We start from the raw sequence: 65,504 nt of genomic DNA, 5'->3' as shown, positions 1-65,504 counted from the left end.
CAGTAGTGCCCACTTTGGGAATCACTGCGTTAGTGCTTTATTTATATAGGCAGATCTGGACCTTTACCTTTGGAGGGAAAACCACACACATTTCCCATATAACCTAGGAAAATGATATTATTATTATTGTATATTATTATTGTATATTATTATTAATAATAATAAATATTACCCACTTACATGCCTTCATGTTGTGCTATATTTATATAGGCAAATCTGGACCCCAACCACACACATTCCATGTAACCTAGGAAGATTATATTATTATTATTGAATATGGACATCATGAGCAGCCACAACTCTTAGAGATCGTATTCGCTAGAGAATGTGTCAGACAGCATTTTATATTAACACTAGCTGTGCCCGGCCATGCGTTGCTGGTGGTATGGGAAAGAAAGTATTGAGGAATTGGTGGTAGTTAAGGTAAAGGGTAAACATTTTCCCCTGACGTTAAGTCCAGTCGTGTCTTACTCTGGGGGTTGGTGCTCATCTTCATTTCTAAGCCGAAGAGCCAGCGTTGTCCGTAGACTCCTCCAAGGTCATGTGGGATGACTGCATGGAGTGGCGTTACCTTCCCGCCGGAGCAGTACCTATTGATGCACTCACATTTGCATGTTTTTGAACTTCTGGGTTGGCAGAAGCTGGGGCTAACAGTGGGGGCTCTCTCCGCTCCCCCAATTCAAACCTGTGGCCTTTCGGTCCAGAAGTTCAGCAGCTCAGCGCTTTAACACACTGCGCCATCAGGGTATATTATTTCCTAAAGGTTGTGAATATACAATATTTCTGATTGGTTTTCTTTTTTTTGTCTGTTGGAGGCAAGTATGAATGTTGCAATTAGGAAAAATGATTAGGATGTAATGGCCTTGCAGCTTTAAAGCCTGGCTGTTTTCTCCCTGAGTGAATTTTTTGTTGGGAGGTGTTAGCTGGCCCTGATTATTTCCTGTCTGGAATTCCCTTGTTTTCAGAGTGGTGTTGTTTGCGATATTTTATGTGCTTCTACTGTGTGTGGCCCTGAGAAAACAGAGGATTTGCCAGTCTTTGATGATGGGAATACTTTGTTGGGAGGTGTTAGCTGGCCCTGATTGTTTCCTGTGTGGAATTCCCCTGTTTATTTACTTTCCTGGTTTTAGAGATTTATGAATTTAGCACCAAAATATCACGATATATTGAAAGCATTGACTACAAAAATGCGTTGGATAATCCAGAACGTTGGATAAGCGAGTGTTGGATAAGTGAGACTCTACTGTAATTACTACATAGCATTACTGCGTATGGAACTTTTTCTGTCAAATTTGTTGATGCTTAATTTGTATAACGATTACCTAATTTGATGTTTAATTGGCTTTTCCTGAATCCCTTCTTATTATCCAACATGTTCACTTATCCTGCCGGCCTGTTTATGTTGGATAAGTGAGACTCTACTGTATATTTCTAATCTTATATTATCTGCTTAGAACTGGATTATATGAGGCCCCTTCTACACAGCTGTATAAAATGCACACTGAAGTGGATTATATGGCAGTGTGGACTCAAGATAATCAAGTGCAAAGCAGATAATATAAGATTATAAATGGGTTATATGACTGTGTGGAAGGGCCTTGAGTCTACACTGCCATATAATCCAGTGTAAATCTGATAATCTGTGGAAGAAGCCTAAGAGAGGCCTAAATCTGCCTGTCCCCTAACTGAAACCTGGCTGTCCCTTGGTTGCTAGGCAACCAAGTGGGCAGAGATTAGCCCTCTAAACTGGAAGCAATTGGATAAAAAAAATTATTGCTCTCCCTCTAATTAGGACTTTATTTTTCTTTTCTTTTTGTTGTATCAACCTAGAGGCGTGGATGATGGGTTGTGTTGTCAAATTTTGAGGTTGGGGGGCCTGTACTTTTGTTGTTTTGTGAGTCGCCGTGATGCCATCACTCTTTTATATATATAGATTCATGTTGCGGAGGGTTGAGCACATCAGAAGTTCATTGTCACAACAGCAGCTGGTCTGGCTTTTTTATGTAACGCATTGCCTGGCTTGTTCTCTACAAATTGGAGCGAATGAGCTGTCTCGCCAGCCACCTGCCAAACCTGCGGCCTCAGGTGACCTCTTTCTTCTCCCATCTCTTTTGTATGCGGACGATTATTAAAAGTCAGGCGCAGGGCTTTGTTGGTTTGCAACCTGTTTGTTGCATAAAAGGGAAACAGCTGCCGGGCAGAGAAGGTAAGGCAATCATTTTACATATTGGTGGGATTTGGTGGGGGTAATTGACTCTGGACGATAGGAGTTGTAGTTCACCCACATCTAGAGAGCACTGTGAACCCTACTGATGCTGGATCTGGACCAAACATGGTATACACATCCATCATGCCAACTTTGCATACTGGTGGATTGGGGGTAGAACGTTCCTGGATGATGGGAGTTGTAGTTCACCCACATCCAGAGAGCACTACAAGCCTCACCGATGATGGATCTGGGCCAAATTGGCAAACATACACATTGTGCCAAGTTTACATACCACTTGGGTTTTTTTTTTTGGGGGGGGGGATGTCCCTGGATGATAGGAGTTGTAGTTCGCCCACATCCAGGGAGCACTGTGAACCCCACCAATGATGGATCTGGACCAAACGTTGTATACATACTCATTATGACCAACTTTAATTCCTGGTGGGATTTGGAGGTAATTGATCCCAGATGTTGGGAGTTGTAGTTCACGCACATCCAGGGAGTACTGTGAACCCCACCAATGATGGATCTGGACCAAACGTCGTATATATACTCATCATGACCAACTTTAATTCCTGGTGGGATTTAGAGGTAATTGACCCCAGATGTTGGGAGTTGTAGTTCACCCACATACAGAGAGCATGGTGACCCCCACCAATGGATTAGGATGAAACTTAGCACTCCATACCCAACATGATCAATTATAAATACTGGTGGGATTAGATCAACAGTGATGGGAGTTGTAGTTCACTCACATCTTTAAGCATTTTCTAACGGGACCATTCATTTAAAAATATATGTATTTCTAATGAACAGTGTTACAAAAGACCTAACCCAGTCATTACTGGGTACCAAAGCTAGTGTAATAATAGAACTAAAACCCAACGTGTGGCTTTGGATCTGGCCTGCCTTACAAGCTGGTTGTTTTTGGAAAAGGCAAAAAATATGTTGCACTACTTTGAGGCTGAATATAATCATTTATTTATTTATTTTAAATGTATGCGATGTTATTGACAATAAAGTTTCATCAATGCCTATCTTCTGAATAACAGATCTTCAAGGTCCCTGGTCATGGATAGTCCTGATCATGTCTTGCAAACATAGGACAGCAATTGTTTCCTTGAATGAATCAATCTGTATATAATACAACCTTCTTTCTTTCCCAGTGTTTTGCACTTGAAGTGTGTTTAAGGGAGGAAAACATAAAGTTATATAAAAGTGAAAATCTGTATAAAAGTGAAAATCTGGAGGCAGCCTCCAGCCTATAGGCTATAGTTCCCAGTGCTGAGGAGTCACCAAGTCACTCCCTCCAAGGACATTGCAGGTTACAGCAAGCACGTCCCAGTGTTCCTTTCTCTTCTATTTGCATGGCCCCGCCCACTGCCTCTCCCTTAACCCTTTCCTATGGCACACAGCAAACAGAGGAATTGATCATCAACTGAACATACTGGAGAAGTTTGGGGATAATTCACCATGATTAGTAGGGAATGGGATGCGTAGTTCACCTGCAATCTAAGAGCACTCTAAACCTCACCAGTGATGGACTTGGAACTAACTTGCCACACAGGCCCAACATGGCCAAATTTGCATACTGGTGGGGTTTGAGGGTAACTGAATTTGGCATCTGGGAATTAAAGTTCACCCGTATTCAGAAAACACTGAACCCGGCCAAAGTCAAATCTGGACCAAACTTGGCACACAGACCCAACATGGCCAACTGTGAATACTGGCACGGATTCGGGGTGATTGTCCTGGAAATCTGGGAGTTGTAGTTTATTTTATTTATTTTATTTACAGCATTTATATTCCGCCCTTCTCACCCCGAAGGGGACTCAGGGCGGATCACATTACACATATAGGCAAACATTCAATGCCTTTTAACATAGAACAAAGACAAGACAAACATAGGCTCCGAGCGGGCCTCGAACTCATGACCTCCTGGTCAGAGTGATTCATTGCAGCTGGTTACAGCTGGCTTGCTCTCCAACCTGCGCCACAGCCCGAGCCCTTATCCAGAGAACACTGAACCCAGCAGATGACGGCTCTGGACCACATTTGGCACACAGACCCAACATGACAAACTGTGAATACTGGGGGAGTTTCGGGAGGATTGCCCCAAGATTTTTGGGAATTGCAGTTCAGCCCACATCCGTATGCATTTTCTCAAGGGAGAAGTTATAAAAAATAAAAGCAAATACTAAATTTGATGTTTAGTAGGCTTCTGCTTAATCTCTCCTTATTATCCAACATATTCGCTTATCCAACATTCTGCAGGCCCGTTTATGTTGGATAAGTGAGACTCTACTGTAAATATATTTTATATACTCGAGTATAAGTTTAGTTTTTCAGCCCTTTTTTAGGACTAAAAAAGCCCCCTTCGGCTTATACTCGAATGAGGGTCCTGGTTGGCTTATATTTGGGTTAGCTTATACTCGAGAATATATGGTACATTTATTATTTTTCTTTATTATTATTGGTATTATTACATTTATTATTGTACTCTATTATTGTTGCTACTATTACATTTATTTTACTCTATTTTTATTATTATTGATACATTATTTCACTCTGATCTTATTATTATTACATTTATTATTCTACTCTATTTATTATTACATGTATTATTTTCCTGTAGTTATTATTACATGTATTATTTTACTCTATTGTTATTAAAAGGATACATAAGCACATTTACATTGAAGAAGATGACAATAATGATTTAATCAGAGTTAGACAGTCTTATCTTAAATTAGAGCTTGATGTAAATATTCAAAAACATTTAACCTACTGATGCCTCAATTAATGTAATTTTTTGGCATCTATTTTTATTTCTGAAATTTCCCACCCTCGGCTTATACTGGAGTCAATGATTTCCCAGTTTTTTCATGGTAAAATTAGATGCCTCGGCTTATATTCGGGTCAGCTTAAATTTGAGCATATACGGTATGTATGTGTGTGTGTGTGTGTGTGTAGATATATAAATACAAGCTGGTAAGGAATATGAAACTGTAGCTGAAAGTATGTTGTATGTTTCCTTTGGAAAAGATTAGAAGGAAGGAAGCAGTACAGTTTCAATGACTGGACCCAGAAATTGCCTAAAGCACGTTTCAGGGCACATTGCTTTGAAATTTGATTGTCTAACTGTATCTCTCCATTCACCCAGAGAAGAAGAACACCTAAATGAATAAAATGCATTTTATTTTCCACTTGGAGTCTTTATTATGTCAACGACCTGCTTTCCCCATTTCATTAAGGGCCAGTTTATGGCCAAAGGTAAATCGGTGAAAGGTGAATATGTCAAAGTGTGATGAGAGGTTGAAAATGGATGGACAGAAGGCAGAACCCAACGAACAGGGAATCATAAGATCTCACGAGAGATCTCAAATGTAATCCCATCTCAAATTTGATCCCATCATCCCCACCATATTGCATTTCCACACAAAACAATATGACCTAGCCCTTTTGAAACTCTCCTGGTATTTACTTGAGAAGCGTCTCACTTTCTAGGGCGATCCTACAGCTTGTGGTTCAATGTTTTTTAGGCTGGTTTGGGCCAATGTATTTCAACGGAGCATAACTGGGCTTGTCGATCACTTCCATGCCCATCAGCGGCTGTAGAGCCTTTGGCACTCGAACACTTCCGTCCTGGATTGGGGAGGAGAAAAAAGCAGCGCAGGGTCAGGATATTATGAAGGACCGGTATCTATTTATCTGTGTATATAATAAAAGTCAAAATATCTATCTATCTACATTTGTATGTATTTTTTAAGATAGCTCCCTGATACAGAGAGCCCTGTGAACTGACAATGGATCAGTTGCCACACAAACCCAGTATGACCAACTTTAATGAATGGTGGAGTTTGGGGAACACTGACAGAGGATGATGGAAGATGTAGTTCACCCACATCCAGAGAGCTGTGGGAACCCCACTAACAATGGATCTGGACCACAGTTGGCACACAAACCCATCATGGCCAACTTTAACAAATGGCAGGGTTTCAGGGACACTGACAGGGAACGTTGGGAGTTGTAGTTCACTTGCATCAAGAGAGCCCTGTGAACTCCACTGACAATGGATCAGGACCACACTCAGCACACAAACCCATCATGGCCAACTTTAATTAATGGCAGGGTTTCGGGGACACTGACGGAGGACGATGGGAGTTGTAGCTCACCCACATTGAGAGAACATTGTGAATCCCACTGATGATGGATCAGGACCAGACTAGGCACACCGATCCATCATGACCAACTTTAAATACTGGCAAAAATTTAGGGGGGGTTAACTGAGGATAGTGGGAGCTGCAATCCACCCATGTTCAAAGGCCCATGTGTATCTTACATCCAGACAACCATATTGCATTTTATAATGGGTTAATGAAGCTGTTTTGCCCTTCCTTTTGCAAGCAGGAATAGTGGAGTAGAATGTTACTTACATACAGCAAGTCAGGGTTTCTGCTGTTCACTGACTTGTCATGTTGTGGTAATATACCTTCTGTGTAAGGAGATTTATGTAGGATTGTTAAAGATTGGGGCCGGGCTGTGGCACAGGCTGTTGAGCAGCTGCAATAAATAACTCTGACCATGAGGTCATGAGTTCGAGGCCAGCCCGTGGCGGGGTGAGCACCCGTCAATTAAAAATAAAAAAAAATAGCCCCTGCTCGTTGCTGACCTAGCAACCCGAAAGATAGTTGCATCTATCAAGTAGGAAATAAGGTACCACTTATAAAAGTGGGGAGGCAAGTTTAACTAATTTACGACTTGGAATGAGGAAGTGTTGTCAGAGTGGATGATGAAGCAGCTGCTCCCCCCTGTGGCCAGAATCAAACATCCACTCAGAAGGAGGTTAAATTGCCTCTGCGTCTGTCTGTCTGTCTGTCCATGTCTTGGTTCGATGTGTTTATGGGCATTGAATGTTTGCCCTATGTGTGTATAATGTGATCCGCCCTGAGTCCCCTTCGGGGTGAGAAGGGCAGAATATAAATACTGTAAATAAATAAATAAATAAAAGAGTAACAAAATACCTGAAAGCAAATGGACTTTCAGGAGAAGGTTAAATTGCCTCTGCGTCTGTCTCTGTCTCGATTCTATGTGTTTATGGGATTGAATGTTTGCCCTATATGTCTATAATGTGATCCGCCCTTAGTCCCCTTCGGGGTGAGAAGGGCGGAATATAAATATTGTAAATAAATAAAAAAATAAAAGAGTAACAAAATACCTGAAAGCAAATGGACATCCCCTCAGGAGAAGGTTAAATTGCCTCTGTGTCTGTCTGTCTCGGTCTCTGTTTGATGTGTATATGGGCATTGAATGTTTGCCCTATGTGTGTATAATGTGATCTGCCCTGAGTCCCCTTCGGGGTGAGAAGGGTGGAATATAAATACTGTAAATAAATAAATAAATAAGCACCAAACCAAACAATAATTATTAGTAATAAATAGCATTACAAGATATCTAACTCGGGCATCGCTAGTGCAATAAGCAACAAAATCAACAAAAATTAGTTTGAATTCAGCAATATTATGTTAACCACAGAAAACTCCCCCCCCCCCTTCAAAACAAAATACTGAAACAAACCTTGCACTGGTTGGACTCTATGATGGCAATGAGCATCCTGGGAATGGCACAGGCTGTGCCATTGACCTGCCGAGGAATAAAACATGATGGGAGAAGTCAGAGGTTGCCAATACACTCATGTACCCCTACCTAACCTCCACCTCCTTACCCCTATTTCTGGCTGAGCTTACCGTGTGCGCATAACACAACCGTCCTTCCTGATTGTAGTACATGATGTTCAACCGACGGCTCTGGTAGTCTGTGCAGTTGGAAGCGCTGGAGATCTGGCAAGGTTTGGGGTAGGGAAAAAAATAAACATACAATTTCTGAATCCTGACCAAACCCACAAGCATTGCTCTACCCAGGGTCTTCTGATTCTGTCTTTTGGCTTAGACTGGGAGCTCCTTTGTCTTCTTTTTGAACTTCTGACGGAGAGCAGAAGGGCCAGGCACAGCTCTATCATGCCTTAGTTGAAAGACCATGATGACATGATGGCAACAGTCTTGGACAGCAACGGCTCCCAAAGTGACCCATTTAAGGTGGAATCAGGTGTCAAGCAGGGATGTGTTATTGCCCTACCTTATTTTCCATCTTCATCGCTATGATATTTCACCTTGTTGATGGGAAGCTTCCCACCGGAGTGGAAATCATCTATCGGACAGATGGCAAGCTATTTAACCTCAGCAGACTGAAAGCCAAAACCAAGGACACCACAACATCTATTATAGAACTCCAATATGCCGATGACAACGTAGTCTGTGCGCATTCAGAAGAAGACCTACAAGCCACTCTAAACACCTTCGCAGAAGCATACGAGAAGCTCGGCCTCTCACCGAACATCGAGAAAACCAAAGTGTTCTTCCAACAGGCACCAGCTAATCCCTCTGCAAAGCCAGGAATACAGCTTAATGGTGTCACATTAGAAAATGTTGACCATTTCCGCTACCTTGGCAGCCACCTCTCCACAAAAGTCAACATTGACACTGAAATACAACACCGCCTGAGCTCTGCGAGTGCAGCATTTTTCCGTATGAAGCAGAGAGTGTTTGATGACCGGGACATCCGTAGAGATACCAAGGTGCTTGTTTACAAAGCCATTGTCCTCCCAACCCTGCTCTACGCCTGCGAAACGTGGATGGTCTACAGACATCACACCCAACTCCTGGAGTGTTTCCATCAGCGTTGCCTCAGGAAAATCCTGCAAATCTCTTGGGAAGACAGGCGGACAAATGTCAGTGTGCTGGAAGAAGCAAAGACCACTGGCATTGAAGCAATGCTCCTACGCCATCAACTCCGCTGGACTGGCCACGTTGTCCGAATGCCCGATCACCGTCTCCCAAAGCAGCTACTCTACTCTGAACTCAAGAATGGGAAACAGAATGTTGGTGGGCAGGAAAAGAGATTTAAAGATGGGCTCAAAGCCAACCTTAAAAACTGTGGCATAGACACTGAGAACTGGGAAGCCCTGGCCCTTGAACGCTCTAACTGGAGGTCAGCTGTGACCAGCAGTGCTGCGGAGTTCAAAGAGGCACGAACGGAGGGCTTAAGGGAGAAACGTGCCAAGAGGAAGGAGCGTCAAGCTAACCCCGACCGGGACCGCCTTCCACCTGGAAACTGATGTCCTCACTGCGGGAGAACATGCGGATCAAGAATAGGTCTCTTCAGCCACCTAAGAACCCACCCCCAAGACACCAAGGATGGAAGACAATCGTCCTCGAGCTACAAGGGATTGCCTAAGTAAGTAAGTAAGTAAGTAAGTAAGACTGTGAGTCCAAGGGCAAGGGACTATGAACTACAAGCTTCTTTGCTAAGGAGAGAGGTATAAAGGAAGGAAGGACCTTCCATAAGGAAATGCATATTCTTCTCTCACCTCTCCATACTTTCCCCGTCCAGGCATCCAGGCCTCAATGTCGAATTTCCTATAGGCAGGAAGGCCCAGTTCCTGGGTGGGCATATCAAGAACCCTGGCAATAAAGAGAACACAAATCAGACATGGATGGGGTGGCCATGTTGGCTGCGGGATTCTGAGAGTCATAGTCCAAACCTCAGTCTTCCAAGCTCTGACAAACAATGCTGTAGACAGAGGTATATATGCTCAGGAAGAAGCAGCCTCTCAGCCCTGGAAAACCACAGAGCCACTTGTTTTTTTTATCTTTTGGGCATCATGTAAAGGGTTTTTTGAGAGCCTGAGTAGTATAATGGTTTGTATTTTATGTATTTAATAGTGTTTTCTCTCTTTGTTTCTCTCTGCGGGTAATACGTTTATTATTACTATTTATACAATATAAAATACAATAATATATAGCAATATAATATATTGTATATACATATATTGATAATATTATAATGTAATACAATATAATACTAATAATTATACAATATAATAATATTAATTATATATTATATATGACATGTAATATTACTAATAATATTGCAGTATAGGGGTATAGTACAATATGGTAACATATAATGCTAATATTGGGGCCCCTGGTGGCGAAGTGTGTTAAAGCGCTGAGCTGCTAAACTTGCGGATCGAAAGGTCCCAGGTTCAAATCCTGGGAGCGGAATGAGCGCGCACTGTTAGCCCCAGCTCCTGCCAACCTAGCAGTTCGAAAACATGCAAATGTGAGTAGATCAATAGGTACTGCTCCGGCGGGAAGGTAACAGCACTCCATGCAGTCATGCCGGCCACATGACCTTGGAGGTGTCTATGGAGAACGCCGGCTCTTCGGCTTAGAAATGGAGATGATGAGCACCAACCCCCAGAGTCAGACATGACTGGACTTAACATCAGGGGAAACCTTTACCTTTACTTAATGCTAATATTGTGCTATGCTAATAATATAATATATTGTATATACATAAAATTTGTAAGCCGCACTGAGTCTCCTTCGGGGTGAGAAGGGTGGGATATAAATGTAGTAAATAAATAAATAAATATTACTATTATTATTATTATTACTATTACACTATGTAAGAAAATTTGAAAACTTTTCTGTTCCTGGTTTGAAAGTGTTATTCCTGATTAACTGTGCAGTACTTGCTTCAAAGTAGTTGTTATACTGCAGAAACTTAGTTTTTATGGCTGCCACAAACTATGTTGAATTGGTTGAGACTCAATGCGATATTCATAGCAAAACTAGAGCAAAATGTGCTGCAGGATGTCCTGCAAAAACAAAGTTTTTGCAGTTTAATAAACTTTTCCATGTTTTTATGAGAAAACCAATTAGGAAATGACATTTATAACCCAGGAACAAAATATATGTCAGTATTATTATTATTTATTGTTGTTATTATTTGAACATTGGACCAGGACTCTGGGAGACCCATGTTCAAATTCCTGCCCAGTCAATGGAAACCATTCAGTGTCCTTGGGCAAGTGGAACTCTCTCAATTTAAGAGGCAGGCAATGGCAAACCTCCTTTGAACAAATCATGCCAAGGGTCACTATAAGTTGGAAAAAAAACATTGAAAAGTGGTCAGCATGGATCCCATAGGTAACACTGGAAAACAGTACAACTCACTTGAAGTGTAGCCCCAATTCAGAGAAGATCTCTTTCTGCAGTGTCAGAAATTCCTCCAGCAAGGCTGCACTCTCCAACCCCGTCTCGTTGGCAGTAACCCCAAACATTTCCACCTGGACGGCAAGAGAAAAAGGGGTCTATTAGCCACACTGATAGGGAAACATGTACCTGTGGAGCGAGAGCCTGAACCCCTCTTCAATGCACAAGATCACAGGTCCACTTTCCTCGCAGCCTGGCAAAAGAAAAAGAAGCATCCAACTCCGGACAACCAAAATGCTATAACAAAGAAAGCTGGTTTCTGAACTTCATAGAGCCTGCAATTCCATATTTTGTACCCACTGCTCTTGGGGTGTAGGGATCCACCTGTTCATTAAGTCAGTGGTTCTCAACCTGTGGGTCCCCAGATGTTTTGGCCTTCAACTTCCAGAAATCCTAACAGCTGGTAAACTGGCTGGGATTTATGAGAGTTGTAGACCAAAACACCTGGGAACCCACAGGTTGAGAACCACTGCATTAAGTGAACTATAGAAAAACCATTAAGGAGAGTGATAATTGAGATTGCACCAAACATGGCTGCTGCTGCTTATGCTACGGAGAGAAGGAGGGAGGGAAAGAGGGAAGAAATGAAGGAGGGAAAGGAGGAAGGAAAAAAGAAGAGAAAGAGGGAGGGAAAGAAGGAAAGGGGGAGGAAGGGAGGGAGGGAGGGAGGGAAGGGAGGAAGGAAAAATTACAGAAACCACACATGGCCACAGCAACACATGGCCGGGTACAGCTAGTATTGTTATTATTATTAATAAACATCTAAGAAATCTCACAAAATTTCACATCTGATGTACATGGATGACCTGAAGCTGTATGGGAAAACGGAAACTGAAATCCAGTCTCTGACCAACACTGTCCGAATTTTTAGCACTGATATCAGCATGGAGTTTGGTTTGGACAAATGTTCGACAGGAAAAACTCAGCCGCTATCAGGACCTCAAGATTGAACCTAAAAGACCTAAAACCGCAGGGAGCTGGACAGGGGGAGTGTGACCCTGCTGGTTCTCCTGGATATCTCAGCGGCTTTCGATACCATCGACCATGGTATCCTTCTGGGGAGGCTCTCCGGGATGGGGCTCGGTGGCACGGTTCTGCTGTGGCTCCAGTCCTTCCTGGAGGGTCGTTCCCAGATGGTGAAGCTGGGGGACACCTGCTCAGACCCCTGGCCATTGACCTGTGGGGTTCCGCAGGGGTCTATTTTATCCCCCATGCTATTTAACATCTACATGAAACCGCTGGGAGAGGTCATCCGGAGTTTTGGAGGGCGTTGCCATCTCTACGCAGATGACACGCAAATCCACTATTCCTTTCCACCTGACTCCAAGGAAGCCCCTCGGGTGCTGAACCAGTGCCTGGCTGCTGTGGCGGACTGGATGAGGAGGAACAAGCTGAGGATCAATCCTGACAAGACAGAGGCCCTCCTGGTCAGTCGTGCGTCGGATCGGGGTATTGGGTGGCAACCTGTGCTGGACGGGGTTGCACTCCCCCTGAAATCACAGGTCCGCAGTTTGGGGGTCCTCCTGGATTCAGCGTTGACGCTTGAGGCTCAGGTGTCGGCGGTGGCCGGGAGGGCTTTCGCACAACTCAAACTTGTGCGCCAACTGCGACCATACCTCGTGAAGTCTGATTTGACCACGGTGGTCCATGCCCTAGTTACCTCCAGACTGGACTACTGTAATGCACTCTACGTGGGGCTTCCCTTGAAGACGGCCCGGAAATTACAACTGGTCCAACGCTCGGCAGCCAGATTAATAACGGGGGCAAATTACAGGGAGAGATCCACTCCCTTGTTTAAGGAGCTCCACTGGCTGCCGTTCATCTTCCGGTCCCAATTCAAGGTGCAGACCATCATCTATAAAGCCCTGAACGGTTTGGGACCCACCTACCTCCGTGATCGTATCTCCTTCCATAAACCTGCCCGTTCCTTGCGATCATCCGGAGAGGCCCTGTTATCACCATTGCCTATATCCCAGGCTCGCCTTGTAAGTACAAGGGAGAGGGCCTTCTCTGCTGTGGCCCCCCGATTGTGGAACTCACTTCCCACTGAAATAAGGCAAGCTCCCACTCTGTTAGCTTTTAGGAGAGAATTAAAAACATGGCTCTTCCATTGTGCTTTCGGTGAGTAATGTCTGTCATATATCTCCGTATTACTCCCCTCCGAACATCTATCCTCTAGATTACCCCTTCCAAATGTCCCTGCCCATAGTGGAGTACGTCTCTGTCCCTCTCACTCCGGGTTTTATCTTTGTGTTCAAGCGGCCTGCCCTTGATTTATTGTTTTTTTGTTTTTTTTGATTTCTTGATGTTCTGTTTATTATTATTTATTGTATTTTAAATGGTGTTATGATATGTTGTTCTTATATTTTATTATGTTGTATTGCTCTGGGCATGGCCCCATGTTAGCCGCCCCGAGTCCCCATTGGGGAGATGGTGGCGGGGTATAAATAAAGTTTTATTATTATTATTATTATTAAAAGACTCTGGCAGAAAACAGTGCAGGTGGTCCCGGTGGTGATCGGCACATTGGGTGCCGTGCCAAAAGATCTCAGCCGGCATTTGGAAACAATAGACATTGACAAAATCACGATCTGCCAACTGCAAAAGGCCACCCTACTGGGATCTGCACTCATCATCCGAAAATACATCACACAGTCCTAGACACTTGGGAAATGTTCGACTTGTGATTTTGTGATATGAAATCCAGCATATCTATCTTGTTTGCTGTGTCATAATATATTATTTGTTACCAGCCTCTTTTCATGGCTCAAGGCAGGGTATAACACAGTCAAAACATATCAACACGAATTGCATACAACAAAATAAATACATACAAAATAAATACAACAAAATTTCTTTGGCCTATGCTTTCACCCATAGGATCTAAATGTCCTTTTCTTCCTCTCCATCTTAAAATACATGCATTTCCCCTTCCCACACCCACTATTGTTCCCATTTCACTCCACTTCACTTCACTTTATTTCTTAATTAGTCGCTCTCCACCAGAGTGCTCCGAGCGACTTACAATTTAAAATATCATTCCACAATATAAAAACATTCAACATAAAAACATTCAACAGTGACTATTTGGCAAATTAGATCTGATTTACTTAAATGCACAACCAAACAGCCAAGTCTTGAGCATTTCGCAGCGCTTTACCTTTGCGAACTGATGAACTCTGTACAGACCCCATGGATCCTTGCCTGTGTCCGTTTCAGCTCTGTAACATGTGCTTGAACACACTGTTCTGTCCAAGGGAAAAGTGGATGTTCATTAGGTGACCGTCGAGAGAAGGCACAGAAAAAGAACAACAGCTAAAACTGTGCACACCATTTGAAATCTGTCTGTCTGCCCTTACATTGCCTGCTGACTTATGGAGAATCTATGAATCCTAAAGGATTTTCTTAGACAAGAAGTAGCTTTGTCAGTTCCTTCCTCTGAAATATAGCCTACAGGACCTGGTATTCGTTGGCCATTTCCCATCGAAAGACTAGCCAGGAGTGATCCTTTACTTTTTCAAAAAAAGAGTATTTTTCCTCCCTAAAAAACATCAATTAATTCAGTCTAAAGACTTTAAGAACTATCTCCCTTCCCTTTGCCTTTTCATGTCTCATTTAGATTGGAAGCCTGTCATGATTTGACAGTTATTCTATCCCCTAGTATTTGGGCTAGAGAGCAAGGCACTCTTTCTCTAATCTAAATAAATAAAGAAGAATGAACAAATCTATCCCAATGCGGAGGGGTCCTTAGTCACTACAGCGTGGATTACTTCTTGTCACTATGGTTCTTCCTTCAAAGGCAATTCTTACCTGACCGGCATGTCTTTGAGATCCACCGCATGATCCATGAAGTACCCTGGTGGGAACAAAAATGGAGAAAGGCATTTGGCTAAGAAATAAGGGTTTATCTTTGACTGAAACCTCTCTGTTTCCACAAGGACACCCAAACCACCCTCACCCTGCTACCTTTCCAACATGCTGGACTACAACTTCTATCATGTCTTTTTGCATAGAGCAGGCATGGGCAAACTTCAGCCCTCCAGATGTTTTGGACTTAGAATCCTAGAGTTGGAAGAAATCTCATGGGCCATCCAGTCTAACCCCATTCTGCCAAGAAGCAGGAAAATTGCATTCAAAGCACCCCCGACAGATGGCCATCCAGCCTCTGCTTAAAAGCCTCCAAAGAAGGAGCCTCCACCACACTCTGGGACAGAGAGTTCCACTGCTGAAAAGCTCTCATACACAATTAGGAAAGATCTTCCTTATGTTATCGAAGGCTTTCATGGCCGGGATCACAGGGTTGTTGTATGTTTTCCGGGCTGTATGGCCATGTTCTAGAAGTATTCTCTCCTGACATTTCACCCACATCTATGGCAGGCATCCTCAGAGGTTGTGAAGTATATATCCTGATCTTCCTTATGTTCCTTTCCTATAGTTTGAAGCCATTGTTCCGCATCCTAGTCTCCAGGGCAGCAGAAAATAAGCTTACTCCCTCCTCCCTATGACTTCGCATCTTGATCCATGGCCCCCATCATGTCTCCTCTCAGCCTTCTCTTCTGCAGGCTAAACATGCCCAGCTCTTTAAGCCGCTCCTCATAGGGTTTGTTCTCCAGACCCGTGATCATTTGAGTTGCCCTCCTCTGGACAGATTCCAGCTTAGAGTCAACATCTCCCTTCAAATGCAATGGCCAGAATTGGACACAGTATTCCAGGTGTGGTCTGACTAGGACAGAACAGAATAGAAGGGTAACATGACTTCCCTGGATCTAGACACTAGACTCCTATTGATGGAGGCCAAATTCCCATTGGCTTTTTTAGCCGCCACATGACATTGTTGGCTCATGTTCCCCTTCCTTCCCACAAGAACTCCAAGATCTTTTCCACACGTCCTGCTGTCATTAATTAATCAGCCCCAGAGGGTTTTTAATAATCTATCCCGTTTTTATTACGATTTTACCATTTATGTGTTTTAAATGCAATTTTTTATCCTTTTTTATCAATTTTTTATTTTTGTTTTAATTGATATATTGTATTACTGTTTTATCTTTTTATAGTGTGATTTGTATTATGTTGCCTATGTTTTGTTCTATGTTGTTTGGGCCTCTGCCCCATGTAAGTCGCCCCGAGTCCCCGCGGGGAGATGGTGGCGGGGTATAAATAATAAAGTTTTATTTATTATTTATTATTAAGCCAGGCATCGTCCCCCATTTCACTATTTTTTGCCTAAGTGGAGTATCTTGCATTTGTCCCCGTTGAACTTCATTTTGTTAGCTTTGACCAATCATCTCTCTAATCTGTGAAGATCATTTTGAATTCTGCTCCTGTCTTCTGGAATATTAGCTCTCTCTCCCAATTTGGTCCTGTCTGCAAACTTGATGATCCTCCTTCAGCCCTTCATCTAAGTCCTTAATTAAGATGTTGAACAGAACCGGGCCCAGGATGGAACCCTACTGGTGGCCCTCCACTTTTCACTTTTTTCCAGATTGAAGAGGAAGCATTGGGGAGAATCACTCTTTGGGTTCATTCACATAATAATAATAATAATAATAATAATAATAATAATAATAATAATAATAACAACAACAACAACAACAACAACAACAACAACAACTTTATTCTTATACCCCGCCCCATCTCCCCAAAGGGACTCGGGGCGGCTTACATGGAGCCAAGCCCAGCACAACAATATAACAACAGCAAGACAATAAAGCAAATATCTCAACAATAAAACATCAGCATCAATAAAACAATCATAAAAGATCAACATACAAAATAAAATGTTAAAAACAGGAGATGAATGCACGGATCTGGGCCAAAGTGCAGAATATTTCAGAGTCGGGGAGAGGTAGTTTCACAGCTAGTCGATAAAGTGCTCATATAATACTAAGAGGCATAACCGGTGGGTCTATTGTTAAGTAGGCAGATAAACCAATTACAGATCCACCTATCCGTAGTTCTTCCTTGCCCACATTGGACTAGTTTGTTTGCTAGAAGGTCATGGGAGACCTTGTCGATGGAAGGCATTCCTGAAATCCAGATATGCTACATTCAGGGCATTCCCTGCACCTACCCAGCTTGTAACGCTATCAAAAAATGAGATCAGATTAGGCTGGTGTGATTTTTTTTTTATTTATAAATCCATGTTGAGTATTAGCGATGACTGCATTCGTTTCTAAGTGTTTGCACGGCTGTTAGGAATTGTGGAAGTCCAAAACACTTGGAAGGCCGAAGTTTGCCCATGCTTGCCCTAGAGGTTCTCTTCCATGCACAAGCTAGGACTTTCCCCTTGGGTAGGGCTGTACCTGCAATGCCAACCTCAGATGTGCCTGCCAGGCTCAGGTCTTCAAAGCGGGATGGGTCTATGTTGTACAGCTGAGAGGGGCTGGCATCGGGAAGCATGCCACAGCCTTCCTGGAAAGAAGAGAAAGGACTTCATCCCACAGTAAAAACAACATTTTTACACATTTAAGAAACAGCAACCCATGATGTCCTTCACACAATGCAAGCTTCAACCATGGGGTTGAGGTATTTTGATGTTTCTAAAGTGTTGATTTCCCCAACAATTTCTAAGCTGGATGGCAATCGATTTATTTTTAAGTTCTCCGTGTAGAGACTGGCAAAATTGCCAATTTCTCAGTGTGATGTTAATAATAATAATAATAATAATAATAATAATAATAATAATAATAATAATAATAATAACTTTATTTATATACCGCCTTATCTCCCGGATGGGACTCAGGGCGGTTTACAGTCATAAAAGCAACACAAACATTACATAACAACATAATAACACATTATTAAACAAAGTAAAATAATACAATACAGTAGAGTCTCACTTATCCAACACTCGCTTATCCAACGTTCTGGATTATCCAACGCATTTTTGTAGTCAATGTTTTCAATATATCATGATATTTTGGTGCTAAATTCGTAAATACAGTAATTACTTCGTAGCATTACTGCATATTGAACTACTTTTTCTGCCAGATTTGTTGTATAACATGATGTTTTGGTGCTTAATTTGTAAAATCATAACTTAATTTGATGTTTAATAGGCTTTTCCTTAATATCTCCTTATTATGCAACATATTTGCTTATCCAACGTTCTGCCGGCCCGTTTATGTTGGATAAGTGAGACTCTACTGTATAACAATAAATAACACTTACATAACCAGATCAATCCCTGTTGCCCACTTGTAAATAAAACAATGATGCCATGTGCGGGAGGAGCTGAAGTTCTTGGAAAGGCATGACCTTTTAGAGATCATAACCTTTTGGAAAACCAGGAATCTACATAGCCTTTTGGAAGCATGACCCTTTTGGAATTTAATTGGCATTCACACTATCTGGAATAATCATAACCTTTTTGTAAAGTATGACCTTCCTAAAAACTCATTTGAGTCAATCTTCTTCTTAGTGGTAAATATCCACTAGTATTCATGCAAGCCAATTTAGGCTTCTCGGTTGTTAGACTGATATCCCTGCTTATCTCTCTGAACTGTTAGGAATAAAGATATGCCAATGCATAAAATATATAGAAGATCTTCAGAGATCTTCAGTTGCCCAAAAAGCATAGACTCTCCCATAAAATAGATTGCTTTTAAATCATGATCTCAAGAGACCAAAAATAGGTCTTTCATTAAAAATAACAGTTGGTTTACTTACAAACTTCATGTATTCAACATGCAGGTACATTGCTTATTGGCTGAGAGTTTAAACAGTAAGTTCTCTAACACATTCTGCTTCAGTCTCTTTTTTGTTGCATACAGACTAACACTCTCTTCAGTCTAATACATTACTGAACATTGACTCAATACAGACTGACTACACACTGCAACATTCTGACACTGACTTTACTTCTAAACTGTACTGCTTCTGATGCAAACTGGCTTCTAAAATGGAGTCTCAGTCTAAAAAGTCCCAGATCTGGTCACATGGTGTGTAGTCCCTCCCACAACCTGAAACAACATAGAGTTAAGGGAAACTGCACATCAAAATATACATATAATATAGTAAGCAATCTGAATTATATACAAAACAAATAACTAGTATATTTGTAGAAGGTTGCTATTTCCAACAGAAGTACCCATTTCCTCAATGATCCCAACACAGAGGCTTGGGGGAAATCTGGGTTAATTTAAAACCACTTCCTACAATCCATTTTTTAAAAGATAAATAATCGAAATCCTGGAGGGACAATGGAGGAAACAAATCTCTACCGTGTGATAAATCCTAAAGAAAGCAGAGAAAAGGAGAAGGTGTCATGGGAGTAGGAAAATCGTCAATTTAATTTCCAAATGGGTCGTTACTAAGTTTAAGAGAAAGCCAATGATCCCAAATGCTTTACTTATCCCATGGGATGAAATCCAAAGACATGTCTTTCATAAGGATTTTATAATAGGAAAATGAGTTTCTGGCTAAAATATGTTGGTAGTTTTGATTCTGTCCTTTCTTCCCTGTCTTTTAAATACAACCCACATGAACTTTTTTCAAATATTATATGGCTCTTGGACTTTAAAAGTTCAGTTCCAGGACACAAACTCACACAGAGACCACAATTTCTACCTTAAAATACCTTCTCCATCTGTAGTCCCACCAAAAGTTCAATTCTTCATTTGGAGGTAAATTCCCATCTTCTTTTTCCAATATTTTTTCTAGAAATTTTCTTCAAATACTTTCAAAATCATTTTTTTCCATAATCCCTTCTTTACTTTTAGATTTGATGTTAGCTTGTCATTCAGTGCCATTCGCCAAACTTCTTTATACCATTCATTAATTTGTATTTTCATTTCTCCTTTCCAATATTTGGCAATTACTAATCTAGCTGCTGTTAATAGCATGTCTATTAAAATTTTTTCCCTCTTATCTTTCTCATCCTCTTTTTTAATTTAATTAAAACCCTACTGGCACTGATATTCTAGCTCTAGCAGCCTCTCCTTCTTGTTTCTGTTCAGATCATGTACAATCCTTTCTTCTGAGGGCAAATGGGATCTCACTAGGCTTGTGCATTTCGGCTGAACCTCTGGCCGTTTCTGCTGGCTGGATTCCAGTAGACCCCTGTATCCATTTTCGCGCACCTCCCAAAAACGGGAAGATAGCCGGATAGCCATTTTTGGTCTGCAGCCAAAAAATACGGCTATATCTGGCCCAATGGCAGCAATGGGGAACTTAGGAGACTCCCCTTTCTGTTGCTGGGACCCTTTCCTTTTTTTCCCTTCAAAGGAACCTGTGTTTTAGCAATGGAGTCAACGAGGCACAGACCTTTTTTTCCCTTCAAGGGAGTCTGGGTTTCAGCAACGGGGTTAAGGAAGCAGACACAGCTTGCGGAAGACACCTAATAGGGGGAAAGGAGCCATGATAGGCTGCCACGTGGTCCCATTACGGATGGGAAACCATGACAGCTGGGCCCTTGCTGTTATGGCCATCCGACCAAGCTGAAGAAACCAGATTGGCCAAAGGAAAATGGCTAAAACAGATCCGTGCACAAGCCTAGTTCTCACTAGGCCCCAAATAAGAGGATAACACTATGTAACAAAATATGAAAAAAAACTGTTTCTGGTTTGAAAATGTTATTTCCTGTTTAATTGTGTGGTACTTATTTTCTGTCTATCTGGTATACTTATCTGTTTATTGTATGTATGTGTATATCCCTTTATCTATCTATCTATAATATCTGCTATCTATCTACAACCCCAGCTCCTGGTGGGGCGCAGTGTGTTAAAGCGCTGAGCTGCTGAACTTGCAGAGCGAAAGGTCCCAGGTTCAAATCCCGGGAGCAGAATGAGCGCCCGCTGTTAGCCCCAGCTCCTGCCAACCTAGCAGTTCGAAAACATGCCAATGTGAGAAGATCAATAGGTACCGCTCCGGCGGGAAGGTAATGGCGCTCCATGCAGCCATGCCGGCCCGTGACCTTGGAGGTGTCTACGGACAACGCCGGCTCTTCGGCTTAGAAATGGAGATGAGCACCAACCCCCAGAGTCGGACATGACTGGACTTAACGTCAGGGGAAAACCTTTACCTTTACCTTATCTACAACCTCATCTATTTACAGTATCCATCAATCAATCATCTATATATCTACAGTATCTATCTAAATATCTATTTTTCTATCTATATATGATTGTCTACATCTATATCTATCTATCTCTCTGTTATCTATTTACAGCATCTACCTTTTGGTCTATTTCTATTTACAGTATCTTATCAGTTCATCATCTATGTTGCTATTTATCAACAATATCTGCTTATCTCATGTATCTGTCTGTCACATCTATTTGTAACATCTGTCTGTCTCTTTACTGACTCACTGAATATATCGTATCTATTCTATCTATCTATCTATCTATCTATCTATCTATCTATCTATCTACTGTATCTCTCTCAAAGGTATAAAGTGTCTATCTACTCAATCTATCTACCATATCTATCCTATCTATTTATCTACCCTATCTATCTCTCTACCTACCTACCCTGTCTGTCTGTCTACCTACCTTATCTGTCTGGCCATCAATTTATCTATCTGGTCAATCTGTTAGAAGGGAGCTGAGAAATACCTGATAGCTGGTATTTGAAGCCAAGAAAGTGCGAAGACATAACTCATGTCTTCCCATTCAGGTTGCAAGATTCAGAGTTAGCAGGGATGCCCAAAAAGCATGTACACAAGTGTGCTGACATACAATGGACAGAAACTTCCCAAGAGGCACCCATGTTATGGTCTGGAAGACTTCAGATTGCAAAGAGAGAGAAAAAGTGAAAGAGTACTCACAAACACAGCTCCTTTAAGCAGGTCTGGAACAGCCATTGGGATGAAACCCTATTGGAAGAGTCTTATATCAGTACATCCTTGGAACTGAAATGAAGCAGAACCTGAGTTTATCAGACCTTTGGACCGAAATACAAAGGTGGAAAGAAGGGAAAACTCTCTTCAGAAGTGGAGAAGATTGAGAGGTGATGGGAAAAGCTATCTTTAAACACCTGAAGGGATGTCATGTACAAGGTGAAGTCAGCGTGTTTCTGCTGCTTCAGAGACTGGGATACAAACAAAGTAATTCAGCAAGAAAAGGGATTCCTGCTAAACTTTAGGATTAATTTCCTGACTGTCAAAAGTGATTTAACAGTAGGATGGACTGCCTTAAAGGGTGGTGGCCTCACTCCAACTTTGGTGGTCTTTAAACAAAAATTAGATGGATACTTTCAGTTGTGCATTCCTACACAGCAGAGGTTAGACTAGATAATTCCCGTGGTTCCCTTTAACTGTTAAGATGATGATTCTATGAACCAAGTCTATGAGCTTGCTTTGTGGCTGTTGATTGCTGGGAAATGTGGCCCCAAATGCTATACAAGGTGACCCTTGGACAGTCCTACTTTTTCATTTTAGACATGATCTTGTGCAATATTTGTGCACTCAGTATTGAGCCGCAGTGGCACAGTGGGTTAAAACCTTGTGCTGCTGAACTGCTGATCTAAAGGTTAGCAGTTCAAAGCCACAAGACAGGGTGAGCTCCCGTCGGTCAGCTCCAGCACCTGCCAACCTAGCAAACGTGAGTAGATAAATAGGTACCGCTTCAGTGGGAAAAGACAAAAGATGTGCCAAGCAATCTTGCTGGCCACAAAACCAGGAGGTTTGAGAATGGAGAAAAGCACCTCTCCAGAGCCAGAGATGAGCACCGCCTCCAGAAGCCTTTGTTTGTATTTATGTGTCTTCATTGTATATGACTAAAGCAGTAGTTCTCAACCTGGGGTCCTCAGATATTTTTGGCCTAGAACTCTCAGAAATCCTAGCCAGTTTACCAGCTGTTAGGATTTCTGGGAATTGAAGGCCAAAAACATCTGGGGGATGCAATAATAATAATAATAATAATAATAATAATAATAATAATAATAATAATAATAATAATAATAATAATAATGTTATTTTTATATCCCTCCTCCATCTCCCCGCAGGGACTCGGGACGGCTAACATGAGGCCAAGCCCAGATAATCACAATAAAACAGGATAAAATACATACAGAGAAAAACAAGCATCATCAACGAGAGAAAAAAATAAACAATAAAACAATAATGTAGTGAATTAAATAAGAACCACCATATAAGAGCGAAACAGCAATTAATAAAAGAGGACTGGGCAAAAGTGCAAGGAGTGTATAATTAAAAACCTAATGATGTAGATAATAAAGTGCTGCAGTGTTAGCTGGGAGATTCAGAGGTGGGGTAAACAAGAGATGATTACCAATTAAAGGGGCACAGAGACAATACATAGGGCACGGTGGTTATCAATATTGAGGGGGGGGGGACTGTCATTGTGGTCAATTATTGAGGGTACACTGGAAGAGCCAGGGTTTTAAATCTTTCTTAAAGGCTGTCAGGGTGGGTGCTTGCCTGATTTCCCTGGGAAGAGAATTCCAGAGCAGAGGGGCCACCACAGGGAAGACCCTCTCCCTCGTCCCCACAAGCCACGCTTGCAATGGAGGCGGGAGCGAGAGGAGGGCCTCCTCCAACAATCGGTTCGTAGGGAGAAATGCAATCACAAAGGTAGGTGGATCCCAAAACATTCAGGACTTTGTAGGTGATAACCTGCACCTTGAATGAGAACCACTGCTGTAAAAGCATTGAATGTTTTTTTACGTATGTAAAATACTGTAATCCACTCTGAATCCGCTAGGGGAGAAAGGCGGAATATAAATAAAATGTATTATTATTATTTGGGCCCCTGGTGGTGGCGCAGTGTGTTAAAGCGCTGAGCTGATGAACTTGCAGACCGAACGGTCCCAGGTTCAAATCCCGGGAGCAGAATGAGCACCCGCTGTTAGCCCCAGCTCCTGCCAACCTAACAGTTCGAAAACATGCAAATGTGAGTAGATCACTAGGTACCACTCCGGCGGGAAGGTAAGGGCGCTCCATGCAGTCATGCCGGCCACATGACCTTGGAGGTGTCTACGGATAACGCCGGCTCTTTGGCTTAGAAATGGAGATGAGCACCAATCCCCAGAGTCGGTCACGACTGGACTTAACGTCAGGGGAAAACCTTTACCTTATTATTATTATTATTATTATTATTTATTTAAACTTAAAGGAATTGCCCCTTAACACGTAAGAGATTTCCAGTAGGAAGAGCTGCTTTGTACAGTTAATGCACATCGTTCTCAGTACCTTTTTCATCAGCTTCTTGAGTGCAAACTGCACCAGGGCCTGTTGGAGAATGGCTCCTGCTCCACGGAGGTAGTACGACCGGTGACCTGAGACGTGTGACAAACGCCTGGAAAAGCAGAAGAAGCGAAGATATTAAGATGTTCCTGTGGGGTCTTCTGGGCAAACTTCAGCCCTCCAGGTGTTTTGGACTTCAACTCCCACAATTCCTAACTGTAGGCAGTTAGGAATTGTGAGAGTTGAAGTCCAAAACACCTGGAGAGCCGAAGTTTGTCCATGCCTGCTCTAGCAGCACCTTGGAGACTGATTACTTTCATCATGAGCTTTTAAAATTAACTTCTTTATATTTAAACCCTTGCGCTAATATGAATTGGACATTATCAAAAGTGCTGCTAAGCTTTTCCCCCCTCTCGTTGTCCTTCTTAGTGTTTTTAACACTAAAATAAACTAATACATCTATTTCCTAGAAAAACAGTAGCATTTTTTCCAAGCTCTGCCTTGGGCTATTTACTGCTGATCTGCTATGTGCTTAAAATTCAGAGGAACACTTGCCAAATGAGAAAGAGTTCAATTGTTCTACATGATGCACATATCTGATCAATGCTCAGGGCAAGAGGAAACTTTTTTCTATGGGAGGTGAGTCCACTTGCCTGTTTGCTTTGTCCTAGGCACTAAAGAGACTTTTGTGAAATTAGGGAAGGAGGATAAAATGGGAAATGCCCACAAGGCAAATGCACCATCTCAAAAACAAAATATAAAATATTTATTCCTTCTCTGGAAGGGAAAGGGACTCACAGTGAGCTAATGGGTGCGAGCAGATTCTGGAATTACCAGGCAACAATACAGGTGAGTTGTTTTGTTGATGTGCACTTTCTAGTAGTTACTAATTTATGATCTCCCAAAGTACTTACTTTGGGACTTACTTTGGTGATCACAGGGCTTTCTTGGCAAGACAATCAGTTAATATTCAACTACAGTAGAGTCTCACTTATCCAACACTTGCTTATCCAACGTTCTGGATTATCCAACACATTTTTGTAGTCAATGTTTGCAATACATTGTGATATTTTGGTGCTAAATTCGTAAATACAGTAATTGCTACACAGCATTACTGCGTATTGAACTACTTTTTCTGTTAAATTTGTTGTTAAACATGATGTTTTGGTGCTTAATTTGTAAAATCATAACCTAATTTGACGTGTAACAGGCTTTTCCTTAATCCCTCTTTATTATTCAACATATTTGCTTATCCAACGTTCTGCTGGCCTGTTTACGTTGGATAAGTGAGACTCTACTGTATGTGCTGTCGAAGGCTTTCATGGCCAGAATCACTGGGTTGCTGTGAGTTTTCTGGGCTGTATGGCCATGTTCCAGAAGCATTATCTCCCAATGTTTCACCCACATTGTGTGGGGTCTGTTGGAAACTAAGCAAGTGGGGTTTATAAATCTGTGGAAAGTCCAGGTAGGGAGAAAGCACTCTTGTCTGTTTTAGACAAGTATGAATGTTGCAATTGATCACCTTGATTAGCATTAAATGGCCTTACGGATTCAAAGCCTGGCTGTTTCTTGCCTAAGTGAATCCTTTGTTGGGAAGTGTTAGCTGGCCCTGATTGTTTCATGTCTGGAATTCCCCTGTTATCAGAATGTTGTTCTTTATTTACTGTCCTGATTTTAGAGTTTTTTAATACTCTATTAAAATTCCAGACAAGAAACAATCAGGTCCAGCTAACACCTCAAAACAAAGAATTCCCCCAGGCAGGAAACAGTCAGACTTTGAATATGCAAGACCATTAAATGCTAATCAAGTTGGCCTCTGAGGATGTCTGCCATAGATGTGGATGAAACATCAGGAGAGAATGCTTCTGGAACATGGCCGTACAGCCCAGAAAACTCACAACAACACAGTGATTCCGGCCATGAAAGCCTTTGACAACACAGTGAATAGTCAATATTTTTATGCCAGCAGATGGTGCTACTGCTTCATATGTTTCTGTTTTTTTAAAAAGGAATACAATATCTGTTGGGCCCAACATTTGTTTTCCAGAATACCTGTCAATACAGGGATGAGAGAGACAGAGTTTTGTTTTTAATTAGCAATCTGCCATTATCAAGACAACAGTTTCTCCTACCCACCTTTGCCTTATGATTCCCAGCTCTTCTCCAAGTTCCAGATGCCCTTTTACCTCAAAGTCAAATACTGTTTTAGAAAACAGAATAGAGAGATAAGAGACAATGAAACTAAGAAAAAGGAAAATAAAGCATATCCAGCAATTAAAGGAATAGTTCTGGCACACCTAGAGAGAACATTCTGGCTCCTGTCTGCTATGCCACTGCAACAGGCCAAGAAATGGGTGAAATAGGCTGAGAATTCATGTAACTTTTGACATCCTTGGAGCCCTCCATAAGTTTGAAATACATTTTCAAAATATTCTGTTTCCTATGCAAGGAGGCTTCATGCACGTCTGGGAGCTGCACAATGTAGCATCAGGCCTGTTTGCAATCCACAGGCTCCACACTACATTAAAATTGGGGCAAACTCCACAGCAGCCAGGGAAGAAAGTCTGGCAGCCTTGTCCTCGCCCTCTGCAAAGCCAGCATCCTCGTTTGTATTTCTCACCTGGTTTTGATCCAACTGTCTCTATCACCTTTGCTTGGGACTCATCTCCAATTGGCTGCAGGTAAAGCACACAAAAAGAGGGCAAGTTATTCCTATTCCTGCTATTGGACTGACCTCCACTGCTTTCACATTAAATTATTATACTGTCAGAAGAACAGCAGGCAGTATTAGGAGCGTTGATGGGATGGGAAAACAAAAGCTGTAGAGAAAGGGTTTGGAAAAACTCACAAACTTATTTTGTGCCTGTAGGTAAAAAGGTAAAGGTTTCCCCTGACGTTAAGTCCAGTCGTGTCTGACTCTGGGGGTTGGTGCTCATCTCCATTTCTAAGTTGAAGAGCCAGCATTGTCCAAAGACACCTCCAAGGTCATGTGGTCGGCATGACTGCAGGGAGTGCCATTATCTTCCCACTGGAGCAGTACCTATTGATCTACTCACATTTGCATGTTTTCGAACTGCGAAGTTGGCAGAAGCTGGGGCTAACAGCTAGCACTCACACCACGCCCCAAATTCGAACCTGCAACCTTTTGGTCCGCAGTTTCAGAAGCTCAGCGCTTTAACATGCTGCGCCCCCGAGGGCTCCACACACATAACAATATTTTTCTATGTAATTTCTTCAATTGGGGGCCGGGCTGTGGCGCAGGCTGGTGAGCAGCTGCTGCAATAAATCACTCTGACCATGAGGTCATGAGTTCGAGGCCAGCCCGTGGCGGGGTGAGCACCTGTCAATTAAAAATAAAATATAGCCCCTGCTCGTTGCTGTCCTAGCAACCCGAAAGATAGTTGCATCTCTCAAGTAGGAAATAAGGTACCACTTATAAAAGTGGGGAGGCAAGTTTCACTAATTTACAACGTTGGAATGAGGAAGTGAGGAAGTGCCATCAGAGTGGATGATGAAGCAGCTGCTCCCCCCTGTGGCCAGAATTGAACATCCCCTCAGGAGAAGGTTAAATTGCGTCTTTCTGTCTGTCTGTCTCGGTTCGATGTGTTTATGGGCATTGAATGTTTGCCCTATATGTACATAATGTGATCCACCCTGAGTCCCCTTTGGGGTGAGAAGGGAGGAATATAAATACTGTAAATAATAAATAATAATAATAACCAACTGTTTTTTAAATCCAAACAAATGTAATATTTAAATGAAGTGCCTAGAACTCCATGCATCTGAAGAAGACGACAAGTCTAAGAAACTTTATGTACCAACTTCTTTTTCTCAGTTAGTCTTGAAGTTACTACAAGATCCTTTTGCATACTGATCCAGAGGAGAAAGTATTCTCAAGCAAAGGTGCGCTCCCAGATTTTCCTGTTCATGTCTCTGAGGTTTTTAGGATGCTTCCCCCATTCTGAGACCTCTGATTTAATGCTGCATCTCTGTATGAGTGTCTTTACCACATCAGGATGGGTCCTATTGGGTAGCTTGAGGGCAAGTAGGTAGTATTTTTCATCCAGTTCCATCTCCTCCTGACGCAAGGCATTGAGACGAAGGCGGAGATCCCGCCCTTGTTTTCGCAAGGCATCGTAAAGAGGGAGCTGGGTAGAAAGAGGAGAGAAATACCATCAGAATCTTGGCTGCTTGGATTAAAGAAGAGAGCTCTGGCTCAAATGCTTAACAACAGCCTGAAAAAGGAAAGGAACTCTTAAGGGAAAGAGGTAACACAGAGCTTTCTCGGTGGGATTAGACTCAAGAGTGTTAAGAATCTACAACTTAAATAAAGAGAATTTTTAAGTCAATTGGATACAAACAACCCCTTTACTCATTGTATGTTTAAGTGCCAGTTGATTAGGCAAAAAAAAGAAAAAGTTTCAGTCCTGTTTCTGGGCTTCCCAAACACAGCTGGTTTGACATCATGAGAAATATGATGATGGACTGAATAGGTTTTTGGTAAACCTGGGAAAACATATGCTTTTTTGCTTATTTGGAATCAGAACTACTAGAATCTCCAACAAGAATAGTGATTGAAGGCCAAAAAGAAAGTACTGATCTTTGGCTTGATCAAATAGGGCTGCTTCTTGTATTCCTATATACACAAAGAAAGCAGAACTCATCCCCTTCTGTTTTTGCCATAACAAATTGCATTCATCTCCAGCTTTACGTCTATAAATCAGGACAGGAATCATGCAGCTGGCATTGAAACAAAAGGTAATGGCATAGAATGCCTGAAGCTGAATGCAACATATATAATAATAATAATAATAATAATAATAATAATAATAATAATAATAATAATAATAATAATAATAATAAAACTTTATTTATATCCCGCCACCATCTCCCCACGGGGACTCGGGGCGGCTTACATGGGGCAGTGGCCCAAACAACATAAGAACAAAATATAAGCAACACAATACAATCACAATATAAAAAGATAAAGCAATAATACAATATATCAATATAAACAACAATAGAATCATAGAATCATAGAATCATAGAATAGTAGAGTTGGAAGAGACCTCAAGGGCCATCTAGTCCAACCCCCCGCTAAGAAGCAGGAAATCGCATTCAAAGCACCCCCGACAGATGGCCATCCAGCCTCTGCTTAAAAGCCTCCAAAGAAGGAGCCTCCACCACGGCCCGGGGGAGAGAGTTCCACTGCCGAACAGCCCTCACAGTGAGGAAGTTCTTCCTGATGTTCAGGTGGAATCTCCTTTCCTGTAGTTTGAAGCCATTGTTCCGTGTCCTAGTCTGCAGGGCAGCAGAAAATAAGCTTGCTCCCTCCTCCCTATGACTTCCCCTCACATATTTGTACATGGCTATCATGTCTCCTCTCAGCCTTCTCTTCTGCAGGCTAAACATGCCCAGCTCTTTAAGCCTCTCCTCATAGGGCTTGTTCTCCAGACCCTTAATCATTTTAGTTGCCCTCCTCTGGACGCTTTCCAGCTTGTCAGCATCTCCCTTCATCTGCGGTGCCCAAAACTGGACACAGTATTCCAGGTGTGGTCTGACCAAGGCAGAATAGAGGGGGAGCATGACTTCCCTGGATCTAGACGTTATTCCCCTATTGATGCACGCCAAAATCCCATTGGCTTTTTTAGCTGCCGCATCACATTGTAGGCTCATGTTTAACTTGTTGTCCACGAGGACTCCAAGATCTTTTTCGCACACACTGCTGTCAAGCCAGGCGTCCCCCATTCTGTATCTTTGATTTCCATTTTTTCTGCCGAAGTGAAGTATCTTGCATTTGTCCCTGTTGAACTTCATTTTGTTAGTTTCGGCCCATCTCTCTAGTCTGTCAAGATCGTTTTGAATTCTGCTCCTGTCTTCTGGAGTGTTAGCTATCCCTCCGAGTTTGGTGTCATCTGCAAACTTGATGATCGTGCCTTCTAACCCTTCGTCTAAGTCGTTAATAAAGATGTTGAACAGAACCGGGCCCAGGACGGAGCCCTGCGGCACTCCACTTGTCACTTCTTTCCATGATGAAGACGACGCATTGGTGAGCACCCTTTGGGTTCGTTCACTTAGCCAATTACAGATCCACCTAACCGTAGTTTTGTCTAGCCCACATTTTACTAGTTTGTTTGCCAGAAGGTCGTGGGGGACTTTGTCGAAGGCCTTACTGAAATCTAGATATGCTACATCCACGGCATTCCCTGTATCGACCCAACTCGTAACTCTATCGAAAAAAGAGATCAGATTAGTCTGGCATGACTTGTTTTTGGTAAATCCGTGTTGACTATTAGCAATGACCGCATTTGTTTCTAAGTGTTTGCAGACCACTTCCTTAATGATCTTTTCCAGAATCTTGCCTGGTATTGATGTGAGGCTGACCGGACGGTAATTGTTTGGGTCGTTCTTTTTTCCCTTCTTGAAGATAGGGACCACATTCGCCCTCCTCCAATCTGCTGGGACTTCTCCTGTTCTCCAAGAACTCTCGAAGATGATTGCCAGTGGTTCTGAAATAACTTCCGCTAGTTCCTTCAATACTCTTGGATGTAGCTGATCTGGCCCTGGGGACTTGAATTCGTTTAGAGTGGCCAGGTGTTCCTGGACAACTTGTTTCCCTATTTGGGGTTGGATTTCCCCCAATCCTTCGTCCATTCCATGTTGCTGAGGTTGAAGATGGCTTTCTTTTTGTGAGAAGACCGAGGCAAAGAAGGCATTAAGCAGTTCTGCCTTTTCCCTATCCCCTGTCACCATCACCCCATCTACTCCTTGCAGTGGCCCTATCGCCTCCTTTTTCTTCCTTTTTCTACCAACATAAGCAAAAAAACCTTTTTTGTTGTTTTTTATGTCCCTGGCAAGCCTGAGCTCATTTTGCGCTTTAGCCTTGCGAACCTTTTCCCTACAGGAGTTGGCTATACGTTTGAATTCTTCTTTGGTGATTTCTCCCCTTTTCCACTTCTTGTGCATGTCACTTTTGAGCTTTAGCTCAGTTAGAAGTTCTTTGGACATCCATTCTGGCTTCTTTGCACTTGTCTTATTTTTCTTCTTTGTTGGCACTGTTTGCATTTGCGCCTTGAGTATTTCACTTTTGAAAAACTCCCATCCATCCTTAACTCCCTTGTTTTTTAATATCGGCGTCCATGGAATGCCGCTCAGTAATTCCTTCATTTTTTGGAAGTCAGCTCTCTTAAAGTCCAGAATGCGTGTTTGACTTGTCTTAGTTTCAGCATTCCTTTGTATTGCAAACTGCAGGAGCACATGGTCACTTGCCCCTAAGGATCCAACCACTTCAACTGTATTGATCAGGTCTTCCACATTTGTTAAGATTAGATCAAGAGTTGCTGATCCCCTTGTTGCCTCTTCTACCTTCTGGACCATAAAATTATCTGCAAGGCAAGTGAGTAATTTGTTGGACTTTGTACTCTTGGCTGAGTTTGTTTTCCAGCAGATATCGGGATAATTGAAATCGCCCATGACTACTATATCTCTTCTTTGTGCCTGTTTGGTCAGCTGTTGACAGAAGGCTTCATCAAGTCCTTCATCCTGACTCGGAGGTCTGTAGTAGACACCCACGACAAGATCTTTTTGAGTCCCGGTTCCCTTGATTCTTATCCAGATGCTTTCAAGCTGGTTTCCCGGATTACAGTCTTGCATTTCTTCTGCAACGTAACTGTTTTTGACATATAAAGCTACTCCCCCTCCTCTCCCCTTTGTTCTATTTATGTGAAAGAGGTTATAGCCCTCAATGGTTAAATTCCAGTGATGGGAGTCATCCCACCAGGTTTCAGTGATGCCTATGACATCGTATGTGTGGTGCTGTGCTAGGAGTTGGAGTTCGTCTTGCTTATTTCCCATGCTCTGAGCATTAGTGTAAAGACATGTAAGCCCCTGTGACCTCCCCTCGAACTGTTTATTTGGGATTATTGTGCTCTCTGTACTTGGTCCTTGCTGTGTTTGTGCAGCCCTCCGTTTAGCCTTACGGCGGTTCCCTGTGGTCGTGGGTAATATAGTGTTCGCCAGGCTGTTGTTCCCCTCCCCCAGTGGATTTAGTTTAAAGTGCGCCTGATGAGGTTTGTGAGTCTGTGTGCAAAAAGATGTTTTCCTACTTGTGTGAGATGCACCCCATCGCTTGCCAGTAGTCCATCCTCTTGGAAGAGTAGACCATGGTCAAGGAAGCCAAAATGCTCCTCTTGACACCATTTTCTGAGCCAGTTATTGACCTGTACTATTTTTCCAGCCCTTGTAGAGCCATGTCCTACAACGGGGAGGAGGGATGAAAAGATCACATGTACATTATACAGTTTTAGCTTTGTTCCCAGAGCTCGAAAATCATTTGTGATCTTTTGAAAAGTATGCCTAGCGGTGTCATTGGTACCTACATGAATCAACATAAGGTGGGGAGGGTGATGGGGCTTTAGGAGCCTGCTGAGCCTCTGAGTGATATGGTGTATTTTTGCCCCCGGGAGGCAGCATGTTTTTTGCCCCCGGGAGGCAGCAATACAAGATAAAAATTTCATTTAAAACACATAAATGGTAAAACCGTAATAAAACAGGATAAATTATTATATAGAATCACAGGACAGAAATAATATGTCCTTACTGATTGCGAAGTATTGCTGTCTTGACTTTTCTGGAAAAAAGAAGAAGACAAAGCAGTAAGTTACAATTTGTTTATTTATTTCAAATCTAAAATAATGTAACAATTGCCATTACAGTAATCATGTAGCACACAATTCCAAACACAAAACAAATCCAGGTTTATGATTCTCATGTTTGAAACAAAACTCTCAAGAAAGGAAGGTTCATTCCGTTTTTTACATTTGGTTACACCTTTCGCCAACACTGACATTTTCTTGTGGATTTCTCCATAACAGTCGTTGTCTCATGCACTTACCACAAGAATCCGCACATTTTCAGCAACTCTGTTTTTTTCTGTTTCGACTGTTGCAATCTCCTCTTGCACTTCAACCAACTTCTGCCAAACAGCAAGCTGGTAGGCAACAGATTGAAAGGAGTTACAAAATGACATTCCAACTCTAAGATTTGTAAGACTAGAAAAAGCAAACAGCAGCATGTGTCCTCCTACATGAAACTACTGCACCAAAATAAATAAATAAAGCAATAGAAGAGGAATCGGTTTTGTGTGTTTGGATCATTTTCTAAGACTTCAGACACTGGGGAACTGGGAGTTGTAGTTTTGCAAGGCACCAAATAGGAGGGGAAAGCTAATACTCTAGAGCAGGGGTCCCCAAACTAAGACCTGGGAGCCGGATGTGGCCCTCGAAGGTCATTTACCTGGCCCCCGTCCTCATTTATAATATAATATTTTTATATCAGTTTTAATAATATAATATATTGTATATACATATGATATTGATAATAATATTATCATTTTATACAATATAATACTAATAATAATACCATAAAATAATATTAATTATATGTTATATATTACATATAATATTACAGTATAGTGGTATAGTTCAATATAGTAATATATAATGCTAATATTGTGCTATGCTAATAATATAATATATTCTATGTACATACAGCTGCTCTGAGTTCCCTCCAGGGTGAGAAGGATGGGATATAAATGTAGTAAATAAATGTAGTAAATGAATAAATAAATAATTTTGGACTTAGGCTCGCCCAAAGTCTGATATTATTTGAAGACACACAACAACAACAATCCTAATTAACCTGACTATCTCATTGGCCAGAAGCAGGCCCACACTTCCTATTGAAATCCTGATAGGTTTATGTTGGTTAAAATTATTTTCATTTTTAAATATTGTATTGGTCTTCCATTGTTATTGTTGTTGTTTTGCACAACAAATAAGATATATGCAGTGTGCATAGGAATTTTTTTGGTTTTTTTTTTTCCAAATGATAATTCGGCCCCTCAACAATCTGAAGGATGGCGGACCAGCCCTCTGCTTTAAAAGTTTGAGGACCCCTGCTCTAGAGCAGTGATTCCCAAAGTGGGCGCTACAGCGATCCAGGGGGGCAGTGATGGCACCTATTAGAAGACAGGGGCGGAGCCAGGGGAGGGGCGGGGCCTCTTCCCAAGTGCCGGAGACAGGGCTGAGCACCTGAGGCGCCTGTTAGGACACGGGGTGGAGCTAGAGGAGTGGGTGTGTCTTCTTCCCAAGAGCCCCAGACAGGGCTGAGAATCTATACCTCTCCTGAGGCGATTGTTGGGACACAGAGGGCGGAGCTAGGGAAGGGGGCGGGGCCTCCTTCCAAGAGCCCGAGACAGGGCTGAGCCTCTATACCTCTCCTGAGAGGCCTTTTAGGACTAAAGGGCGGCGCTAGGGGTGGGGGCGGGGCCTTTCCAAGAGCGAAAGACAGGACTGAGCCTCTGTATACCTCCCCTGAGATACTTGTTAAAACTCCTCTAGCCCCGCCCCGTGTCTTGGAAGGTGCCGCAGGACAGGGATAGAAGCTCAGCCCTGCCTCAGAGCTCGTAACTCCACCCATCCCAGTCCTAGCTGCCCATTTGTGGCCCCGCCCACCTCCCCCTCGCAGCCCTGCATCCTGGACTAGGGGAGAGGCTCGGCCCCGCCCTCTTGAGCCACGCCCACCCTTCTAAGCCACGCCCCCTTTCCAAGGGGCGCTGAGTAATATTTTTTCCTGGAAAGGGGGCGGAGAAATGTAGGATATTTCACTTAGGTAGAAAAAATGAAATGCACAGATACAGAATGGGTGACATCAGGCTTGGCAACAGTACAGCTAAAAAAGATCTTGGGGTTTTCATGGACAACCAGTTGAACATGAGCCAGCAGTATGATGCAGCAGCTAAAAAGCCAATGGGATTTTGTGCTGCATCACAAAGGAGTATAGTGTCTAGATCAGGCATAGGCAAACTCAAGTTCAGGGCCTCTTTCCTCTGCCCCTCATCTGAATAGGCCCTCCTATCAGCATGCGGAAGCAGCAACCCATTGCATATCCAAACTGAGAGGAGAGCCGGGGAAGAGACACTTGGCTGATAAGAGCCCTCTGGAACTCCCCCCCCCTCCCCAATACCCACACACCTGTGGCAACTGCCCTCAGATTCCCCCCTGCTCTCATCCCTCCCACCCTGCAATATGGTCCCCGCAAAAAAAGTTTGCCCATGTCTGGTCTAGACTGAGGGAAGTCATGGTGCCTCTCTATTATACTTTGGTTAGACTTCACCTGGAATAACACTGTGTCCTATTCTACGCAAAGCAATTCAAGAGGGATACTGTAAGCTGAAACATGTCCAGAGGAGGGCACCGAAAAGGATCAAATGTCTGGATAGTATTAATCCCTTAAAGAGCTGGGTATGTTTAGCCTGCAGAAGTCAAGGTCGCCAGGAGATATTATTGTTATGTTTAAATAACATACCTGTCCAAACGTATCTCCCACTATGAACCAGCCCAGAAAGTATGATCTTCTGGGGAGTCCCTGCTCTCAGTCCCACCTCCTTCACAGATGAGGCTGACGGGGGCGAGGAACTGGGCCTTCTTAGTGGTGGCCCCTCGGCTGTGGAACTCCCTTCCTAGTGAAATCAGATCAGCTCCCTCCCTCCTGTCCTTTAGAAATAAAGTTAAAACCTGGCTATGGAACTAAGCATTTGGAGAGTATTGATTAGTAAAGGTAAAGGTTTCCCCTGACGTTAAGTCCAGTCATGTCTGACTCTGGGGGTTGGTGCTCATCTCCATTTCTAAGCCGAAGAGCCGGCGTTGTCTGTAGACACCTCCAAGGTCATGTAGCCGGCATGACTGCATGGAGCGCCCTTACCTTCCCGCCTTCTACTCACATTGGCATGTTTTCGGACTGCTAGGTTGGCAGAAGCTGGAACTAAAAGCAGCCACTCACTCTGCTCCCGGGATTTGAACCTGCTACCTTTCGGTCTGCAAGTTCAGCAGCTCAGCGCTTTAACACACTTCGCCACCTGGGCTCCTCTATTGATTACATGGATCTTTTAACTGATTCTATTGTAATAGAGGTTGTTTTATCCAGTTTATATACCTGGTTTATGTAATGTTATTATTGTTTTTCTGCTGATGTATTTTATTTTATGTATAATGCATTTTATGTATGACATCTTTGTGTGCTATTTTATAAGCCGCCCCGAATCCCTATGGGAGATAGTGGCGGGGTATATTATTTATTTATTTACTATTTATGGTGCAACAGTCAGATAGGAAATGAATGTAATGTAATGTAATTGAAACAGTTTCTGGATTATGATTTCGGGTCTATGTGCAATGTTTAACAGCTTATTTAATCTATGCATATGCTATCGCTTTTAGGATTTTAATGCATAATATATTTGTATGTTTTATGTTTAATGCGGCATCAAATATTGCCAATTTGGAAACCACTCTGAGTCACCTCCGGGGTTGAGATAGAGGTAAAGGTTTCCCCTGACGTTAAGTCCAGTCGTGATCGACTCTGAGGGTTGGTGCTCATCTCCATTTCTAAGTCGAAGAGCCGGCGTTGTCCGTAGACACCTCCAAGGTCATGTGGCCGGCATGACTGCATGGAGCGCCGTTACCTTCCCGCTGGAGCGGTACCTATTTATCTACTCACATTGGCATGTTTTCGAACTGCTAGGTTGGCAGGAGCTGGAGCTAACCACGGCCGCTCCCGTCGCTCCCGGGGTTTGAACCTGGGACCTTTCGGTCCCAGCAGCTCAGTACTTTAACGCACTTCGCCACCGGGGCTCCTTGGGGTTGAGAAAAGGCAAGGTAAAAATGCAATGATAAATAAATAAATAAATATTTGAAAAGAAGTCATACTGAGGAGGGGGAAAGCTTGTTTTCTGCTGGCCTGGGAACTTCGTCAACGGAGCCATGGGTTCTTACTGAAAAGAGATTCTGCTTGAATATTAGGATGAACTTCCTGCCACAAAAAGAGCTGTTCAGCAATGGAACTCACTGCCTCGGAGTCTGGTAGAAGCTCCTTCCTTGGAGGCTTTTAAACAGAGGCGGGATGGCCATCTGTCGGGGGTGATTTGATTGTGCTCTTCCTGCATGGCAGAAGGGGGTTGGACCTTGAGCCTTCTCTGCCAAAGAGGGCGGGTGCCTCGGGCAAACTACAACTCTCAGTGAAGGATCAGATCTCAAAGCATTGCGCCATGGCTAAGTGGTATCAAACCGCATTAATCCTACAGTGTAGATGTCTCCTTGAGCAAAGCCCTGAGCAGCTTACAATCTGGCGGAGGTCCTGTGCCCGCAGGGGCCCTTTGCGGCTCTCCAGCTCCCTCTCAGCCGCTTCCAACCGCACTTTCAGCGCCTCCACGTCGATCTGCGGCCTCGCCGTCCACCCGTCCCTCGCGTGGTCGTAGAGCCGGCTCTTCGCTCCAGCCGAGGCGGCGCGACACCACTTCGGGGCCCTGCGAAGCGACGAGCAACGCCCCCAACATACCGCTAGGCCGCGTCTCCCCAGACCCCGGTAGAGCCGCATGGGCGCCGCCATTTTGGCCTCTCACGTGACTCGGCGGAGGCTGACCAATGGCAAAGCGTTCTTCGGCCAAGCTTCGTCCGCGAGCCAATCAGAACGAAGATGGGTCCCGCCTGAGCTCGATTTGGTTGCCATGGGGATGGAGGAGTGGGACAGGTCTCATGGGCCTGTTTGAAATATTCAAATACAAATTTCGTTCAGTAGAGTCTCACTTATCCAGCACTCGCTTATCCAACGTTCTGGATTATCCAACGCATTTTTGTAGTCAATGTTTTCAATACATCGTGATATTTTGGTGCTAAATTCGTAAATACAGTAATTACTACATAGCATTACTGTGTATTGAACTACTTTTTCTGTCAAATTTGTTGTATAACATGATGTTTTGGTGCTTAATTTGTAAAATCATAACCTAATTGGATGTTTAATAGGCTTTTCCTTAGCGGCAGCTCCCGCCTCCTCCTTCACCTGGTACACGCCTTCCAAAGCTTTGCTTATTTATAATGGCATTTTAATTGTTATTTAATTAATTATTAAGGGGTTGAACTAAATGGCCCAAGGGGTCTCTTCCAACCCCCTTTATTGTTTTGATGATGATGATGATGATGATGATGATATTTGTTCCTATTTTGTTTTTTTACTTCAAAATAAGATATGTGCAGTGTGCATATGAATTTGTTCATAGTTTTTTAAAAAGCTATAGTACGGCCCTCCAACGGTTTGAGAGACCGTGAACTGGCCCCCTGTTTTAAAAGTTTGGGGACCCCTGCTCTACTGTAATAACAACAGCAGTAATAATTTCTCTACTAAATATTCCGACACAAATTAATAATAATATAGCTGTATTGAATATTCAAATGCAAATTAATAATAATAATATACTTCTGGGGATATCAAGTCACCTTGTCTGTCTCCTGAGGAATCTGTATAACAACCAAGTAGCCGCAGTAAGAACAGACCACGGAACAGGAGACTGGTTCCAGATTGGGAAAGGAGTACGGCAGGGCTGCATACTCTCACCTGACTTATTCAACTTGTACGCAGAACACATCATGCGACGTACGTGTGGGGCTTGAGGAATCCAAGGCTGGAGTTAAAATTGCTGGAAGAGACATTAACAACCTTAGATACACAGATGATACTACTTTGATGGCTGAAAGTGAGGAGGAGCTGTGGAGCCTTCTAACCAAGGTGAAAGAAGAAAGTGCAAAAGCTGGGTTGCAGTTAAACATCAAGAAAACCAAGATGATGGCAACCAGACTGATTGATGACTGGCAAATAGAGGGAGAAAACTTTGTATTTATAGGAGCAAAGATGACTGCAGACGGCAGCCAGGAAATCAGAAGAAATTGAGGAGAGCAATGACCAACCTGAATTGTTGTCGACCGCGTTTGGGGGATCGGGCCCCTTTAGAAGGAAGCCGATCCGGTCCTGAGGGAACGGACCTTGGCGAAGCCAAAAGAAGAATATAAGCCGCAATACAACCTGAAGCCTGAAATGAAGAAGGTCCGCCACGTTGAAGGAAAATCCGCCAAGGAGTTTTATTGAGCAATTCAGCTGAAAAGGACGCTAATAGTGATCATTCAATCTACTAGCGTAACATATGTTTCAAATAAAGTCATATTTATACAATGTTTCGGTCTGACAGCCCTTTGAATTTCCCGCCCCGCTTCCCTGCCCATCTGATCGCGGATAGGCTGAGAGGTTGGACGAGGCGGGCTTTCGTTTCCCGCCTTGCCCTGCTGGCCCAATGGGGAGCCGTTTTTTGTCCCCCCTCGGGCCAATCAGAGGAGGAGGAGGCGGGAGCTATAGAAACAATGCGGTGACCGGACAGGAAACATCGGATTAATTCTGGCCCAGCCAATTTCTAAAGGAATTAATGACACCCATCAAGGATGTCCGGGGTCCTGTCACGTTCGCAGATTTTAGATATGTCTTTGGGGTGTCAGACAGGAAGTGGTGATGGGTGGTGATGAGCCCTCATTGACGGCCCCACAGGGTGCCTTCCTGCGGCGTCCTGGCCTGAGATGTGACAATGTTTGCCTTGGGGGCGAGTCACCTTTAGGAGTTTGGTGACTCGCCCTATATTGTCCATGCGATCGGAATGAGATGGGATTAAACTGTGGCAGATTATCCTTTTGTTTTTGGGAAGGGAGGTTTGAGTCATGGGGCTAGAGTTCAGGTTGGGGTCATAATATTTCCCATTTGATTTCATGATCTGCCAATTATATGGGATAAAATGAAAATTAAAAATAAAGTTGGAATATAAACCCAGCTGGGAAAAACACATATTTTCCGGGGATCCCAAAGAGTATAAATACATATAGGCAGATAGGTAGATAAAGGAGATAAAGGAGAATCCATAAAGGTGGGTGACATTGCATAAAGGGGAATCATGAATGATATAAACAATAGAAATAAGCAATAGAAAACATTTGATAAGGACGAAGTTCACAACATCTGGGGAATCCAATATAGAAGTGGGGTTCAAGCAGCATGATTTCACAATTCATGAAGTTAGCCCAACGATTTGAAATTCATACACAGCGAGTCATGAGTGTGTCCAAGTACATAGAATATGAATATTCACAAATGCATGAGGAGAAAGAGTTCATAAGGAATTCATAGAGATGGCATGGGGAAGGGGCACATATGGGTTAGTAAGTCTTTGGAGGTATAGGATTTCATAAGTCCAAGGGTAGGTCTGGGGAAGAGTGTTCTTCTTCTTCATAAAATCACAAAAGTATGCATGGAACGTGGAGTGCACCCGTCCGTCACCCCCTGGCAGCTGTAGAGGGTGAGGGTCCTTGGAGAACTATGTCTCCCCCGCGAGAGAGCGATCCCCCCCATCCCCAATTCACAGAAAGGGGCTAGGGAAAGCCATTCCGCGAGTCGCGGGGAGAGGAAAACCCGGGATAAGGCAGCAGCTTGGCTTGAAAGGAGCTGTCGATCCCGTTTTGACAGTCAGCTGATGAGGTGCCGAAAACTGGACCGATTCCGGTTCTGCTGGTTGTCTTCGAGTCAGGAGCCTTAGAAAGGGTTAGGACTAAAAGAGGAGCGTTCTAGGGGTAATTTTGATAGAGATATGAGCCAATTTATATCGACCGCCATGTTAATCTATGGCAGGGAATCTCAGCCGGAGTTAAAAGGACGGGAGGGAGAGAGAGCGATTGCATGCGAAGGAAGGAGTCAGGGAAAGATACAAAATAACCAGATAGAGAGTGTTATTGTTAAAATAAATGCTACTTTTATTGGGGGGATTTGTTACATAGTTCAGGGAAGAGGAAAATGAAGGAAAAAAGGTCTTTTAATAATAGTCTGTTGCGGTCCCGCTCCGTTCTTTTGGAGAGTAATCTATGGAACTCTCTGCTGCGTTTTTTTTTTAATCAATTTGAAAGCGGGGGCGACCGTCATCATATCCCCACTCGGTAAGGGCGGGGCGAGATGGGCGGAGCCTATTTCGCCCCTGCCCTACCGCATAAATATTATAACCTCTTAGCGGCAGCATGGCCATCTGCTGAGAGGGGTTCGAATGGTTCCTTTTCTGCCAAATTTGGAACAGAGCGGGCAAATGCGACCAGCAACAGCTTATTATTAGAGGGAAAAGGATTACAGCTAGAAAGAGGAGAAAACCTTTCCTCAACCAGTCTAAAGAAGGGAGCCAATCGGTCAGAAAAACTAAGGTCGAATCCAGTCGTCTCCTCAATTCCTGAGGCCAAATCATTCAAACCCTCGATGGATTTATGAATCATAGGAGTCTGGTCTGTCAAATTAAAGCAGCACATGTGCCTTACACTCTCACAGCCATAGTGGTTTTTTCAATAGGAGGAAATCAATAGCTGCCCTGTTATCTAACACAGCCTCCTGCAGCTCATGCATTTCCTTTGCCACTGACGCCAAGGCTTGAGAGGTATTGGCAGGTAGATAACCATAGGCTGTCTGTCCACACAGGAAAAACCATCCTGGGGGCAGGACCAAATGGGCATTCAGATGAAACAGTTTTTCTATATGGGTGCAATTTAGAGAGTTGTCAATGGGAAGCTGATGGCACTCACCGACGCAGGTGGGTATTTGAAAGCAATTTTCTGCTTGGGGAACATGAGCAAGGCGGATGGTAGCCATGCCAGGCAACTTGTCCATGGAGACTCTTCCCCAGTTAGAGAGATCTCTGTAAGACATATCCTTTGGGATGTCTTGGAACATGGTATAATTTCTAAAAATTTCCAGAGGTTCTGGAATGCCAATTAAACAGGTGGAAAACAGGTCTGTGGCTGAGGCTCCACTGGACAGGCAAAAATCTGAGACATTTAAGGCTTTTGTGGCCAACTGTTGCCAGAAGTTTACTTTAGAAGAAAGCCACTCATACAACACCGTGCTAGAACTGGCAGGGAGAGTCAGAGAAAAAAATGAGAATTAGGGTTAGCATTTTCTAGGGTTAAGTACCCTGGTCAGCTCCTAGTGGGAAAGACAGGGAGAGAGCAGAGAGAAAACTAGAAGGGAAATTAGGACTCACGGCTCCTGATTCAGCACGCCGGACAGCTCCCAGTGGAATCGTGGGGTTAGCTCTTCCGAGCGGGGGTTGAAGTGAGGGCCGATTTGACAGCTGTCAAAGCGAGCTGTCAAATGTTTGTAGGTCCAAATGGGGGTGTTCCCGTGGTGCTAGAAGGATGGAATTTGGAGAGGTCCTTGGAGAGGGTCTTGTGCTTTGGTCTCTGGCTTTTGGTCTTTCTCCGGGCCTCGGGAGGGTGTGGGTCAGGACAGTTCGCGGGCGGCGGTCCCTGAGGAGGTGTTTTCCGGAACAACACCTTCAGGTCGTCTCCCAGCTCAGCTGTCCACAGATCTTGGTCTTCCTCACCGCTGGTGGGGGCTGGCTCAGGTTCAGGAGCGCTCTTGAGCCTGGTGTGATGGATCCAGGCACGGATTCCAGCAACCTTGCAAGCGGTGTAGGAGGTCAGGAGGGCTTCGAGGAGGTTGTGATGCCATCTTCACCAGGCGCCTCCTAGTGTCCACAGCCAGGTCCAGCACCTCCACCCGGGAGGAGGTCCAAGGGATAGAGAATGCCTCAAGACAGCAAAGAAAAGAGATCACGTGTCCCATCCCCACTCCCCTTCCCCCAAGACCCTAAGAGTGGAGGGTTAGTTTTATAAGGAGGAAAAAAAAGGAGGAAAAAATGGAAATAAATCATTCATACCTTCTGGGACATTTTCAATACTGAAGGTTCCTCTGGCACCCTCGCAGCCATGTTTGGGCTCCCCACTCGCGCATGACCCAGCGACCAACAGCGCGGGTCCTGTTTGTGGCTCCATGGGGACGCACCTTTAGCCTCTGCCACCTCTTCTTCAGGTGAGGAGGGGTCGCCCTTACCTGCCAGCCTTCTCCTGGTCTCGTGGGGGCGCCCTTCCCTCCCTGCAGTTGAAGGGGATGTTCTTCTGCTCAGGATCAGCCTTACGACCCCTGCCAGGGGTTGGAGCCAGCTTGTGGGTGGGGGCCTCATCACCGTGATGGCACCCCACTGGTTGCTCTCGCCTTATCTGAGCTGGGTTTCTCAGAGTCCCTTGATAGCCACAGGAGCGGATGATGGTCCTGGTAGTCCAGGTCGGAGTGGGGTGCCTTCTATGTGGGGTGCCAGGATCCCCATTCTACAATTCCCAACGGTCCCTTTTATACTGAGAGAGTGTTAGTAAAATCCCTAACCCATTGTATACACAGTCATTCAAGAAATAGCAAACAAGAGAGAGAGAGAGAGAGAAACAGAAAGGATAGCTCAAGGAAGAAAACCATGAGAAAGAGGAACAAAACTTGGTTCCCCACATTTAAAGGACAGACAGAAGCTCCAAAGTTAAGACAACAAACAAAGAATACTACTCAGAGAACAGGGAAGCCCCAGGCAGGACTCAGCCAGTCTCTGAAGATGGAAGGTTTTCCAAAGATACACAATATCCCCCAGAGAGAAGGGGGGGGCTGAGAGGGAGATTCAAAAAAAAAAAGGGGGAGGGGTTTTGCAAGGTTGCCCAAAGGGATTGGGTGAAGAAAAAAGAAAAGGGAAAGGAGTCTCTGAGGACACAGGATCCTTTAGTTTGAGAAAGAATGCCAGATCAAAGGTCCCACTTGCAAATTGTAACCAACAAAAATGCAAATTGACAGTCTAAAAATTTATGTTCCTCTGGGATCTTTGGGGAGTCTCTAGAGATTTTGGGTAAAGTTTTGAAGGCAAACAGAAAAGAAGAGGGGAAAAGGGAATTGAACTGTGACTCAAAAAAAATTCAGAAGCAGATTGCTTTGAGAAGGAGGGAGAGAGGGGAAAATAATTCTTTGGAGAACTATTGATCCAATATTCAGGCTTTTGATGAAACAGAGGATGGCAATGAATGTTCTTTGGTCTCTGAACAGTCAATTCCTCCTTCCTCTGAGGGTCCTCATTCCCCCCATGGCCCCTCCTTTCCCCCTGTTCCTCTGGTCAAAAAGGACGAGCGAGAGGAAGAGAGGGAGAGATTAAGGGAGGGGGGCTGAGAGAGAATAGAGGGCTGGGAAACGGAAGGGAGACGGGGGAAAATGGGAATTGGGAGAGTGAGTCTGGGAGAGTGGGATCCCGGGAAGCAGAGGTTCCCTTGAAGGGTCGATTTGGGGGTTCTGGGTCGGTGCAAGACTCAGGGTGAGGAGAAAAGGTGGGGATGGGGACTGGAGGAGGGGGGCTGATGGGGTGGGAGGAGGCAAGCAAATGTGTCCAGAAAATCCTCTGGAGGAGGGGGTAAGGGGAAAAGGGTCTAGGGGGGAATCTTTGGGGGGCTGTTTTTGGAGCCCAAATCTCTGCATGGGAAGACGTGGGCCCCCCTCCCCCCCTCCGATTCTCTCCCTGGCTTAGGGCCATGAACATTGCAACATAAGCAAGTTGGGACCACTTGCCCTCCCCATGGTGAGTCACCTTAGGTCAATACTCCGAATTCGGTGACTCAAACGGGGGGGCAAGCTGTTCCCCCTTCAAGGGCCATAAGGGGCCACTTATGTGCTCTGAGTTAGCCCAACCTGGCCTGCACCATGTTTTTCGATGCAAAGCCCACCCCAATTGGCCAGGATCTTACCCAATGGAGAATCCCTGGGGATGTCTGCTGGGGTGGGACACCCTAGACGTGCTTGAACAAACACCCATCCTTGGCTCAGCCCCTGCCCAGTACCTGACAGTTAATGGAGTAACGACTCACCCACCGGCTGGATGCAACTCGTCCTTTCAAGAGTTCTCCCTACACCAAGGCTGAATGGCTGGCGTTCGTGGGATCCGCAGGTGCCCCGGGAACACAATCGTTCCCCTACCCCACGATCCTAGAACCTGTAATCTTACAAGCCAGACTGTTCTCACACGTCCCCCGGGTGCCAGATCTTCCCGTGTTTCACCAGGAATTTGTTACCGAGCCCTGATCCGAAGTGCAATACCTCCAGGACTCCGCCCACCTGGGTCTCAACAACGGGGCCGGTTCCCTTTTATTTTTACAGGGCGTCCCCTGTTTCACGTTGGCGCTTTTCCTTCGAGGAGCTAAAAATCTGCTTCCTCCTATCTGGCTCCTTTGTTCAGTACCCTGAATCAGATCTAGAGAGAGAAAGGGACTGCCAGAGAAATTTGGATGTGAAATGAGGTCAAATTGTTGGTCGGAGGGCCCTCCTTGCAGCCGTTTCTCTCCCCAACCTGTCCCAGAATATCTGGACCAAGGTCGCCGCTTGGAATTTTAGCCTAAAAAAAATTGATTTTTGGAACTTCCAAGCAAGTCCCTTCGTGGTAAAGCCAAATTATGTTGTCGACCGCGTTTGGGGGATCGGGCCCCTTTAGAAGGAAGCCGATCCGGTCCTGAGGGAACGGACCTTGGCGAAGCCAAAAGAAGAATATAAGCCGCAATACAACCTGAAGCCTGAAATGAAGAAGGTCCGCCACGTTGAAGGAAAATCCGCCAAGGAGTTTTATTGAGCAATTCAGCTGAAAAGGACGCTAATAGCGATCATTCAATCTACTAGCGTAACATATGTTTCAAATAAAGTCATATTTATACAATGTTTCGGTCTGACAGCCCTTTGAATTTCCCGCCCCGCTTCCCTGCCCATCTGATCGCGGATAGGCTGAGAGGTTGGACGAGGCGGGCTTTCGTTTCCCGCCTTGCCCTGCTGGCCCAATGGGGAGCCGTTTTTTGTCCCCCCTCGGGCCAATCAGAGGAGGAGGAGGCGGGAGCTATAGAAACAATGCGGTGACCGGACAGGAAACATCGGATTAATTCTGGCCCAGCCAATTTCTAAAGGAATTAATGACACCCATCAAGGATGTCCGGGGTCCTGTCACGTTCGCAGATTTTAGATATGTCTTTGGGGTGTCAGACAGGAAGTGGTGATGGGTGGTGATGAGCCCTCATTGACGGCCCCACAGGGTGCCTTCCTGCGGCGTCCTGGCCTGAGATGTGACAATGTTTGCCTTGGGGGCGAGTCACCTTTAGGAGTTTGGTGACTCGCCCTATATTGTCCATGCGATCGGAATGAGATGGGATTAAACTGTGGCAGATTATCCTTTTGTTTTTGGGAAGGGAGGTTTGAGTCATGGGGCTAGAGTTCAGGTTGGGGTCATAATATTTCCCATTTGATTTCATGATCTGCCAATTATATGGGATAAAATGAAAATTAAAAATAAAGTTGGAATATAAACCCAGCTGGGAAAAACACATATTTTCCGGGGATCCCAAAGAGTATAAATACATATAGGCAGATAGGTAGATAAAGGAGATAAAGGAGAATCCATAAAGGTGGGTGACATTGCATAAAGGGGAATCATGAATGATATAAACAATAGAAATAAGCAATAGAAAACATTTGATAAGGACGAAGTTCACAACATCTGGGGAATCCAATATAGAAGTGGGGTTCAAGCAGCATGATTTCACAATTCATGAAGTTAACCCAACGATTTGAAATTCATACACAGCGAGTCATGAGTGTGTCCAAGTACATAGAATATGAATATTCACAAATGCATGAGGAGAAAGAGTTCATAAGGAATTCATAGAGATGGCATGGGGAAGGGGCACATATGGGTTAGTAAGTCTTTGGAGGTATAGGATTTCATAAGTCCAAGGGTAGGTCTGGGGAAGAGTGTTCTTCTTCTTCATAAAATCACAAAAGTATGCATGGAACGTGGAGTGCACCCGTCCGTCACCCCCTGGCAGCTGTAGAGGGTGAGGGTCCTTGGAGAACTATGTCTCCCCCGCGAGAGAGCGATCCCCCCCATCCCCAATTCACAGAAAGGGGCTAGGGAAAGCCATTCCGCGAGTCGCGGGGAGAGGAAAACCCGGGATAAGGCAGCAGCTTGGCTTGAAAGGAGCTGTCGATCCCGTTTTGACAGTCAGCTGATGAGGTGCCGAAAACTGGACCGATTCCGGTTCTGCTGGTTGTCTTCGAGTCAGGAGCCTTAGAAAGGGTTAGGACTAAAAGAGGAGCGTTCTAGGGGTAATTTTGATAGAGATATGAGCCAATTTATATCGACCGCCATGTTAATCTATGGCAGGGAATCTCAGCCGGAGTTAAAAGGACGGGAGGGAGAGAGAGCGATTGCATGCGAAGGAAGGAGTCAGGGAAAGATACAAAATAACCAGATAGAGAGTGTTATTGTTAAAATAAATGCTACTTTTATTGGGGGGATTTGTTACATAGTTCAGGGAAGAGGAAAATGAAGGAAAAAAGGTCTTTTAATAATAGTCTGTTGCGGTCCCGCTCCGTTCTTTTGGAGAGTAATCTATGGAACTCTCTGCTGCGTTTTTTTTTTAATCAATTTGAAAGCGGGGGCGACCGTCATCAGAATGATAAAACAGTGAAGAGCAGAGACATCACACTGGCAACGAAGGTCTGCATAGTTAAAGCAATGGTATTCCCCATAGTAATCTATGGATGCGAGAACTGGACCATAAGGAAGGCTGAGCGAAGGAAAAGAGACACATTTGAACTCTGGTGTTGGAGGAAAATCCTGAGAGTGCCTTGGACCGCAAGAAGATCCAACCAGTCCATTCTCCAGGAAATAATGCTCACTGGAGGGAAGGATATTAGAGGCAAAGATGAAGTATTTTGGCCACATCATGAGAAGACAGGAAAGCTTAGAGAAGACAATGATGCTGGGGAAATGGAAGGAAAAAGGAAGAGGGGCCGACCAAGGACAAAATGGTTGGATGGTATCCTTGAAGTGACTGGCTTGACCTTGAAGGAGCTGGGGGTGGCGATGGCCGACAGGGAGCTCTGGCGTGGACTGGTCCATGAGGTCATGAAGAGTAGGAAGCGACTGAACAAATAAACAACAACAACAATGTACCTTTATTGAAAAGTCAAATACAAATTAATAATAATATACCCGTATTTAACACACTTTGCCCCGGTGGCGAACTGTGTTAAAGCACTGAGCTGCTGAACTTGCAGACCTAAAGGTCGCAGGTTCAAATCCCGGGAGCTGAGTGAGCGCCCGCTGTTAGCCCCAGCTCCTGCCAACCTAGCAGTTCGAAAACATGCCAATGTGAGTAGATCAATAGGTACCGCTCCGGCGGGAAGGTAAGGGCACTCCATGCAGTCATGCCTATGGCCACTTGATCGTGGAGGTGTCTACGGACAACGCTGGCTCTTTGGCTTAGAAATGGAGATGAGCACCAAACCCCAGAGTCAGACATGACTGGACTGGACTTAACGCCAGGGGAAACCTTTACCTTTTACTTATTGAATATTCAAATACAAATTAATAAATATAATGTTATTAATAATAATATAGCTGTATTGAAAATTCCAGTAAAAATTAATAGTAATCACAATAATATACCTGTATTGAATATTGAAATAGAAATTAATAATAACAACAATAAAAATAGTAATATACCTCTACTGGAAATTCTGATACAAATTAATAATAATATAGCTATATTGAATATTCAAATACACATTAATAGATAATAATAATAATATATTTGTATTTAATACTTAAATGCAAATTAATAATACAGTAGAGACTCACTTATCCAAGCCTTGCTAATCCAAGCCTCTGGATTATCCAAGCCATTTTTGTAGTCAATGTTTTCAATATATCATGATATTTTGTTGCTAAATTCGTAAATACAGTAATTACAACATAACATTACTGTGTATTGAACTACTTTTTCTGTCAAATTTGTTGTATAACATGATGTTTTGGTGCTTAATTTGTAAAATCATAACCTATTTTGATGTTTAATAGGGTTTTCCTTAATCCCTCCTTATTATCCAAGATATTTGCTTATCCAAGCTTCTGCCAGCCCGTTTAGCTTGGATAACTATAATACTAATGAAAATAATATAGCTGTATTGATTATTCAAATACACATTAATAATTAAAATAATATTAATAATAATACAGCTGCATTGAATATTCAAATACAAATTAACAATAATAATCCTGCATTGAATATTAAAATGCAAATTATTATTATTAATAATGATGTTTTGATTGATACTTCACTTCACTTTATTTCTTAATTAGTCGCTCTCCACCAGAGTGCTCTGAGCGACTTACAATTTAAAATATCATTCCACAATATAAAAACATTCAACATAAAAACATTCAACATAAAAACATTCAACAGCGACTATTTGGCAAATTAGATCTGATTTACTTAAATGCACAATACTTGTGTCCTCACAATTCAATGCAGGTTATAATCGACTTAAACACACAGATAAAACATAATGCCATTGAATTAAAGGTAAAGGTAAAGGTAAAGGTTTCCCCTGATGTTAAGTCCAGTCGTGACCGACTCTGAGGGTTGGTGCTTATCTCCATTTCTAAGCCAAAGAGCCGGCGTTGTCCATAGACACCTCCAAGGTCATGTGGGATGACTGCATGGAGCGCTGTTACCTTCCCGCTGGAGCAGTACCTATTCATCTACTTTCATTTGCATGTTTTTGAACTTTAGGGTTGGCAGAAGCTGGGGCTAACAGTGGGGTCTCTCTCCGCTCCCCCAATTCAAACCTGCGACCTTTCGGTCCAGAAGTTCAGCAGCTTAGCGCTTTAACACGCTGCGCCATCAGGGGATATTATTTCCTAAAGGTTGTGAATATACAATATTTTTGATTTTTTTTTGTCTGTGTTAGCTGGCCCTGATTGTTTCCTCTGTGGAATTTCCAATTTCCCTGCTTTCAGAGTGTTGCTCTTTATTTACTGTCCTGGTTTTAGAGATTATATTGTTATGTATTTCTAAACCGAAGAGCCGGCGTTGTCCATAGACACCTCCAAGGTCATGTGGCCGGCATGACTGCATGGAGTGCCATTACCTTCCCGCCGAAGCGGTACCTATTGATCTATTCACATTTGCATGTTTTCGAACTAATAGGTTGGCAGGAGCTGGGGCTAACAGCGGGCGCTCATTCTGCTCCCGGGATTTGAACCTGGGACCTTTTGGTCCACAAGTTTAGCAGCTCAGCGCTTTAACACACTGCCACCAGGGCAGTGAATTACATATCTTAAAATAGACAATACAGAATAAAACACGATACAGTACTAATAAAATTAAGACCCAAAATCTTGATATCAAAAGGCTACGGATAATACCAACAATGGAGCCAGTTTAGTGTAGTGGCTTGATGTTGCCCTTTAGATGCATCTACACTGCAGCATTAATCTGGTTTGACACCACTTTAATAGCAATGGCTCCTGGAAGTTGTAGTTTCCCATCTTTAGGCTTTACTCTCAAAGAAGACTTGTGCCTTGCCAAACTACATCCCATGATTGTATACCATTGAGCCATGGCAGTTGAAGTGGTATTGAGCTGCATTAATTCTACAGTGTACACCTTATAGCAATGCTAAAAATTTGGGGAATCAAGGGAACATTTACTATGTTCTGAGAGATGAAATTCAGTATGTATACTTCTGGGTGTCACCTATTACACGTAACACTCTACCCATTTTTATTGGAAATGTTGATAAAAGACTTGTTTTTAGATATATATTTAGACTGTTTTATAGTCTGCTTCCAGAGTAATCTGCTGTTTAGTAAGTGGCTCGGAAGCCTTTTCCATAATGGCTGGAAAACAACTTCCCTGGAGATGCTCTTTGCAATCTGTGATCTTAAAATTGGCATTTTTATTTCATGTATTTTTTTTAGTTGTGTTATGTATTTAGTTTTACATAAGTCTCTGCTGGATTGTCCTTTTGCACAAGCCCATTTTTAATATATGTGTGTGTTTATTAATATGATGTATTTTATTGTACTTTTGTGAGCAGTTCAGAGAACTGTTCTGACATGTACATTAACTAAAATTACTTCTGCCATATTTACTAATGTTTTCCTTTTTGGCTTTGTTTATTTTTAGGTAAACAGGATTTTTTAGGTAAACAGGAAGCTCTTTGAGAAGAAAAATGCTCCCTGAGAGAAGAAAACAAAAAGTAAATAATACTAATACTAATAATATAATAACAATAATAATAATAATCATCATCAGGGTGCATCAGCGAAAAAGGGCATTATAATCCTAATAGTAGTAGTAGTAATAATACAATAATAATGCAATATTAATACTACTAATAATTAATACTACTATTACTACTAATACCCCAATGGAGCCCCCCAATGGCATAGTGGACTTGAAGGTTGGGTTGCTGACCTGAAAGCTGCCAGGTTCGAATCCCACCCGGGGAGAGTGGGGATGAGCTCCCTCTATCAGCTCCAGCTCCATGTGGGAACATGAGAGAAGCCTCTCACAAGGATGGTAAAAACATCAAAACATCTGGGCATCCCCTGGGCAACATCCTTGCAGACGGCCAATTCTCTCACTCCAGAAGCAATTCAAGTTTTTCCTGACACGGGGAAAAATACAATAATACTAATATTAATAATGGAATATTACTAATAATAGTAATAATAATTAAATACTACTAATAATAATAATGAAATAAAATAATAATAAACATCATAACAAAATTACAACAACAGCAATACTTTCTTACTTGCATCTCTCTATGAATTGAGCAGGGAACAACTGTATATTTTATTGTTGACAACAGTTTCAGGCTGTCCTTAATGGTCATCTATATATATAAAAGAGTGATGGAATCCTGGCGACCGCCAAAACAACAAAACTAAACACCCCACAACCTCGAAAATTGACAACACAACCCATCATCCATGCCTCTAGGTTGATACAACAAAAAGAAAAGAAAAATAAAGTCCTAATTAGAGGGAGAGGAATAATTGTTTTTATCCAATTGCTGCCAGTTAGAAGGCTAAGCTCTGCCCACTTGGTCTCCTAGCAACCCACTCACCCAGGGGACAGGCAGAGTTAGGCCTCACTTAGGCCTCTTCCACACTGCCTATAAAATACAGATTATCAGATTTTAACTGGATGAGATGGCAGTGTAGACTCAAGGCCCTTCCATACAGCTATATAATCCATGTATAATCTTATATTATCTGCTTTAACTGGAGTATCTGGACTCCACACCTTTACCCTTTACCTTAACTACCACCAATTCCTCAATACTCTATTTCCCATACCACCATACTTCGCCACAGTAACGCGTGGCCGGGCACAGCTAGTATACAATATAAGTATTTTGGAATGGGATAAATTTATGTATAACCTCATTAAAGACATTTTTTATTATAATGCTTCTGTTTTTAGCCCCAATATTGGGCCTCCCTGACTTCTGGGAGTTTTTCCTTCTCTTCTTTCCATCACTGACAAGGACAAATGTGTCCCTACAAGGAGACTAGAAGAATGTAAACTATATTTGAGTGAATCTTTAATTTTATTTATTCGTACTAAACAGAAGCAGCCAATAGCACATGGAGAAAGTCATAAAAATGTGCCCTTTATTGAACTACAGATTGCAATATGGTCTAGCCACTTAATTTCTTGGAAAAAGACAAAGTGTTCAGCTTGGGATGGGAAAACATGGTCTTGGGATGTGTGTTGGACTTTCGTTTCTAGTAAAACAAAAACTCATTATGAAAAGCCCTGTTTTTAGCAGTTGGTTGGTTGGCATTAAAATAAAGATGATATTTCTGATTTCAACGTGCAGCATAAAAAGGTGGAAGAGGAGGGGAAAAAGAAAGAATGCAGCAGCATTTTTAATACCAAATTCTTGGTTGTTTTTTTTTAAATTAACACTAGCTGAAGTACCCAGCGATGCCCAGGTTAGGCCTTCTTTAGGGATAATTATTCGAAATTATGTGTTGTCGACAGCTTTCATGGCTGGAATCAGTGAGTTGCTGGACCACTAACAAAGACCATGTCAGGCTACACAGAGAAACCACTGAAATCCACAAGCATGTGGACAATTTTAACAAAAAGAAGGAAACCATTAAAATGAACAAAATCTGGCTAGCAGTGTTTAAAAAACTCTAAAATCAGGAACAACATTCAGAAAACAGGGGAATTCCAGACAGGAAACAATCAGGGCCAGCTAAAACCTTCCAACAAAGGATTTCCTCAGGCATGAAGCAGCCAACTTTGAAGCTACAAGGCTATTCAATGCTAATCAAGGTGGCCAGTTGCACCATTCACACTTGCCTCAGGCAGAGAAGAGTTATTTCTCCCATTCTGGACATTCTACATATACAGTAGAGTCTCACTTATCCAACGTTCTGGATTATCCAACACATTTTTGTAGTCAATGTTTTCAATACATCGTGATATTTTGGTGCTAAATTTGTAAATACAGTAATTACAACATAACATTACTGCATATTGAACTACTTTTTCTGTCAAATTTGGCATATAACAAGATGTTTTGGTGCTTATTTGTAAAATATTAACCTAATTTGATGTTTAATCGGCTTTTCCTTGATCCCTCCTTATTATCCAACATATTCGCTTATCCAACATTCTGCCGGCCCATTTATGTTGGATAAGTGAGACTCTACTGTATTTAAATCCGACTTGCCTAGTTTCCAACAGACCTCACAACCTCTGAGAATGCCTGCCATAGATGTGGGTGAAATGTCAGGAGATAATGCTTCTGGTACATGGCCATATAGCCCGGAAAGCTCACAGCAACTCATTAGAAATTATCTTTGTTTGTTTTTTAGATTTTATAAATGCATAATGATGCGCTATTAGATCAGGACTGGAAACCGCCTGCCGATCGACATGTGTACACAATAATTGTCACTTTTTGTCCAGGGAGATTTCCCAGCTCAGATGTTCAGGAAATTCCTCAGTGAGGTCATCAAAGAGGTGAAGACCCCTGCAGCTTGCTTGGGCAGAAATCAGACATTTAATATATGTTTTGATACATTTAAGAGTATAGCAGAAAGTAAAGGATATAAGATAGACAAAAAGGTTACAAGAAAAGATACAATTGTATTAACGGGTTGAGAAACAAAGTCTTTGGATGAGATTCACTGCTGCAGATAGAATCATGGAATCATAGAATAGTAGAGTTGGAAGAGACCTCATGGGCCATCCAGTCCAACCCCATTCTGCCAAGAAGCAAGAAATCGCATTCAAAGCACCCCCGACAGATGGCCATCCAGCCTCTGCTTAAAAGCCTCCAAAGAAGGAGCCTCCACCACAGTCCGGGGGAGAGAGTTCCACTGCCGAACAGCCTTTTTCACAGTGAGGAAGTTCTTGATGTTCGGGTGGAATCTCCTTTCCTGTAGTTTGAAGCCATTGTTCCATGTCCTAGTCTGCAGGGCAGCAGAAAACAAGCTTGCTCCTTCCTCCCTAGGACTTCCCCTTGTCACATCTTGATCCATGGCCCTCATGTCGCCTTCTCTTCTGCAGGCTAAACATGCCCAGTTCTTTAAGCCTCTCCTCATAGGGCTTGTTCTCCAGACCCTTGATCATTTTATTTGTCCTCCTCTGGACACTTTCCAGCTTGTCAACATCTCCCTTCAACTGTGGTGCCCAGAATTGGACACAGTGTGATTCCAGGTGTGGTCTGACCAAGGCAGAATAGAGGGGGAGCATAACTTCCCTGGATCTAGACGCTATTCCCCTATTTATTCAGGCCAGAATCCCATTGGCTTTCTTAGCAGCCGCATCACATTGTTGGCTCATTTTTAACTTGTTGTCCACAAGGACTCCAAGGTCTTTTTCGCACACACTGCTGTCTAGCCAGGCATCCTCCCCCATTCTGTATCTTTGATTTCCATTTTTTCTGCCGAAGTGGAGTATCTTGCATTTGTCCCTGTTAAACTTCATTTTGTTTTTTTTGGCCCATCTCTCTAGTCTCAAGATCGTTTTGAATTCTGCTCCTTTCTTCTGGAGAGTTAACTATCCCTCCCAGTTCGGTGTCATCTGCAAACTTGATGATCGTGCCTTCTAACCCTTTGTCTAAGTCATTAATAAAGACGTTGAACAGAACCGGGCCCAGGACGGAACCCTGCGGCACTCCACTCGTGACTTCTTTCCAAGATGAAGACGACGCACTGGTGAGCACCCTTTGGGTTCGTTTGCTTAGCCAATTACAGATCCACCAAACCTGGACAAATATGTATCAGCGCATATTTGCGGACTTTTAATAAAAAGATATACAAATGAACTTTTAAGGGAGGGTTGTAGTTGCTGGCCCATCTGCCAGTCTTGTTCTTTGCTGGAGTCATAGAGAACGGAAAGAAAATAATTCATTTTATCCTTGTACCCGTAAAGAACTATAATTCATCGGGATGGCGCATGCTGTGTTTGTCAAGAATAATGGGCCTGTGTGCCAAGTTTGGTCCACATCCATTGTTAATGAGAGTCACAGGGCTCTCTCGATGTGGATGAACTACAACTCCCGTCATTCTCTGTCATTGCCCCCAAACACCACCAGTAGATAAAGTTGGTCATGATGGGTTTGTGTGCCAACTATGGTCCAGATCAGTCATTGATGGGAATTACAGTGCTCTCTTGAAGTGGAAATCGCCCACAAACATACCGTATATACTTGAGTATAAGCCGAGTTTTTCAGCCCTTTGGGGGCTTTTTCAACCCTAAAAAGGACTGAAAAACTTGGCTTATACTCGAGTGAGGGCACTGGCGTGCTTATATTCAGATTGGCTTATACTCGACTATGTAGGTAATCAGAGTTGAACAGTCTTATCTTAAATTACGGTAAATATTTTAAAAAATAACCTACTGATGCCTCAATTAAAGTAATTTTATTGGTACAGTAGAGTCTCACTTATCCAAGCCTTGCTTATCCAAATTTCTGGATTATTCAAGCCATTTTTGCAGTGAATGTTTTCAATATATCATGATATTTTGGTGCTAAATTCCTAAATACAGTAATTACAACATAACATTACTGCGTATTGAACTACTTTTTCTGTCAAATTTGTTGTATAACATGATGTGTTGGTGCTTAATTTGTAAAATCATAACCTAATGTGATGTTTAATAGGCTTTTCCTTAATCTCTCCTTATTATCCAAGATATTGGCTTATCCAAGGTTCTGCCGGCCTGTTTCGCTTGGATAAGTGAGGCTCTACTGTATCTATTTTAATTTGAATTTTTCAAATTTACCAGTAGCTGCTACATTTCCCACCCCCGTCTTATACTCGAGTCAATAAGTTCTCAGTTTTTTGTGGTAAAATTGGTTTATATTCGGGTCAGCTTATACTTGAGTAGATACAGTATGTACATACATACATACATGCTTGCATACAACCATACATACAAACATATTTTCACTTTTATTGTATAGGTAGATAGATGGGCTGTCATGGATATAAACCCAGTTCTTCGGATCCAGTATAGAGCATCTGAAGAACTTGTCTTATACTATAATCATCATCATCATCATCATTTATTACCCGCCTCTCCTTGCAGCTCAGCTAGTCTTAAAGTTGCTGCTGTATTCTTTCTCTTTTCTTTCCCCCCTCCCTTCCTCTTTTTTGTATCCTAAACTTTAGGACAGGGGTCCCCAAACTAAGGCCCGGGGGCCGGATGTGGCCCTCCAAGGTCATTTACCTGGCCCTCGCCGTCAGTTTTATAATATAATATTTTTATATTATTTTAAATAATATAATATATCGTATATTCATATAATATTGATAATAATATTATAATGTTATACAATATAATACTAATAATAATACCATATAATAATATTAATTATATGTTATAAAAAGGTTTCCCCTGACATTAAGTCCAGTCATGACTGACTCTGGGGATTGGTGCTCATCTCCATTTCTAAGCCGAAGAGTTTGCGTTGCCTTGTTTGAACTGCTAGGTTGGCAGGAGCTGGGGCTAACAGCGGGTGCTCATTCCGCTCCCGGGATTTGAACCTGGGACCTTTTGGTCCACAAGTTCAACAGCTCAGTGCTTTAACACACTGTGCCATCAGGGCCCCCCATTATAGGTTATATATTACATATAATATTACAGTATAGTGGTATAGTTCAATCTATATATATAAAAGAGTGATGGAATCCTGGCGACCGACAAAACAACAAAACTAAACACCACACAACCTCAAAAATTGACAGCACAACCCCTCATCCATGCCTCTAGGTTGATACAAAAAAAGAAAAGAAAAATAAAGTCCTAATCAGAGGGAGAGGAATAATTGTTTTATCCAATTGCTGCCAGTTAGAAGGCTAAGCTCTGCCCACTTGGTCTCTTAGCAACCCACTCAGCCCAGGGGACAGGCAAAGTTAGGCCTCACTTAGGCCTCTTCCACACTGCCTATAAAATACAGATACCACCAGACAATGCCACAGCAACGCGTGGCCGGGCACAGCTAGTAGTAATATATAATGCTAATATTGTGCTATGCTAATAATAAATTGTATGTACATACAGCTGCTCTGAGTCCCCTTCGGGGTGAGAAGTGCGGGTTATAAATGTAATAAATAAATGTAGTAAATGAATAAATAAATAATTTTAGACTTAGGCTCACCCAAAGTCTGAAATGACTTGAAGGCACACAACAACAATCCTAATTCACTTGACTATCTCATTGGCCAGAAGCAGGCCCACACTTCCCATTGAAATCCTGATAGGTTTATGTTGGTTACAATAGTTTTCATTTTAAAATATTATATTGTTCTTTCATTTTTGTTGGTTTTTTTCACTACAAATAAGACATTTGCAGTGTGCACAGGAATTTGTTCGTTTTTTTTCAAATGATAATTCGGGCCCTCCACAATCTGAAGGATTGTGGATCGGCCCTCTGCTTTAAAAGTTTGAGGACCCCTGCTTTAGGATTTCAAATCTGCAACCAAGTTGCTTCAGATTTCTTTGTGATGAGACATTACGCTAAAGGGCATTGTGTATTCATGCCGAATCCATTTCCCCTCCTCTTGGGATCCTCTATGTGACTCCACAACAAGCTGACATTTCCAAACCCGGGTCCGTAAATAGATAGATGCAAAAGCATTGGCAATTTTGTCATTTTCTTTAAAAACCAGTCATTGTATTAATGTGTTTATGAGCCCTTTTTCTCATCCTCTCTCCCCAGGATGTTGCTCACCGTGGCGTGACATCTGCTCCTGCCTTATAAATGAGAGTCCTTTAACCCCACAATAAATTGGCAAAGTATTATGATGATTAGGCTCGATTCATTGATCGTGAAGAAACCACTAATCATTTCAATATTTTTTTTCTATGAAGACAGGCTGAAAAGTGGGGCAAATGTGGCAAAGCAACGTCTGAACTTGATCAATGTGGTAAAAGTTATTATTATTATTATTATTATTATGAATAACTAGCTGTGCCCGGCCACGCGTTGCTGTGGTGTTGTCTGGTGGTGTCGGTGAGAAATTGTTGAGGTAGTGGTGGTATTGAATGTCTGTTGTATGGTTGTCTTTATGTTTAGTATGCATTTGGTTGTTTGTGTACTGTGAAAGTGGTGAGGAAAGAGGACACTTTATGTTGGATTAGTGAGACTCTACTGGATATTTGTAATCTTATATTATCTGCCTAGAACTGCCCCTTCTACACAGCTGTATAAAATGCACACTGAAGTGAATTATCTGGCAGTGTGGACTCAAGATAATCCAGTTCAAATCAGATAATATAAGATTCTAAATGGGTAACATAGCTATGTGGAAGGGCCTTGAGTCTACACTGCCATATAATCCAGTTAAAATCAGATAATCTGTATCTTATAGGCAGTGTGGGAGAGGCCTGAGGCCTAACTGTGCCTGTCTCCTGGACTGAGTAGGTTGCTAGGAGACCAAGTGGGTGGAGCTTAGCCCTTGGATAAAAACAATTATTCCTTTCCCTCTAATTAGGACTTTATTTTTCTTTTCTTTTTGTTGTATCAACCTAGAGCCGTGGATGATGGGTTGTGTTGTCAAATTTTAAGGTTGGGGGGCCTGTAGTTTTGTTGTTTTGTCCGCTGCCCTGATGCCATCACTCTTTTATATATATAGGTAATCTATACACATAATAAAAGTGAAAATATGTATGTGTGTATGTGGCTGAGGTGTCCATTTACACAGACAAGCTTCCACTTCCACAAACAACTATAACTCCCAGTGCTGAGGAGCCACCAAAGGCACTCCCTCCAATGACATTGCAGGTTTGGGGAGAATTCACCATGATTTATAGGAGTTGTAGGTACAGGGATGTATAGCTCACCTGCTATCTAAGAGCACTCTGAACTCCACCAACGATGGACCTGGAACTCACTTGGCACACAGAACCCCCATGATCAACACAAAATACTGGAGGTCTTTAGAGGGATTTATAGAAGTTTGTAACACCCCTAGGCAGCGCGAACACTGGGAACCAACACGGAGGCCAATATACAATCTAATATCTTTATTAAAGCAATAAAAGTTTCTAACAATTATAAGCAGAGTAGATAGTCAGTCAGTTGACCTTTTAGAAAAGATCAGTAATAGTCCAAAGAAAGAAAGTTATATGTCTAATATTAGAGTCCAAAGTTCAAAATCCAATAACCGAAACACACTCAAACCTAATGGAAGTTTGAGTGGGGAAAAGAGCAAAGTTCCTTAGGAAAGTACTTGAAAAATAGTCCAAAAACAGGGTTCAAGGCTAGGCAAGGCAATTTGTGGTGGATCTGAAACACAGTCCGAACATGGCAAGGAACGAGACGCTACACCCGGTCTACTCGAGAGTAAGCGCGCCAACGGGCCGCTTAGAAGCACAGGCTCAATAGACGATGTATTCTTCCGTTAGAAGTCCAGTTGACACCACAACAAAGATTCTCTGCACAGAACTTTTATTGAAGTCCAAAAGCTTCCCCCAAGCAGGTGCGTGTCTCCCCAAAATTTCCCAAGAGAACGAACTGCTAACAACTAGATGCCAGATGCTTGCCTCCTCAGTTCTTCCCAGGAGAAATGACTTAGCCACAATCTCCTCGCTCCGCTAATCTCACACTTCTCCTTAAACTTTGTCTTCAACAGCGATCTGTTTGGAAAGTAGCCCTTCTATCAAATTCTAAACTCTCTGGCGATCTGGGAAGAGCCGGCAACATTTCAAGGGCATTTCTAATTGGCTCTGGCTCTGCAATGTCAACAGGAGACATCTGGAAAGGGATAGAATCTTGCTGCGGTGGGAAAAAACCCAAATCCTCTTCATTTTGATCCGCAATGGCTGCTGGATCAGGGGCCAAAGGTGCCTGAGACATCACAAAGTTGTAGTTCACCTACATCCAGAGCGCACTATGAACCCAAACAATGATGGATCTGGCCCAAACATGGCATGCATACTCAATATGTCCACATTTGAATACTGGTGGGTTTTGAGGGGAAATGGCCTGGACATTTTGGAGTTGTAGGTACTGGGATTTATAGTTCACCTGCACTCAATGAGCACTTTGAACTCCACCAAACCAGCCGACATCAGATCTGGACCAAACTTGGCACACAGACCCAACATGACCAACTGCGAATACTGTCAGGGTTTGGGAGTGACTGCACTGGGATTTTGAGAGTTGTAGTTCACCCTTATCCAGAGAGCACTGAACCCAGCCAACAACAGATCTGGACCAAACCTAAATGATATTACCTAACATCCCAAAACAAACAATGCCTTCTTCTAATAACCCAGGCATTGTTGGGTCCCCAAGATAGTAATAAATAATGAAGAATGGGCAAGCTAGGAAGAGCTGCAGCAGTTTGCTTTTGCTTGAGTCTACAGGGAAAGGTCAGGCTGGATCTACACTACCATATAATCCAGATTATCAAATCAGATAATCCAAATATGAGTCTACACATCCGAACAATCCAGTTCAAAGCAAATAATCTGGAATGCTCCTAAACACACTGGCTGCCTGGCTCCTATTGAAGATATAAGCAGGATGCTCATGTTAATAGCAAAGAATAATTGCAGCATATGGAAGGTTAGGAGTTCCTGGAAAACGGGATTTTATTTTCTTGCAGTTTCTAATGGCACAGCTAGAATGGCCTGGTTACTAAGGAGGATAATATAAGCGCTGATCAAAAAGATAAAATTAATGTCAGCGAGCAGGGCTTCATTTGATCCAAGGATCAGTCCCTTCCCCCTGTTTTGGAAAGCGAAAGCTGCTGGTTTCCAGATCAGGTTGCTACCTGACTGGAGCAGTTCGAAATGGAAGAAATGAGCAAAGTGTCTTGATCTGATTCAAAGAGAGACCTTCAGATTTCTAAAAAAATTGCTGCTTTAAATTCAAAGGATCATTTTTTTCCTGGTAAGTTGGCAACCAAGATAACACTTTGTTAGAAAATAGGAGCCCTTGTTTCTGGGAGGTTGGCAATCTAGTTATTAAAAAAATGTTGTTATTATAGTGTACCTTCAATTTGTTCTTAAGGTGACCCTATTACGGAATTTTCTCGGCAAGATTTATGCCAAGAAGGTTTGCTATTACCTTCCATTGAGGCTGAGAGAGTGCGACTTAGGCCCCTTCTACAATGCCATATATAATCGAGATTCTCAAACCAGATAATCCGCATCATTTTCTTTGAACTGGATTATCTGAGTCTACACTGCCATATAATCCAGTACAAAGCAGATAATTTGGATTTTATATGGCAGTGCAGAAGGAGCCATAGACCCATCTCACCGCAATGGCTGACAACCTACTTTCTGAAAACTGCTTCCAAAGCTATGTATGTCTTATAATCTGCATTTTGGTTTTAAAGTGTATATTAAAATCTAACAATTGTTTTATTATCTGGATTTAATTGTGTTTCTATCATATCTTAGGAACCTCCAATGGCGCAGCGTGTTAAAGCGCTGAGCTGCTGAACTTGCGGACTGAAAGGTCGCAGGTTTGAATCCGGAGAGCGGAGTGAGCACCGCTGTTAGCTCCAGCTTCTGCCAACCTAGCAGTTCGAAAACATGCAAATATGAGTAGATCAATAGATACCACTGCAGCATGAAAGTAACGGCGCTCCATGCAGTCATGCCAGCCACATGATCTTGGAGGAGTCTACGGACAACGCCGGCTCTTCAGTTTAGAAATGGAGATGAGCACCAACCCCCAGAATCGGACACGACTGGACTTAACGTCAGGGGAAAACCTTTACCTTTTACCTATCATATCTTAGGAGCCCCCAATGGTGCAGCATGTTAAAGCGCTAAGCTGCTGAACTTGCGGACTGAAAGGTCACAGGTTCGAATCTGGAGAGCAGAGTGAGCACCCGCTGTTAGCCCCAGCTTCTGCCAACCTAGCAGTTCGAAAACGTGCTAATGTGAGTAGATCAATGGATACCGCTACGGCGGGAAGGTAACGGCGCTTCATGCAGTCATGCCAGCCACATGACCTTGGAAGTGTCTACGGACAACGCCGGCTCTTCAGCTTAGAAATTATACTCCTCGACCTTTTGTACTAGTCGCTCTTTTCCTGATTACTTGATATTAATTCAGGGCTCCTCTCTACCCAATGTGATCTTAAATGAATCTATTGCACTTTATCTATTTAAAATTTGTAACTCATAATGTGCACCTTGCTTCTCCGCTATTGCAACCTCATTGTTTTTAATGTGATGTTTTAATACCGCTTTGTGTTTTTTTGGCTGCTGTGTATATATTATTATTGGTTTTTATTATTGTTCTTTGATGTTTCATATTTTATTTTATCATTGTTTTGTATCTGATTTTGCTGTAAGCCGCCCCGAGTCCCCTTTGGGAGAGATGGAGGTGGGATATAAATAAACTTATTATTATTATTATTATTATTATTATTATTATTATTATTATTATTATTATTATTATATTATTACACAGCAAACAAGATAGATATGCTGGATTTCATATCACAAGTCGAACACTCCCCAAGTGTCTAGGACTGTGTGATGTATTTTCGGATGATGCGTGCAGATCCCAGCAGGGTGGCCTTTTGCAGTTGGCAGATCGTAATTTTGTCAATGTCTATTGTTTCCAAATGCCAGCTGAGATCTTTTGGCACGGCACCCAGTGTGCCGACCACCACCGGGACCACCTGCACTGGTTTCTGCCAGAGTCTTTGAAGTTCAATCTTGAGGTCCTGATAGCGGCTGAGTTTTTCCTGTTGTTTTTCGTCAATGCGACTGTCACCTGGGATGGCGACATCAATGATCCAAATCTTTTTTTCCCCACAACTGTGATGTCTGGTGTGTTGTGTTCCAGAACTTTGTCAGTCTGGATTCGGAATTATTATTATTATTATTATTATTAGAAATGGAGATGAAAAAGCACTCAAGACTTGGCTGTTTGGTTGTGCATTTAAGTAAATCAGATCTAATTTGCCAAATAGTCACTGTTGAATGTTTTTATATTGTGGAATGATATTTTAAATTGTGAGTCGCTCGGAGCACTCTGGTGGAGAGCGACTAATTAAGAAATAAATTTAAGTGAAGTGAAGATGAGCACCAACTCCCAGAGTTGGACACGACTGGACTTAACGTCAGGAGGAAACATTTACCTTTACCTTATCATATCTTGGCAGAAATTGTATCGAGAGAGAAAATGGACAGGATTTAAATCCAAAACATAACTTTTTAAAAGTGTGTTTGAAATCTTTCATGTCCCCTCTTCCTTCTTTCCTCAGCTCAACAGCCACAGAGTGCAGCTCCTGCCACGGTACAATGATCACTTTTTGGGTATCATTTTCTTCCATTTGTCCAATTTCTTTAACAGCCTTTCCTTTGCCCTTTGAAAAGTAAACACCCGCAGCCTGCCTTTCCACTCATGGCAAATAAATCCGCCCGCCGTCCCTGTGTGGGCCAGGCGAGATGAGGTCTCCAGCTGCCAAAGAGCATCTCGGAAGATGCCGAGCCGCAAGGCCCCAGAGGGACATCCATCCGGCACGAGCCACGGACCTCACTGGGAGAAGTCGGGAGCATCTCCTCGCCCTGTTGCTTCTTCGCCCCCATCATCCCTCTTCCTCGCATCCCCATCATCATTCTCCCACTCACTCCCATCCTCTGAAATCTCCCTCCCTCCTCCCTCCAAGCTGGGGGAGAGAGTGCCTTTAAACTCCAGCAAGACCGAGGAAGGATGGCAGAGCGAGAAGGGAGCAGGGACCCGGCACATTCATCTTCCCCTTGGCAGGTAAGAGAGCCAGGTGGCTTTTCATTCTAGCAAACAGAGTTGGACTTTGGGTTGCTTCTGCTTGTGTTTCTCTATGTCAGGGGTCCCCAAACTAAGGCCCGGGGGCCACATGCGGCCCATCGAAGCCATTTATCTGGCCCTCGCCCCCTCCCTCGCCCAGTGCGTGCCTTCCAGAGTTTTTCTTGTTTATAATAGTATTTGAATTATTATTTAATTAATAACTAATTATCAAGGGGGGTGCTTTGCTAGTGCTTTTGGTGCAAAAAGGCAGAAGGGGGCTGGACTAAATGCCGCAGGGGGTCTCTTCCAATCCTTATTATTATTATTATTATTATTGACACAGTATAACACAGCAAACAAGATACAGTAGAGTCTCACTTATCCAACATTCTGGATTATCCAACGCATTTTTGGAGTCAATGTTTTCAATATATTGTGATATTTTGGTGCTAAATTCATAAATACAGTAATTACTACATAGCATTACTGCGTATTGAACTACTTTTTCTGCCAAATTTGTTGTCTAACATGATGTTTTGGTGCTTCATTTGTAAAATCATAACCTAATTTGATGTTTAATAGGCTTTTCCTTAATGCCTCCTTATTATCCAACATATTCACTTATCCAACATTCTGCCAGCCCGTTTATGTTGGATAAGTGAGACTCTACTGTATATATGCTGGATTTCGTATCACAAAATCACAAGTTCCCAAGCGTTTAGGGCTGTGTGATGTATTATTATTATTATTATTATTATTATTATTATTATTATTATTTATGATCTATCTATCTATTTATTTATTAGCTACATTTATATGCCACCCTTCTCACCCCGAAGGGGACCCAGAGCGGCTTACAAATTAAATTTACATACAATATTATATTAGCATAGTACAATACTGGTAATAAACTACTATATTGTACTGTATCAATATATTGTAATATTATTAGTAATATTACATGTAAAATATAATATATACTTATTATATTGTATTATTAATATTATATCGTATTACAATATAATATGAATATTATATGTATATACAATATGTAATTATTATATATTATTGTAAGTTATATATATAACTATAAACACACACACACACATATATATGTGTGTGTGTGTGTGTGTGTGTGTGTGTGTGTGTATACC

General features: G+C 42.7%; 1 protein-coding gene and 1 long non-coding RNA gene across 2 annotated transcripts; one reads left to right on the top strand and one right to left on the bottom strand.

Annotated features, from left to right (window-relative positions):
- Nucleotides 1-5,390: 5,390 nt before the first annotated feature.
- Nucleotides 5,391-37,951, bottom strand: sars2 (seryl-tRNA synthetase 2, mitochondrial). The gene is made up of 16 exons (XM_062962439.1): nt 37,655-37,951; nt 33,369-33,464; nt 33,075-33,104; nt 28,483-28,623; nt 27,096-27,150; nt 26,612-26,675; nt 24,482-24,587; nt 22,097-22,144; nt 17,631-17,739; nt 15,139-15,184; nt 14,489-14,576; nt 11,290-11,402; nt 9,636-9,729; nt 7,957-8,049; nt 7,787-7,852; nt 5,391-5,854 (listed from the first exon to the last, which is right to left on the bottom strand). Exons 1-16 carry the CDS (start codon nt 37,919-37,921, stop codon nt 5,738-5,740), a joined length of 1,533 nt encoding a protein of 510 aa, XP_062818509.1. The 5' UTR covers nt 37,922-37,951; the 3' UTR covers nt 5,391-5,737.
- Nucleotides 37,952-55,088: 17,137 nt separating this feature from the next.
- Nucleotides 55,089-62,993, top strand: LOC134293826 (uncharacterized). The gene is made up of 3 exons (XR_010000790.1): nt 55,089-55,316; nt 58,328-58,535; nt 62,023-62,993. It is a non-coding gene; the product is annotated as an uncharacterized LOC134293826 (long non-coding RNA).
- The last annotated feature ends 2,511 nt before the right edge of the window (nt 62,994-65,504 follow it).

Source organism: Anolis carolinensis, unplaced genomic scaffold (genome assembly GCF_035594765.1).
Source record: "Anolis carolinensis isolate JA03-04 unplaced genomic scaffold, rAnoCar3.1.pri scaffold_10, whole genome shotgun sequence".
Taxonomy (NCBI): Eukaryota; Metazoa; Chordata; class Lepidosauria; order Squamata; family Dactyloidae; genus Anolis; species Anolis carolinensis.
The sequence above is the reverse complement of the archived record's forward strand: the minus strand, read 5'-3'. Positions and strand labels throughout refer to the sequence as shown.

Coding starts and splice junctions, on each gene's coding strand:
- sars2 (XM_062962439.1), bottom strand. CDS start 37,921: ATGGCGGCGCCCATGCGGCTCTACCGGGGTCTGGGGAGACGCGGCCTA. Junction 28,624..33,074: donor ACAGCAATACTTCGCAATCA/GTAAGGACATAT, acceptor CTTTCTACCCAG/CTCCCTCTTTACGATGCCTT. Junction 8,050..9,635: donor GACGGGGAAAGTATGGAGAG/GTGAGAGAAGAA, acceptor AAACCTTGCCAG/ATCTCCAGCGCTTCCAACTG.